Source organism: Lygodium microphyllum, chromosome 25, assembly GCF_053477565.2.
Source record: "Lygodium microphyllum isolate KBCC chromosome 25, Lygodium_microphyllum_v1.1.10, whole genome shotgun sequence".
Taxonomy (NCBI): domain Eukaryota; kingdom Viridiplantae; phylum Streptophyta; class Polypodiopsida; order Schizaeales; family Lygodiaceae; genus Lygodium; species Lygodium microphyllum.
This window is the reverse complement of record NC_141159.1, coordinates 78464692-78536780: the sequence shown is the minus strand read 5'-3', so window position 1 is coordinate 78536780 and position 72089 is coordinate 78464692. Positions and strand designations below refer to the sequence as shown.

Sequence of the window (72089 nt, the reverse complement as noted above, 5' to 3'; positions counted from 1 at the left end):
GCCATTCCATGCCGGAAAGGGCATGGGTGATCACTTTGCCATCAAAAATTTGATTAGCCTTCTTCCGACTTGCAAACAGAAGAAGGATAAAGGGCTTGCCACCAGGCAGTGGTGGCTGGCATACATTAGACAGTGGCAATTAGACACACACACATTGGAGGTGCATCATTCGACTATAGTTGTCATGGTTTACATCAAGCAAGAAGCTAACCTAGTTGTTTTGGAGGCCTAAAAGACCGATTTTATGCCATTTTTGGGTTCCATTTTGGAGGCTAAAAAAATTGTAAAAAAAAACCCAAAATTTTGTCTAGCTTCAATTTGACTGGGAATCTATTTTTGCACAAAAAAAAATTCAAGGAATTTGGTCGATTTCTAGCCCATATTTAGATGTTTTTTGGGTCATATAAGCACCATTTGAGCCTTGTTTTGAATGTTTCTTGCTAGATAGCCAATGTATGATGTATGGGCATCTTGAATGAATGTATATGATAGCATTTGAGCTTATGTATAGCAGCCATTCTCTTGGAAGGGAATCTACATGAATTTTTGGGCTATTTTTGGTCTTGGATTGACCATTTGAGGCAATGGATTGGTTCATGTTGCTGAATGCTTGATTGGGACATCATATATTGTTGGTTTTTCTGAAATTGCAGCTATCAAAATATCGGACACAACTCAAATTACTCAGATTGTTGGAGATAAACTGACCAAGGACAACTATAGTGTTTGGTCATACGTGATGGAGAACTTTTTGACGGGGAGAGGTCTTTGGGACCTCATTATAGGTGATGGTGCATGTCCAAAGCTTCTTCAAGAGCCCACAAAAGAGAAAAAGAAAAGGCATACAAGGATTGAACTAGAAAGATCAGGAAGGTTTTTCATTAGATTTCTATATGCATATCAGAGACTTTGATTCCTCATATCAAGAAGGCAAACATGCATGGGAGATCATTGAGAAAATGTATGGAACATGTATAGAGGCAAGGAAGATACAACTTAAGCAAAGATTGCATGGAGCATGGAGAGGAAACCGCACTATTAGTGACTATGTTGCAAAAATAAAAAAAGTTGTAGAAGATCTTGTATCTATAAATGCACCAGTGGATGATGATGACTTGGTTTCAATTACACTTAATGGACTTGGCCCATCATATAAATCTTTGAATACCTCTATTTCAGTTAGAGGAGGCTCTATGCCACACTTTGAAGAATTGATTGCTTTACTAACCGAGGAAATAAAGTTGGGTTTGAATGCATTTAGTAGAACCAAGAATACAATTGGAGATATTGTCTTTTATCATTAGAGAGGAATATCAAGAAACCTTCTTGTCTTGATTATGTGACGAAAATGAGCTGAAATAGGTAGCCCAAATAAAGAATAGTGGGCAGAAATACATTTCTCTCTCTTCTTGAAGATTCATGATCAATCATTGGTCTTACTTAACATTGATATGCTTGATGCAAGTTGACATTGCATAAGCATTGTGGAAGGGGTATCAACAGAGCATCTTGATTGCTCTATGTACATGCTTGGGCTGAAATAGGTAGCCAATAACAGGGCCGACAAGGGCAACAAGATCTCCTTCTTCTCTCCTACTTCTACCTACTTCTTGTAAGCTACCTATTGCTTGTTTACATACTCTTGAATATAGGGGCTGCTTTTGTACTTCATCAAAGTGTCTTCTTGGAAGATTGAAGCCATGTATATGGGTTGAAACACGCATCCCACATAGTGATTTTGTAGTCAACAGGTCCTTTTTCTTCCCTATTGTTTCATAGGGTGTGATAGACACTTGCATTTGGCTAATCTATGCAGTCTGTGTTAGGGGAAGTTTCTGTTATCATCAAAGGTGAAACTTGGAATATATTTGGGCTAATTTGGGGCTGATATCTTCAGCCATAATTAGAAAATTAGCTACAGCAGTGATCTTTTGATTCATTTCTTGCTCTTCAGAAGACATCTTGTCAAGATATGCAAGTGTTATGTGCCCCTATGGCAGGGCAATGCTTTCAGACCATTGATAAATGCTTTGCATTGGATTAAGAGGAGATTTTTCTCTTTATTCTTGACTGTAATAACCTATCCTTATTAGGAAATCTATTTGATGATTTCTTAAAGCAAGTCTCTTTTGCTCTACAAGCCTTGTAATTGACTCATAGTCTTTTGTCTCTATTAGTCTATATTGAATGTAATCATGTAAAGCTGATTCATACTTTGGCATCATTTTGATTGATGGGGAGTAGAGTTGTTTATGTTACATGATAGCGTATTGTACTTGAACACATATCTTGTGATTGCTCTTATAGTCAATAAAACAAGCTTGATTTGAATCAGATCTTATGAGGCAACACTCTTGTGATCTTTGCTAAGTACATGCAATTGGAAACTCTATTAACATCCTTGAGAACTTGGCTTGAAACCTTCAACCCTTCTTCTATCTCTACCAACTCCAGAGTTCAAGCTCTTGAATCCTCATACATTCTTCCCTCTCAAACCCATGTGGTTGACCTTCAACCCTACATACCCCAACATTGTTGAACCCGGTGTGAAGGTCAGTTGTAAGAAGACTTCAAGATGGGGGATTCTTCAGGAGATACTCTACAACAGTTGGTGTGCATACTGTAGCAAACTCAACAACAACAAATCCAAATGTTACAGCAACAACAACAAAGGCAAGACAAAGAGGAGAATTATTCCACAATTATCAAAGCCCTAGAAGAAGTTGGGTGAGAATTAAAATAATTTAATGGTCAAAATGTATGTGTTTTCATCCAGTTATATGTTGAGAAAATGCTCTTCTTTGGTGTACCGCAACATGCATGGAGTCGCTATTTTGCCAGACTAGCCAAGCACGGTCTTCAAGAAAGAATCCATGGTCTTTTTCAGTGAGATGCGGATTGGGCTGCATTCAAAAAAGCCCTATACGAAGAATTCTTCTTAGAAGACTCTCGCCTAATGATGAAGAAAAGTTTCACTGATTGGGTTGAGAAACCCAAAAAAGGTTTAGCTACAAAAACTTTATACCATGAGTTTGAAAGTAAATTTGGACAACTTGATGTTGAAGACCAACAAAGTATGGAAGGTCAGAAGATTAAATTATTACTTAAGGCTGCAGATCCCATCCTGCAAGAAAAGCTTGATGATCGCCTAGAGGATGCTACCTCCGAAACATGAGTCAGAACTGCATGGATAGTAGTTACTGATGCAGTTAACATGATTGCTCAAAGAGAATGAATGTGACTAAGATTGGGCTCTATTTCAACTCCAATAACTCCACTGATGGAGCCTGTTCCACCTCCAAAACCCCTATCTCTTTGACTAATCAATCATCTCTTCCTTCTTATGTTCCTTCTATTTTAACTCTTAAAAATGATTTCATGGATGAACTCATTAAAAGCACACGAGATCTTCATCTGAATTTTACAAAAATGAGTTTCAAGGTGCAGAATATGGATATCAAAGTTGAAGAACGAGGACGATCATCAACTCAAAGACCCATTAGAGAAGGCTTTAAGAGGCACTATATTTGGTGTGAGAGCCAACACCATGACAAGAGGGCCTATTCTGCCTTCCATGAGGCTGAAGCACCGAAGCTCGTCTTTTGAAAATATGAAAAAATTAAGGCAGTTGAAATTGGTCGTCCACTGGAGCCAAATTTTGGCAATGGTGGAATGAAGAAAAGATTAGAAGATTTAGTTGTAAAGAATGCCTACGAGACAATTGATGCAGTTACCTATGGGTTGCAAATTGAGTCAACTAAATCTAATTTGAAAGCATGTAAAGCTAGTGTGCAATCTAAAGTATGGATACTTGCATTAGATCAAATGGAACGTGTCAAAGTAGCCAAAGATGATTTGACTAATGCTAGTCAGTGCATTCGAGGAATGATTGGTTGGAAATAATGGGTATATTCTTTCTCTACCTATTTGGTTGAATTCAATCATAGAGAAGTCTTAGTTGAAGAAAAGAAAAGAAGAGAAGATGAACCTGGCCCTTCCCCTTTTGGCCCTCCGAAACGAGTAACTAGAAGAACGTTTGAATAACCAAAGCCTGTTGAAAATACAACCCCAAATCAAGAGATGAAAGATGCACCACAAACAAAGAAGACCGAAGGAAAGAGGAAATGTAAGCAGCCACGCTACAAATTATAGTCAGACATCGAATTTGCAACCAATCTCAAACAAGTCCTAGAAGAACAAATTCTAGGAAGTAAAATTGAGTTTACCTTAGGCAAAACTCTTGGAATTGCCAAACGTGAATTTCATGATGTAATTATTAATGTAATCAAAAGAAAAAGACAATATACTAGTGATGATGCTGAAGAAACAGTACCTACTTTTTTGCAAGCTCTTCGAGTATTTGTGTAGGATAAAGAGAAGCTGAATGCACAAGAAATTCAGCTTGAAGTAGTTAAAGAATTAATTACAACCAAACTAAGTCTTCTCACAATGAACCACATTAATTGGAGTCAACTCAAGACTCCCCACACTACTCAACTCAATCTTTTCAATATCAATACTCTCAAAAAAACTAGCCAACTTTTCATCGCATCCAATTCCATCACAAGAGTAAACACCTCTTGTAGCTTGTCATGTTCCATGAGTTCAACATTACGACCAATGGACAGACTCCTATTATTTTAGGGCTTTGACCTACAAAGCAGTTAGGCTAACTCTCACCTATCCACTCACATGACCTACAAACATAGCAATTTGCTTATTGTGAGCTTGCTAAGTATCACATCAAGCATGATAGAAGCACATGGCAAACTCCATGATCCAAATGAGTGCACTTCCATTCTTAACCATCTACATCCTCCACATGCATAAGAGAAAGTATAGATATGGTAAGAGAGAGCTTGGAGAGAAAGTAGAGGAGCTTCATGCACTTAGTCCCTCACTCCCTCCTTGCCTTCCTCTCTCTCTCTCTCTCTCTCTCTCTCTCTCTTTGTGGAAAACACACATATGAAGATTCTTTTTCATTAGTTCTCATCCTTTTTTACAAGATGTTTAGGATTAGGATTTCCTCATGTCCCTTAGACATCTTGCCCCTTTTATTGCCTTTCTAGCTAGTCATGGCTTCTTTTCATGTTCATAGACCTCATTTCTTAACTGAACATTGACTAATACATTTGACAACGTCTTCAAAATATTAGTCGGTTTTTACAACTTGCATGGGTAGGAGCCCGGCTCTCATCAAAATAATAACATAAGCTGCTACAAAAATCATTTCCTTATTAAAAAGTTATAATTCCCTAGTGTGATATATGAGGAATAGGATTTTCAAGAGTTATCACCTGAATTTCCCTAATTTAGGATATGGGGAATAGGATCTCTTAGAGATATAGCATATATTGTAAGCATCCCTAGAATTTCCTAGATACACGTAGAATTACGGCGTAACGCGGGATTATGGTCGTAGGGTTTGAACTCAAGCATTCAAATAAGCGACCCGCACACCTTACCACTACACCATCACCCCGTTGGGAGATTCGCTGAGAATTTTCCAGTATGAGATGCAGAGAATACTATTCCCTAGTTATACGCAGGAATGCATATGTGGGTAGCCAGAAAATATTTAAAATTTTCCTACGCTCCGCTAGTTTTTCTATGTTAGGAACCTCTCGAAAGCTCCTTGTGACTCGCTAAAACAGCTACTATTGCCGCTGCGCAAGGCTGTGATTAAGTGAGAGCGAGTGGGAGAAGAAGATGATGATGATGATGGAGGGCAAGAAGGAGCAGTGACGACGGGATTGATGGAGAGCAGTCTTGGAGCTCGACATATATGCTCCGGGTCACTGTATTAGCTTCGGGGGAAGGCACTCAATATATTTGATTTTGATAGATATTATGAGGTGTATCGATGAGAATGGGGTGATAATAGCTATCCTTGCTATCATATTATAAAAGAGAGAATTGATAGAGGGTCTCTGGAATATAGGATAGAGGGGCGGGGGCCTTTGATTGATCAACTGTATTATTGTGGCGCAACTTCCTGGAAGTAGCGCTTTGATGGGACTCGAGAGACAAGAAGCAGTGAGAGCAGTGGAGCATCCCAACTGTTGGAGGTTAACCGCTTCCTGCGTGTCCCTTCTGTACCTACGGGTACGTATCAAGGTACGACTTACAAGCTCTCTCTCTCTCATATAAGTTTTCCCACAACTGGTGTTGTGTACTGCAACAAATTGCGTGCATGTGTTTGTCTGCAACGCTGAGCGAATATATACAGACAGACAGAGATAGGGGGCCCCGGGGGGAGCCACAAAGCGCCCCGTATAATGCAGGAAAACGTAATACCTTTAGGCTTTCTTACGTCCGATCAGGGACATGAAAGTTGCCGCGACGCTTCCTCTTATTACAGGCCCTTTTAGATCGAGAGAGCGACTAAAGAGAGATAGAGATACACGGCTGATAATTGTCACGGACCACCACCCAAAGTACGTGCAGATGAGCCTTAAAGAAGATAATTCGCTATAGGAGTTCGCGCATTGTGCCATCCACAATATGTTGGTTTTCCAACTTTTAAGTCGACCCAACAAAATATAAAGGTTTAGTGTTGAGCGAACTGTCTAGCCATGTATGGAAAGAAAAATAAAAATAGAGAATGGAATGCCAACAAGTGCTATGTTTCTTTCGAAATGTGAAGGTAGTAAGCAATAGTTACATGCAAATACAAAGAGGCAAATTAGTAAAGAGCATTGAACATGCAAGAACAAAAAGGTGCCCAAAAGGTAAAGTAAGATATCTACATGTAAGAGTCATGCCCCACATGGTTACTTTTACTAGCAGCACCTTGTTAGAATATGTCAAGCAAGCTTTGATTGCCTTACTTCACCTACCCCATTCGGAAAACCCATCACAAATGCAATTGCACCTTCATGTCCTACACGTGAAGGCTCCTCATCACCAAAATACATTTTAGAGCTACACCTTCATTTTAGGGTGCCTCACCTTCAATCAAGGTCAAAAGTGTTGTTCTCTTTCCCCTTGTGTATGTACTTTTATGCTTCTTCAAGACAAATACCTATATTTTACCACTACCTCTTCCACATTACCTCATGGAAATATCTTAGATTGTGTGTTACTTTTATGTGATCTCTGTTACCTTTATACTACTAACTATGACACAACAAACTTACATATTCTCTACTTATGGCCAAGCTTTGTATTCTATCAATTAAATAATCTATTTATCTAGAAGCTATCAAATTTCACAATCATCACCCCAAGCTAAGCTACTCATGAAGATCAAAGATACTCCGACACACTTCACTCTAGAGGAGTCTACTCTTCTCTCTATATTGCAATCCTTGTTTGGCTTTCTTGCTATTGCATGCAAAATTCACGAACTATGTACTTACAATATTATGCAAAGCATGGATGAAGAAGAAGGCGATTTAGAACTTGTCATCTCCTTCTACTTATCTTTGTTACATGCAATTATCGCAGCACGTCACTGCCAACTACTTCCCAACTATCCCACAAGGCCAATCTCATGGTATATAGAGCCTCGATCATTGTTAACCACATTATGCAACATGTCTTCACAACTTTTGGAAAGAAAGAAAGCGATTGTAATACTAACTTTGGATATTTTGTGTGAGTAATTAAGAGAAGGGCTCTCTCCTGTGCAAATTGTAAGTACAAGTGTGTAGAAATTAATTTACATAATAGGAGTAAATCTTAGACTAGGAGAGGTGCATGAATTTTAAGGGATACTAGTCAAGTGACTTGGGTATAGGGTGGATGCCCGAGGGGAAGGTGAAAACCCTAACCCTATAAACTTGAACTAAAGGATAGAATAAGCTATTTGTATATGTGCTAAATCAAGTTGGCCTTTTCTTTATACTCATTTGCCTATTGTGTGAGAGTGAAGGAGAGGGCATGTGTGAGAGAGTGACGAGCGAGGAACAAGTAGTGAATCTCTCTTCTCTCTTTCTACCTTCTTCTACATCCCATCTTGGTGAGTTGTGTATATGAGGAATAGTGTGTGCGATTGAGAGAGTGAGTGACGCGTGGTGAGAAGCTATCTACTTCTCTTCTTTGCCTTATGCTTACATGCAACAACTCCTCTTTTTCCATGGGTAAGAATGGAAGCAAGTACATGAGCCAAGAGCAAGTCATGTGGATCATGGAGCAACACTTAACAAGGTAGATGACTACAATCTAGTTAGCATTTTCACTATGACTACCTCAAATCAATCTATCATCCAAGGAGTGATAGATTAGTTTGTTATATTTTATGAATGTGAGAAGACAAGGTGAGAGATAGTCACTAACTTTGTGAGTTGAATCCCTTGAAAAAAATAAGGGTGTGTTCAAAGGTCCCACATTGATCTCATGCACAGGGCGATCTTTTACTATCATTGTGCCAAGACTCGAATAGATCAATTACATAGTTGCTTATGCATTTTATAATGTGGATTAGAAGGAATATGCAAGTACACGATTCGAAATACATGTAGATTGTTATGATTTCTTTTCTAGGTTAAAAAAATATTTTGTTGTTGCGTCACAATGTGGTTCCTAAAAAATAAATAAGCATGACTTATCATTTTTGTTGTGAATACTAGGAATAACTTAGAAATAGAATATTGACTGATGATTGTGAGTTTTGTAGAAAGTGAAATGCATTAAACTTACAAGGATCATTACAATGGTGCACCTTACATCAAGTAAGATCACTCCCTTAGGCAAGGAAAGAGAGAGTAAAATTATGGAAGGAGAACTCAAACCTCCATATACATGAACAAGGGTTATTCATGATCTTAAATAGCAAATGGAGAGAGACTTCTTAGTGTGTCCAAGGGCTAAGATTATGGGGTTGAGTGAAAGCGAGATGGACAGAAACTTGAAAGCTCATAGTGAACATACTGAAGTTAGCCCTTTGTTTATGTTTACTATTTATTACTTAAAGGATTGCTTAGGTGCCTCCCAAATCAAGGTGAATGCCCCCCCCATGCGTATGTGGCACAAGGAGAGAGGTCTGGTATTCAAGAAATAAGAGGGTTTTTTTAAAGGGCAATTTAATGAGGAAAAAGGGGAAGGTGAGTCTTTGAAAATTTTGAGTGGACTCTCTCTCTCTCTCTCTCTCTCTCTATTATGATGGATATGTAAGAGATAAGGGTTTTATTTTGAAAGGTGATATGTTGATAAAAAGATTTAAATATGAGCCTTTAAAAAGCTATTCATGCCTCTCTCTCTCTCTCTCTCTATTATGATGGATATGTAAGAGATAAGGGTTTTATTTTGAAAGGTGATATGCTAATAAAAAGATTTAAATATGAGCCTTTAAAAAGCTATTCATGCCTCTCTCTCTCTCTCTCTCGCTCTCTCTCTCTATACATAGATGAATTTCTTTTCTAATTGAAGATATGAGATGAAATGATATTTTAATGGTTGAACATGTGCATGCAATGTGTGTACTCCACAAATGCACATGCACTATAAAAAGAAATGAATTTTTAATGGTTAAATGTATGCATGTAATGTGTACATATTCTCAAAACACCCACAATTATATATATATAATAATGTGTACATAACATATGTGCACACTCATAGATATATGTATGCACACATATGTGCAAACACATACACACATTATGTACACATATGTACACATGCCTATACACACACAAACATATAAGTGAGAGAAAAAATGGAGAGAGCAAGAGAGAGGGGAGGATGGAGATTAGAAAAATCTAGAGACAGAGAGAGGAGAGGAAATAAAGGATAGGAGAGAGAATGGATACAAACTTATGAAACATGGGCATACATACATGCATATAACATATACAAGCATATATATCCATGCACGAATACATAGTTGTTGAAATTTATGAAACATGGAGATACATACATGCATATAACATATGCAAACATATATATCCATGCACAAATATATAGTTGTTGAAATGCACGTATGCATACACATGCACACACACACATATACACCATGCATATATGAAGAGAAAAAAATGAGAGACAAGGGACTTGAGAAAAATGATGAGAGGGAGAAATAAAACACATACATACTTATAAGACCATAAGATTGGAAACACATGTATTAAATAGACACATGAATGAATACAAACTTATGAAACATAGACATACATACATGCAAACTTACATCCATGCACAAATATATACTTGATAAAATGCACATTTGCATATATATGAGGTAAAAAGAATGAGCGAAAAAAATATAAGAGACAAGGGACTTTGGAAAAAAAGAAAGGGGATGAGAGAAAAATGATGAGAGCAAGAAATAAGACACACACACACACACACACACACACACAGAAGAAGACAATGAAAAAGAAAGGAGATACAAGTGATTTAAAAAAAGATGGGAGAAAAATAATGAACTCATGAGACCAAATAAATGGATATACACACATATATATACAATTGATTTCTTTATCTCAACCACCCATAAGCCTTCTTGCTACATAAAACATGCATTAAGACACAAAGTCTCTTAATTGTTACTAACATTGGTCCTTTGAACCTTTGTGTGAAGCTCGGGGTGGGGGGGAGGGGAGGGGGTCACCTTACAGAACATGTAATATACCACATGAGTTCAAAAGAAAGGGTATTTTTATTATGTTGACTTACAGTTTTCCAAAAATAGAAGGGATTCATAAATGCACTTCATTTAAAATTTACATTAGGAGTTTTTTTATCCAAAAATTTTCAAAAGCAAACTTTTTTAGGGAGGCAGGGCAGGGGGAGGGAAGGGGATGGGTCGGGGGAAGATGGGGAGAGGGGAATCAATACTTAAAGGCATATATGTTCTCATGAGATAAATATTTACAACTAGCATGGGGGAGGGGGTGGATTCTATCATAGCTTTTCATCAATATGAATTTGCCTTGTGCTCATATTAAAATCCAAACAACTTCCAAGTTTGAGGATTATAGGCAACACAGGTGCTTTTGTCGGGTGAGGCAAAGCATCCATAGTTGTTGCCTCTCCTTGCAATTTTATTAGCATTTCCCTTCAGGGCATATGCTAGTGAAATGGTGCATGGAAAGGCAATGCATGGCTCCAAAAAATTTGCCACACTTTACTTAAGTTACATGGCTCACTATATTGAGTAAACTAGCCCACTTTATGAGTTAAGAGTTGTGGATCTTGGGAAAAAAGGAGTCCTTAAAATTAGGCATTGGCTACATCAAGGTAGATTAGAAGTGTTGAAGGATGCCAATCAAGAGGTTGCTTAACTCACTCAACCTTGTAAACTATCTTGGATAGTGGTCAAAATAGAAGTGGTACAATGGTGTAGTAGTAAATCAAATCTTAGTATGGACAGCACCCCCTCTTTGCATAGAAGGCAACAAGATCAGTCAATGATTGTCTTTCACTCATGTAAGGAAGCTATTGTTAAGGTGTAGACCTGACACATTTGCAGGATCTAGAGCATTGAATTGTTAGATGTTGAGATTGAGGGGGACACTTATTCATCTTTGGAACATTAGGGCTCCTCTCAAAGATAGAGTATTTGGCTGGAATCTCATTTTAGGTGCTCTTTTTATACGTTAACAATTAAAGAATAGAGGTATTTTAGATTGCCTATATATCTGTGGAGGAGTGAAAATGCCTTCATACTTGTTCTCAGATGGTTTCCATGCCCCCTAGATTTGGAGGGAGGTTCTTTCCAAATTGAGTCAATGGGGATTAATTCTTCACAACCAAAAATTTTATATCACTACTCTCAAACTTTTGTTGTTAACATAACTAGGTGATTTACACTACATGAGAGATGGTAGGCACGCTATCGGAGCGTTTGAGGTCGAAAGTCTACCACTAGGGTAAAAGACAATAGGGTGAAGGGAGATTTAGGGAGAGGAGTAGACGAAAGAGAAGAGGCATAAAGAAATAGAAGATATAGAAGAATACTCACAAAGGTGAAGCTTGTCAATTTATTTCTGCATTATGAGAAGATAAATCTCTTATAGACAAAAATGTGCATAAAACAATAACTTCCTCTATGTTTCTCAAACCTCTAGTTTGATGCTTCCATTGGCTTTGAAAGGGAGGTAAAATACCAAGACACCTAGCCAGAATTTTGTCAGATCACTCCTTCATCTCCCAGTTTGTAGTGCTCTTCATTGCTTAAAAACAGCGATCGCACGTCGCATGATTCCACAATCCTTATTTTTACATGAAATCCTTCCAAAATGGCAAAAAGCTACATGCTTTCTTTTACATGTCATCCTATTCTGGAAGTTGTCTTCAGCTTTTGGATATTTACAAGAGATAATATCTAAAGTATCAAAAATTGGCTAAACTTGTCTAAAAATCTAGTATTTTTGAACCATCCACGCTACAAACACTAACATTAATGACTAATATGGCATTCACTCTCTAGATCAATAAGAAAGCTACACTCTAGAGTTTTTCACATTGTGACTGCGTAATGGCATGACATCCACCCCCTCCTAACTTGCACATCCTCTGGCATGTGCCAAAGTCTTACAGATCTACATTGTCAGAAGAAGTATCCTCTACCATATCAATGTCTTCATCTTATAACTCTTCTTCTTCCATATTCTCATATTCATGCTTAGCAAACCCTTGAATGACTTCATATATTTCTAAAGTGTCAATATAAATAACCTCTTTTTTTGCCTTGTTTTTAGCATTAATTGTTGTAGAAATTTCAGCCCCACTATATCAACATCAACGAGCCTTGAAAATAGCCTTGAAATACCTTCATTTGCAGCCATAAAACCATATGTCTTCAGCTCTTTTTCAGCCCATCCTACATATTTCATTTCAGCCCTCCACATGGCTGAAATATTCTTAAAACTGCGAAGACTAAATGCTGTCCATTCCTGCAATCCAGACACAGACACACTTTTTCCCTTTCTTGGAAGCATAGTTATCTTCCTAGAGGCACTTCCATAGCATCCACTTACACTAGTGTTGTGTAAAACCCTTAAACTCTCGTGTATTAAGTGGCATAGGATTATCCCGCAATCTATCTCTATTGCGGGGATGATTCACACAAACAGTAACAAATTGTACTGCCTTTGTATTGTCTTTACTCCAATCTCGAGCATATGAAGAATCATCATCCAAGGATTTTGTTTCCAGCCTTGATTCTGAAATATAGGGTTGCCCCAAAATCACCAGATAACTACATGAATCCTGCATTAAAAAATGATATTGATCCCTAACATCTCCAATAGTCATGAGTACATTCGAACAAGCCACATAAAGATCCCCTGATGAATTGTTTGTTGCTCCCATGCACCATCCTGGATCTACATCAATCGGCCAACCTCCATTCACATACAAGATGCGTGCCATAACATTGATTTCAAAACCATGATCCAAGCTATGCAAGGCATTTCTCTTTCTCCCACTTTAACAATTGTCTCTGTTGTAGCACGAGTCAAATGTGTTGGTGAATAATGACTACGTCTTGGAATAAAATGAGCATCTTCTTCTTCATGTGCTTGTTGATGGATATCCCCATTCTACATAGCCTTCTCTCTATGCTTCCTACTGCCCATAAGACCAAATTTAGCCACAAACTTGTTGTCTACACTCCCATTTAACCCATTTTCAACATCAACCTACTCCAAATCAACATTACATGCATCATCATATTCCCTATGAAGTTGTTTCTCTATGTCTTTGTCAACTTGCATCAATGCTTGCAAAAATTCATTATCAAACTATCTTTTTCGTTTTAGCATATCAATGATTGCATCATGAAATTCATGCTTTGCAATTCCAAGAACTTCACCAAGTGTGAATTCCACTCTATTGCCAACTATGCGATCTTCCAAGACCTTTTTAAGGTTTGTGTCAGTCTTAGGATATGATTGTAACCTGTAACTGGGCTGCTTGCCCCTTTTCTTTCCTTCTTGTTTCTTCTCCTGAGATGCATTCTCCATAACGTGCTCTCAAGTATGGCTTTTTCAACCTCTTTTTGCTGCTCCATTTTACTTTGAGTTATGCATTTAGATAGGTGTAAAGAGGAAGGACCAGCAGTGTCCTCATCTCTTCTTCTCTTTTCTTCCACAAGAGCTTCTTGATTATGAACCTCAGTCAAATAAGCATAGGTTGAAAATGAATCCACTTGTGCACTCCATCATGTTCTTCCCTGATATACTCTGACTTGCATCAACCAATTCAAACTTTGTTGTTTTTCCTTTTTCCATGCAATCTAATGCTTGTATCCAAACGCGAGATTTTTCTTTAGCAATGCCTCATTTACGAGTTTTATTATTCCTTTCAATTCTCAATCCATATGTGGCTGCATCTATGGCAACAAATACTATCCATGCAGCCATATCTTCCAATCTCTTTTGCATGCCACCATTTTCAAAATTTGGCTCAATTGGAAGACCAATTTATGTTGCATGTATTTTTCCATCTTTCCAAAAGACTAATCTTTTCATTTTGCTTCACAGTAGCCTTGTACAGTCTTACTTTTCATGCTGTAAGTTGTCACACCAAAAGCATCTCCTCTTGTATCCTTCTGTATATGGCCTTTGGCCAACCCTTCTCTTCTACCTTGACATCCAACGTTTTGACCTTTCAAGCATAGATTTTTGTCAAATTCAGCCTCAAATCATGCATGCCTTTGATTAATTCATCCACAGCATCACCTTTAAAAGTTGGACCAATAGGTATAGCTGGTTGTTCTTCCGTATCTACAGGCGCCTTGGTTGCAATTTCATCCCCCTTTTGAGCACTAGCAAGTGTGGTGCCTATAGTCCATCTTAATTTCATCCGCTCTCTCTTTATCAACATATACATTAACTCAATTACATTAGCCTAATCTAACTTCAGTCTCATTTCAGAAGAGGCATCTTTTAAAGGATCAATCAGCTTCTCCTGCAGAATAGGATCTACAGCCTTTAGAAACAAATCAATTTTTTTACTCTCCAATGATTACTACTTATTGGCATCCAACTGCGCATACTGACTTTCAAATTCATGGAGCAAAGCTGTAGCAGCCAACCCTTTATTGGGCTTTTCAATCGAATCTATAAATGTAGTTTTAGTTAGCAATTCTGCATCTTCTAAGAAAAACTCTTCTCTCAAAGCTTCCCAATTAGCATCTCTTTTATGTAACTCATCAATCTAATCATGTAATGCATGCATGGACAAACGGGAGAAATATCGACTCTATGCATACTATGGTGCCCCATGAAACAACATCATTTCTTCATACAATCGGATGAAGGTCGAAACATTTTGACCCTTAAACTACTTCAATTCCTATCCCACTACCTGCAATGCATTCACAGCTAAGGAATCCATTTTTTATGCTTCCTACTGAGTTTGCATCTGTTGTTATAACAACAACTATTGTTGTTGTTGTTGTAGCAACAAAGCAATCATGTATTATAAAGCATCACCACTACTTGAACCAGAAGAATGCCCCATCTTTACACACCTACTGCTAACCTTCACGTCGGGTTCACTATTGTTGAAGTGTTTGGGTAGAAACTCTACCACGGGGATAAGAGACAATAGAGTGAAGGGAGATTTAGGGAGAGGAGCAGACGGAAGAGAAGCGGCCGCTTAAAGAAATAGAAGATGTAGAAGAATACTCATAGAGGTGAAGCCTTTCAATTTATTTCTACATTGTAAGAAGATAAATCTCTTATAGACAAAAATGTGCATAAAACAATAACTTCCTCTATGCTGCTTAGACCATTAATCTGATGCTTCCATTGGCTCCAAAACGGGTAGTAAAATACTAGGACACCCGGCTAGAATTCTGCTAGATCACTCCTTCTCCCAGTTTGGAGTGCTATTCACTACCTGAAAACTGGGATCTTGCGTCGCATGATTTTGCGAAATCTTATTTTTACGTAAAATCCTCCCAAAATGGCAAAAAGCTACATGCTTTCTTTTACATGTCATTCTATTCTAGAAGTTATCTCTAGATTTTGGGTATTTACAATAGATAATATCTAAAATATTAAAAATTAGCTAAACTTGTGTAACAGTCTTTTATTTTTGAAACATCCACACTACGAACACTGACATTAATGACTAATATGGCATTCACTCTCTAGATCAACAAGAAAGCCGCGCTCTAGAGTTTTTCACATTGTGACCTTATAGCGGCATGACAACGTGTTAAACTCCGCTTTTAGGAGAAGGAGATGGGCAAGTTGTCTAGGCTACAATATGGCCAAAATTTTGGTGGTATTTTAGGGGACTTTGTGAAAAAAATCACGTTAACAATAACGAACTAAGTTAGCTAGCCAAATGGCTTCCAATTTTGTAACCTATATATTATTTTTTGACACCATTAATAATAATACAATACTTAGTTACCTCCAAAAAGGGAGTCCTTGATTTTAGGTTAATGCATACTATACCATCAAATGGCCACCTCACGGCTTGATAGTAGACAAATTCTTTCCATCCTTTCCTACAATTAGAGACATAAGAGAGGAGGTATCATCATCATCATGATTCACCATTATCATCAATCAAATCATCATTCTTACCATTAGAATTTCTACAAGTCTTAGTAAGAGAGATGGTCTTGCACTCGGTATCTCCCCTTTCAATTACAATAGTGAGTTAATTTGCCTTGATATATCTCATCATCACGTATTCAACCTCGACAAAACATGAAATCTTATGAGCTATCATAGAGACACAGATTTTTCTCTCACCCCATTGCAACTGTAGGCTAGTGCAAAGGTCTCTAGATTTCAAGCATAAAAAGTGACAATAGAGTCCCTGTGGTTGGATTTCCAATACAATCCAACCTAGGTTTTTGAAGAGCTTAGAAAAATGAATCAACGTCGATGCTTGAATTGAACAAAGTGGAGCCTCAAGAGGTGAAAGGATCTATCTTTTGAGAGGAGACTACTCATTTTGTGGGAATTTTGAAGGCTTGGGCAAAGAAAACCAATCTATTCAAGGGCACAAGGCTACATGAGGACATTCGCAAACGACATTACTTCAAATAAGCCCCTATGCTACAAGCACTTTAATAACTATGTATGCTAAATGTGGTGCTCTTACAAAAGCAGAAGAAGTACCTGATGAAGGTATTGTTCATGGATATATTCTCATGATCTCCACTGATTGCTGGATATCCACAAAATGGCCATGATGATGAAGCTCTAAAATGCTTTGATAAGATGTAGCACGAAGGTCACTTTACACATTCAGTCACCTTTACATGTGCATTGAAAGCCTATACTTGTGTAGAAGCACTCAATAAGGGTGAACAAATTTGTGATGAGATTGTGAGATCAAAGTTGTTGGAGAAATATGTTGTACTCATCAATAATGCTTTGGTGAACATGTGTGCCACTTGTGGTGCTCTTACAAACTCAACCTCCTACATATCCACACCTTCTAATCTAAAATTTGGCAATCCCTATCACTTTCCATCTAGATTTGTCGCACCTCCCTATACTATGGGCTGAAAATCCTAGACTTGACCCTTCTTATTGGTTCTTTTTGCTCCTCAAATGGGGTAGTTTATGATATTTGTGTAGGACCCAAACCTTCTTGTTCTCTTCTTTTATTCTCTACTACTCTCTATTTTATTTTCTTTTGTCTAGTAGTCCATGAACCTCACATGCTTGGAACTAGGATATTTCACAAAGATGGTAACTTGGAGTAGACCTATGTCTTTCAAAGCAAAGTCCTTAAAGAAATTCCTATAAGTACCATACAATATGCAATACATATATCTCACAACCTCCTTTCCATCTAGGTCTTAGAAGACACTAACCTATTTAGTCAACCTTAGTTTACATCATGTGACAACATTTATTCCTCTCTATGGGTTGCCAGTGGTTTGTATTTATCAACTTGGACTAGTGGTGAAGAGAGGGTCTAATTGCTAAAAGAGCCTCCCAGGAACCTCTACCTTGAGCTCTCTCCCTGGACTTGTGGTGCCCATAGCTAGTACCACTCTCTTAAGGCAACATCACCAATGGAGATTATAGAGTGGTCACAATGTGAGCAAACAACGCTATTATTAATGGCATAGATGGGCTCTGTGATCTTGAAGGGCCAATCAATGGGAAGTATGTGGTTATATATAGCTGAGAAGTCCAAAGGCTACTAATATACTCATATAGCTCTAGTAACATAGGACACCCAAAAAATACCTCTACTCTTGCCATTAGCATGTCTGTGTGTTGTGCTATCCCTTTCAATGTTTGGGTTTGGATTATAAGATGAAGACCCTAGATACATCAATTTTTGCAATAAAATGAATAGCCACATCTACAAAAAATGCAACACATTAGCATTAGCAATGTACATAGATGTACATTCCAACAACAATAACATGCTTGCAGTCTAACATTCTAACATAGCCAAAGGCATATGCACAACATGGCATACAGAGAAACATACACATAGCATATGCATATACATGACATGATGTAAGCATATACATAGGCTAGGCTAGGCTAGGCATAGACATGGCATTATAGGCCCTATGTAGAGGCTATGTATAGGCTAGGCCAGGATAGGAATAGGTGTATGCATAGGCTAGGCTAGACATACGTGTAGGCCACATAGGCATATATGTAGGCTAGGGTAGGCTAGGCTATACACATGTGTTTGGCTAGGCATAGATGTATGCTAGGCAAAGACCCATTCTTGCCCTTAGTCTATGCCATGCCTAGCCTAGCCTACACCTAGGCCTAGTCCATGCATGACCTTCACCTAGCCTACACCTACACTTACACCTAGTTTAGCCTACACATGACATAGTCTACACATGGCATAAGCCATGCATACACATGACATAGGCAATGCTACAAAAGCTAGGCTAGATATATGCATAGGCTAGGTATAGGTGTATACTAAGCATAGGTCTGGTGTTTGCCCTTAGCCTATGTCATGCTTATGCTTGTGCCTAGCCTATGAATTGCCTTCACCTAGCCTACACATGGTATAGGCTACCCATGGCTTAATCTATGCATAACAAATGGCGTAGGCCATGTATAGGTGACTAGACATAGGTCTATGTGTATGTGTAGTCTACTAGGCTAGGTTAGTCTAGTCTAGCCTAGCATGGCACAAGTGATGTAACGCTTGGCCTACGCATGGTGTAGGCATTATCTAAACATGGATTATATTGATGAATGGCTTACACCTGTAATAGGCTACACCAGTGCTTACCCTATGCTAGGTGTAATTCACCTATACCATCTCTGACATCTAGCCTAGCCTATGTCTAGTCTAGCTTACACTTACACTTTTTATATAGTTATATCTAGCCCAAATACGAAGAAGGAGTACCCATGCACCAACATGTTATAGAGTGAATAGCACTAAGAAGTGAGTATAATGATTTATCCGGGTAATTTTGGGAAGGACATTTAGCACATTTGAGCACTCTATACTAGCCTACCTTGCTATAGTACATGTAGAGTTCACACTCAATGCTCACATGCCACTAATCATTCTCAAATGTCTTTTCCAAATTGTTATGTGTCCCAATCATTTGTTTCTATGCTTACAATATCATCCAACTGAAGAAGGACTTGTAAATCATGTCTTCTAGATATGTTTGCATGTGAAACGATCATGATGCTAACACTGACAAGCTAATAAAGTCAAGACACACAAAAGTTGTAGCTATTGTGATGAGAAGAGGGGTGATGAGCAGGGATTCTACATGGTCACATACCTAGGAGCATTAATCAAATTACACATAGACAAAATATTAAGACTATATAATGAAACATTTTTCATTTCAATGATCATATGTCAATGGTAACCATGGTAACATCACCAAGGATTCAACAACCACTCGTGGCACCCAAGTTATAGTGCTTGGCTTTTCATAATGCTTTGTGGTTCCATTAGGACTTTAATGAACACTAGCAAGGAATATTTTTTACATGTGTTGGATCTTTTCAATCTATGAAATGGATCCTGGAGAGCTCTAGGAAGCTTCTTATCCCCCTCTCTTATTTGCAAGAATTAGGGTGCTTGGGAGACATTAGGTTGATTGTTTCCACTACAATGGATAAGGCTAGTGAACAAAAAACTAATTTTATGAACTATGAAAAAAAACTTATGGGCATGTCTATATGGCCTATTGCACACATTAGTAAACTTGCATTTATATTTGTATTAACTTTGAAAGTTAAAAGTGCATGTAGTTGTGAAAATAGACACGCTTATAAATGTGTTTATAAATAGACTTACAAAAGCCCCTATAGATGCATTGCTTTTTGGTATTAAAAGAATTAGTGAGCTTCTACTTGGAATCAATGATTCCCTAGCTTTTCTTTAATTTGACAAATTGCATGGCATCAAGGAAGCACATAGTTGGAACCAGTGATTCCCTAGCATTTCTTTAATTCTACAATTTCATGACATCAAGGAAGCATCACTTAAGTCCAACTTAGGAAATTGGCTATCCCCTTTACTTTCATTTACATAAGCTTGCAAAAGATACGTAAAATGGTTGCACATAGAAGTATTGATTTCATCATAATCTATACATGTAACTGATGCTCCATTTGCACATAAAAAGCTAAACATACATATACTACATTGCAAACTTGCATAATGCTACTATCATCATCATCATAATCAGGAAAGTTAAAGCCCGAGTGGAAGCAAGAGCAAAGCAAGAGCTATGGAAAATGGAGTAAGAGAGCAAGAGAGAGAGGCATTGTATATAGAAACTCCAACACTCATTATATGTGACCAACCTTCCTTTATTCAATAGAACACAATATTAGTGAGTTTGGGAAATACTAAAAGGGTGGCACCCAGATAACATGCCCATAAGTTTCTCAAAACCATATGATGCGACCTATAACTAGAAAGCACTTGAAGAATGCAATCTATTGAGCTATAGAGTGCTTGATTTGGAGTTATTGTGTTCAAGTTATGACAAATCCAAAGATTTGACCATGTGTCCTAAACTTATGGGAAATTCCCATATTCCCAAATATGGTGTTATAGTCACTAAAAAAAAAAGAATATAGCAATAATGATGGGTGCCTACAACCTACAGTGTATAGATATGCAATCAAAGTGTGTGTAGTAAATACAGGATGGCATAGGCATATGTATCTTTACCCACAACAACCTCCCACTTCAATGCAAATGCACCTCAAGTGAGGAGACAAAAAGGAAAATGACAAAGTATAAATGTACATAAATTACAATAGAATGAGAAATAGATGGCGTACCATTCTATACCCATCATCTTCTTAAAGAAGGCAAAACATTTTGTTGAGAGACTTTTAGTAAGTAGATTCCCAGGACTCTCGTCAATCAAGAACTTTAGAAGCTCAACAGACTTGTCCTGGCAATGTGATTTTTGTTCTCATGGAATTTTGATGAATTCTTGGCCAAATGAATAGCACTCATAGAATCTAAATGCAGTATAGGGGTAACACTAATAGCAAGGTCTAAATGTTGGTACTTGTCTAACTACTTAGCCATGATAGGGATTCTTGATTGGCTCTTAAAGCCCTGGTTAACTCCTAATCCTACAAGCAACAAGGTTGCAATTGCAGTGGCGCTTTGCTGGGCAGAAGCATTTTCTAGTAGTCGCTTCATAAGAAGCTCACTCAACATAAGATCTCCTTCCAATGCTCTTTCCCTCTCTGCATTAGAACCTGTCCTATTTCTACTTGCTAGGCTAGCACTCATTGAATCTTGTACATTTCTATGCTCTGCTGCAAGTTCTTGACTTGTTGCTCCTAATTGTAGTTCAATATACCTTGTAAAGCTTTCCACGCTAGTCTCTTCTCCCTTAGACATCCTATCATGGTGGTTTGTTCAGGTCTATAGATATTAATTGGCAACTAGCCATTGGATTTTTGTTGAGAAACCACCTAGGTCAAGCTCTTTGTCCCGTTCATGGATAGTGCTTGACTCTGCCATGTTTGCAGTCTTGTGCTCCACTAGGTTGTTGATGAGATTGATCAAGTTAGGTAGATCCACTCCTCCAATGGTGTTGGTCCTAGCTTGGTCCTACACTTGGGGTTCTCAATCACTTAGCTACATTTTAGGGTCTTCTCCTACTAGTGGATTCATACTAATGGTTAGGTCTAAGTGAGTTCCTTATTATTTCCAAACAGTCCTCAACTTTAATTCACCAACTGGATGTGTACACGTGCTCTCTTCCATGCATTGTGTGCATTCACACTTTTGGCTTTTCAATGCACTTTAAGTGATAAAATCGATATGGGGTGTGAATGCTAAATTAAAAATGCAACTCACGCTATTCCCCTTTTTTTCTCATAGACTAATGTGGCTCTAGATGCATTCCTTGGCTGCTCCTCAGAATTGTCTAGGGTCTCTACTGCTCCTCTTTGTTCGCTCAGGGTAATTTTAGGGTCAATGAATTGGTTTCAACTCTAAGTGGGATTGAACTCTCCATTAGGGCACTAGAGGCTACCCCTAGGTCGTGGATCACGATTTCTCAAGTTCTTGGCTTTTGTAAGTTGGGTCATTTATCTTAGGGGGTTTCCAAGGTCTGGTTTAGGTGTATCTTATCAGAGACCCATAAATTTTCCTTATATTTGTTCTACCATGTTGGTCTGATTTTACCAGTCAGATGGTCCAACTGGTGGTTTGTGACTCAAGCAGTCTGACTCAGTTCGTCCGTGGACTGAAGTTGATCCGATTGGTCCGACTCTGGGAGTCAGATGGTCCAATTACGATTGGGTATGTTTGGCTGTCCCGATGTGGTCTAAATAGCATGTCCAAGTGGGGTTGTCCAATCGGGTTTGAATGGCATTGGTCCGACAGTCGTAGTTTGTCCAACTCTGGGAGTCGGACGGTCCGATTTCACCAGTTGGATGGACCAACTAGTCTCACTCTAGGAGTCAAGCATGGTCTGTTGGTCCAACTGCGGCACACACAAACACAAATGCCGGTGTGCAATCAATGCTAGAGATTCCCAAGGTTCACCGTCGCCTAACCTGTAACCTTCTAGAACCAGAACACGAGAAAGGCCTGGAGGTACCTTGTGTGAGTGAAGGATCAGCCTCGAAATTAGCACACTGAATTCATGTTGTACTTGTAGCTCTCTCTCTCTCTCTCTCTCACTCTCTCTCTCTCTCTCTCAAGCCCTCTCTCACACATTAAAGTGCAGAAATGAGCTCTTTCATATTGGTTTTGTACTTTTAAGGTCCTGTCTAGCCAACCTCAACATTCCAACTCCATGTCTTGCATGCATTATACCCCAAATCTCATTTTTTTCATTTTTTTAAATTATTTTTTTCTATTTTGCAGCAGTAAAAATTTATTGTTTCCATATAAGTTATTGGTTCTAATCTACTCTAAATGTGCCTGAGCAAAATGAGCTTCTTTATTCACTTTTTGACATGGGCTTCCTTAGTTTTCCTTTGCGTTGTGTGGGCTGCATGGTGATATATTGTGTAACATTGTTAACCTCAATTCAAGATGGCAAAAATATGAAGCAAAGAGCAGAAAACGAACAAAAAAAGAGCAAAGACACAGAGGCGTCCACTAAAGCCAAGCTGAGGCAAAAAACACAATTTTAAATTGAAGGTGCCTTAAAAAACTCTACAAACTCTTGTTAAAGAGCACCACACTCCCTCCTGTGCAATTTGTAAAAGAATAGATGGGTGTAGGATTAAGGCATGAGGTAAGAAGAGGGAAATAGAAAAAAGGACCTTGCCACAACGGTCGACAGTCATGTAAAAAGGGATGGGTGCCCATTGGATTTTAGGGCTTGTATATGAAGTTCAAAAAGTGAATGGAAGCTCATTCTTTGGTATGTAGCTAATAAGAGTCCTCTCTTCTTCTCTTCTTCCCTTCACCTTGCTTGTGTGTATGCTCTTGAGAGAGGGAGTGTGAGAGTGTGAGGGAGTGAGTGTGTGGGAGTGAGGGATCAAGAGGGTGAAGCTCTTGACGATATCATCTTCTCTTCTCTTCTCTTTTCTTGCGTGCGTGTGACTATGGTGGATGGAGCTTGATGGAGGAAGCTTGAGCTAGTATCTCGGATTGTGGAGATATCGGTGTGTGCGAAGGAGGAGACAACTCATTTCAGCATTGAGGTAAGCTCACTACACTCGTAGGTTCGAAGGCACGTCAGCTAGGTGAGAGATAGCCATTAGAGCTCACTTGAAATGCTTGCACGTCAGCTAGGTGAGAGATATCCATTAGAGCTCGCTTGAAACACTTGAAATAATAAGCGATCCGTGGGTCTTGACGGTTGAGCGTGAGCACCCTCCACATTTTGATTCCATTGCAGGGACCAACAGATTCAAGATTGAGCACATGTACCTCATATCGAGCATCAAAGTAAGGGATTCATCCTCAAAACGGAGCTTGAGATAGGTAGGAAGTTTGGCTTTTTAAATCTTCGACACAAGTAAGTATTTTGGTTACTTTGGTTGTTTGATGATTGAAAAAGAAGAGGAAATCATATCAACTATTCACTTTTTATTCTTGTTGCATTTAGTGTAGGTTAGGATTAAAAAATCGGATTGGAAAAGCGTAGGGTTTATTGCTATAAAACAAGGTAAAACATGGCACAAATCATGGTAGTGTAGGTTAGGATTAAAAAATTGGATTGGAAAAGCGTAGGGTTTACTGCTATAAAACAAGGTAAAACATGGCACAAATCATGGTAAACAGGGAAAATAGAGTGTTTGAAATGATTAATGTCGGCCAAGTGAGTGATTAGGGATAGCAAGACCTTGCACGCGAAGGGGTTTAAGGACCAGGAGACCATAGAAGAGCTCATTTTTCACCCTAGCATTGAGGGAGAGAGCTTCCATTGGTGATTCGATTCGATCTTGCCATCGGGGAGTTCTTTGCACGCATCAAGTATATCAAACCCTTCCTCCTATGTCCTTGTTGTGATCTGAAATTTTATGTGCCTTGTGATTACTTGGATTGCTGGATCTAACAAAATCATCCTTCGCGCTCCAATTCGGCCCTTGGCCATCTTGCATTTGGCCAATTCGTCCCGTTCGAACTGACAACTCGGCCAACACCTTTAAATTCGACCCTTGGCCCTCGCGACTTGGTCCATCTGAACAATCGACTCGATCCAATAACTTGACTTGGCCCTTAGTCACGTCCATTCCACCGTCTGAGCCAGAAATTTAGCCATTGTTCGTATTTGGCCCTAAGCCTATCCAAATCTACGACTCAGCCCCTGCAATTCGGACAAGTTGTTGGGCCAAGTTAGATTTTTGTAAATTTTTTGGAAAATTGCACCAGACCTAGCTAGATTTCAACTGCGCAAACCTTTGTGAGCCTTCTTAATGCCCAAAACTTGATTCTGGTGCAAGGAATAGGGAAATTCACAAGATGTAGTCGCTTAGCATCTTGAGTAGGTTGTTGAGAGAGTCAACACCTTAACGGTAGCCAGTGGAGTCATAGACCCCAAAACGAATCTAAAACGAGTAAGATGACGTATCAAGAAACCCTAAAACCTATCAAGATGGCCAAAAATTGATGGAACAAGCCTATCAAGCCTAAGAAAAAACAAGATTACGTAAGCTGCTTAAACACTTGTTCTTCGCACTCACCTTGATTTCCATCACTTGAAGTACACCTAAGAATAGCTGAAAGCCTAATTCAGCACAAGTGTTACACTGAAAAACACACACACACACACACAGGTTGAGTGGAGGTAATTTGAGGAGGATTTTATGCAATAATTAAGAAACTCACTCAGATAAAAGAACTTGAAGGAACCCACCAATAGGAGAAGATTTCAAGAGGTAGAAACGCAATTGAAGCCTAGCGTAGGACCAAGCAAACAGCGACAGAGACGTGGAATTCGACTTAGGAGTTTTCCCAGAAGTGATCCAGAAGTTGGTGAACAACTATGATTCTCACACTCGGTATGAGCACCGGGGTAGAACAACAGAAGCCATCATAGCTTACCTATAAGAGGAAAGGAAGCTAGCCCACAAAGCACTACAAGGCATAGTGGAATACAACCAAGACCAGCAGACTAGGACCATGAGGTTGAGCACAGAGATGCGAGAGATGCAGCGAGTGCTGAACCTAGCAGACACGAATCAAATTGACCATGAGAGAGCACTAGAAAGAGACTTGAAGCTGAGTGATCTTCTCATGAAGCGATTTCTAAACAACACAGTAGCAAAGCAGAGTACTGCATTATTAGCGACATCACTACTAGCAGGGTTAGGGGTAGACCAAGGCTCCAAGAGTCAGTCTAAGATACTAGTTGTCACTAAGTAGCTCAATAAGTACCAGCCCCACAACGATCCATATAGCTTCATAGAGAAATTTGAGCAGGTCTGCGAGGCTAACAATCTCACCAACTTGACTCAGCACTCTCAAGCATTCGAGCTTTGCTTAGGCAACAAGGGTTGGACTTGGTACACAAGTCTAGATGCTACAGAGCAAGTGAGCTTCAATGGCCTCAAAAACCTCTTCATTAAGAGATTTTTCGAGCCCGAATACTCCGACAACGTGCTAGTATGACTTATGAATGTCAAGGAGAAAGAAAAACAAGACATCCGCAATTATGTGACCCACATGAGGAGTATCTTCAAGAAAATTTTGATGGAAAAATGACTGCGACCAAAAGAGTAATGTTGACGGTATTTATCAGTGAAATACGAAATGAGAAGTTTTATAAAGTCTTGCCAGGCAACTCAAGCTTACTGGTGCACAGATCGGACGCCATATGCACGCGTAGTGAGCGTTAGAAGGTCCCCAAGAACAAAAGAACTCTACTTTTTGCACAAAAAACAATGAAGAAAGCTTGCACGACATGAACAAGAGACCAATTGGGTGCAATCTCCCCCCATGCCTTGTGTGAGCACTCCACAAAGCATGTATTTTATATATTATTCATCTTCAAGCTCAAAAAATAGCCCAATTTACAATTAGCACGCTTTAGCTTTTGTGTTTGCTTTTGTGCCATTAAAGAATTAAAGCTATTGGGCACCCAAGAAGTCAGTCGGTACCCAAATACAATGTCCAATACAAATATTTAAATCGTGTGCCCATGCACATACAAAAATAATAAATAAATATCAAGCACTTTAGTAAATAAGGGCGACAAAATATAGATGACATGCCTAAGATACGCGCCCATCAAAAATTGATGATAACTTGAATACACGCTATCCTCCAATGCTTCCCATTGTCACCGCTGCTTGCTCTACACATCAACTAAAGCATTGACAATTGTTAGAAAAATAATACAATTAAACCGACAAAAGTGAATACTTAGTAGTCTTCCACTACAAAAATAAATTGGTTAGAAATCAATCCTAACCTTAATTTATTACGAGTGCGCACTCTAAACTCATAGACGTTTATTAATTTAAATATGTATTTTGCGCAATCACCCACTATGGAATCACCCACTTACACATTAAATTTAAAAAACGCCTGAAAAGGAAAGGCATCCCCATCGACTTTTCGCACAAAGAATCCACCTTGTGCATGAGCCCCGGTAATAAAATTTTACGGAATCCACCGCAAAACCTCATCCACTGTGGAATATACCTCCTGGTATCATACCCCTGGGGTGGGATAGCAATTTTCCTCAATTGCTATTAGCTCAATGTGGAGCTAACAGTGTGGGGAAAGCACTTAGGTCTCTAACGTGCATCCATTGGGCCTCTTCAACAGGATGATTTTTAAACTTGACCAAATATCTAGAATATCTACGCCCAGTTCTAGTGGTCATAAAGTCAGTATCTATAATAGTTTGAGGCTCAAGGATTTCAGTTTCATCATCTAGCAAAGGAGGGTTTTCATAGATAGGGTGTATAGGTAGTTATCCTCTAAAAGGTCGTAATAAACTAATATGGAAGGTGTTGTGGATTTTCCAATGTTGTGGTAATTCTAGTTTAATTGCATTGTCATTGATTTTGTGTATGATCTTGAATGGTCCATAAAATCTAGGTGCTAATTTGACAACGGGGTGCTTATCTACACTTTGTAATCTTCGTTTTTCAATTCGTAACCAAACATAATAATCAACTTTAAAATTCATAGCCTATCTTTTCTTATTTGCTTGTTTTGTGTATCATTCCTGGGCTTTGGTAATCATATCTTTAACTTCATCAAAAATAGTAGTATGCATGTTAGCAATTTCATCAGCAGTCCGAATTTTGTTTGATAATGATGTAACAAGTATAGACAATCGATATCCATAAATAACTTCAAATGGTGCTTTCTTTGTAGCTGGTTGTGGTGTGTTATTATATGTAAATTGAAGTAAATGTAAATATGTATCCCATGTATGTGGTTTTGAAATGGTGTAAGCACGCAAAAGATCTAAAATAGTATTGTTAGTAGCTTATGTTTGACCATTTGTTTCAAGATGAAATGCAGATGAAAAATCAATCTTTGTTCCTAAGTTAGCAAACAAAGTAATCCAAAAATTATTGCAGAATCTAGAATCACGATCAGAAATAATGACTTTTGGTAAACCATTATTAGTGAAAACAATTTTCAAAAACAATTGAGCAGCTTGAGATACAGTGGTGCACAGATCGGACGCCGTATGCGCGCGTAGTGAACGTCAGAAGGTCCCCAAGAACAAAAGAACTCTACTTTTAGCACAAAAATCAATGAAGAAAGCTTGCACGACATGAACAAGAGACCAATTGGGTGTAATCTCCCCCCATACCTTGTGTGAGCGCTCCACAAAGCATGTATTTTATATATTATTCATCTTTAAGCTCAAGAAATAGCCCAATTTATAATTAGCACGCTTTAGCTTTTGTGTTTGTTTTTGTGCCACTAAAGAATTAAAGCTATTGGGCGCCCAAGAAGTCAGGCAATACCCAAATACAATGTCCAATACAAATATTTAAATCGTGCGCCCATGCGCATACAACAATAATAACTAAATATCAAGCGCTTTTATAAATAAGCGCGTCAAAAATTGGACGCCATGCCTAAGATACGCGCCCATAAAAAATTGATGATAATTTGAATACACGTTATCCTCCAATGCTTCCCAATGCCACTGCTCCTTGCTTTACACATCAACTGAAGCATTCACAAGTGTTAGAAAAATAATACAATTAAACCGACAAAAGTGAATATCTAACAGTCTTCAGCTATAAAAATAAATTGGTTAGAAATCAATCCTAACCTTAATTTATTACGAGTGCGCACTCTAAAATCATAAACGTTTATTAATTTAAATATGTATTTTATGGAATCACCCGCTATGGAATCACCCATTTACACATTAAATTAACAAGACACCTGAAAAGGATAGGCATCCCCATCGACTTTTTGCACAAAGAATCCACTTTGTGTATGAGCCCCGGTAGTAAAATTTTGCGAAATCCACTACAAAACCTTACGGAATCCACCGTTAAATATGCCTCCTGGCATCATACCCCCGAGGTGGGATAGCAATTGTTCTCAATTGCTATTAGCTCAATGTGGAGCTAGCAGTGTGGGGAAAGCACTTGGGTCTCTAGCATGCATCCATTGGGTCTCTTCAACATGATTTTTAAACTTGACCAAATATCTAGAATATCTATGCCCAGTTCTAGTGGTCATAAAGTCAGTATCTACAATAGTTTCAGGCTCAAGGATTTCAGTTTCATCATCTAGTAAAGGAGGGTTTTCATAAACAGGGTGTACAGGTAGTTGGCCTCTAAAAGGTCGTAATAAACTGATATGAAAGGTGTTGTGGATTTTCCAATGTTGTGGTAATTCTAGTTTAAATGCATTGTCATTGATTTTTTGTATAATCTTGAATGGTCCATAAAATCTAGGTGCTAATTTGACAACAGGGTGCTTATCTACACTTTGTAATCTTCGTTTTTCAATTCGTAACCAAACATAATCATCAACTTTAAAATTCATAGCCTATCTTTTCTTGTTTGCTTGTTTTGTATATGATTGTTGGGCTTTGGCAATCATATCTTTGACTTCATCGAAAATAGTAGCATGCATGTTAGCAATTTCATCACAGCAGTTTGAATTTTGTTTGATAATGATGCAATAGGTGTAGGCGATTGATATCCATAAATATCTTCAAATGATGCTTTCTTTGTAGTTGTATGTGGTGTGATATTACATGCAAATTGAAGTAAATATAGATGTGTATCCCATGTATATGGTTTTAAAATTGTGTAAGCATGCAAAAGATCTAAAATAGTATTGTTATAGTAGCTTCTATTTGACCATTTGTTTCAGGATGAAATGCAGATGAAAAATCAATCTTTGTTCCTAAGTTAGCAAACAAAGTAATCCAAAAATTATTGCAGAATCTAGAATCACGATCTAAAATAATGACTTTTGGTAAACCATGATTAGTAAAAATAGTTTTAAAAAAAATTTGACCAGCTTGAGATGCAGTTAAGATTTTCTTGCATGGAATAAAATATGCTTGTTTGCTGAACCTGTCTACAACAGTCTAAATCATATCATGATTAGCTTAAGTGTTAGGTAGGCTAGTGATAAAATCCATTGAAATATGTTTCCATGGTCGTGATGGAATGGATAATGGCATTAATAAACCATATTGTTTACCATGGTGTCTTTTAACTCGTTGACAAATAAAGCATTCAGATACAAAACTAGATACATCAGAGTCCATGTGTGGCCAATAAAAATCTCTAGTCAATGTACGCAAAGTAGATATAATTCCTTTATAACCTTGATATGGGGGACAATGAAGTTCATGCAAAACAAATTATCGAAATGGAACAATCATACATAATCTTTTTTCATAAAACATAAATCCATTATTGTAAGATAATGAATCAATAGAAATCCAATTATTTGCAACTAATTTATTCCAATCATAGAAATATTTTGAATTTCTGGTTTTCTACTCAAAGCATCAGCAACAACATTCTCTTTTCTAGGTTGATATTGTATAAGGGGATGAAAACTTTGAATAAAAGCGGCTCATTTAATGTGTCGGTCAGATATTTGTGGTTGACTAAGGAGATGTCTAATGCTTTGTTGGTCAGTTTTGATCATGAATTCAGATCCCATTAAATAATGTTTCCATTGACGTAAGGCTTGTACTACGGCTAGGAATTCTTTATCATAAGTAGAATATTTAAGTTTAGATGGTTTGAGTTTGTAGCTAGAGTAGGCTATGGTATGAGAATCTTGCATAAGGACTGCTCCTATTCCAAATCCACTAGCGTCAGTAACTACTAAGAAGAATGGTCTATTGAAGTTAGATAATTGTAATACAAGAGCATGAGTTAAATCATGTTTCAGCAAATCAAAGGAATTTTGTTGATTGTTAGACCAATTATATACAATACCCTTCTTTAAGAGTTTTGTCAAAGGTAATGCAAGTAATGAGATATTCCTCACAAATTTTTTGTAAAAACATGAAGATCTAGAAAAGAACGTAATTCATGCACATTTTTGGATATGGGCCAATTTAAAATTGCTTCTATCTTTTTAGGGTCGACTTTAATACCTTCTGATGAAATAATATGTCCTAGATATTCAATTTCTGTTTGGAAGAATTCACTCTTTTTTGGATTAGCATATAATTGATTGTCTTTTAATAACTTAAAAACTAAAGATAAATGTTCATAATGCTCATTCTCATTTTTACTGAAAACTAATATGTCATCAAAGAAAACAATGACACAATGCTGATGTTTCAAAAATATGTGATTCATCATACGTCTGATGTGGCTGGTGCATTAGTTAAACCGAAAGGCATAACCAGAAATTCATGATATCAAAATTGTGTTTTAAATGCAATTTTGAATATATCAGATTTGTTTAATCTTAGTTGATGATATCCAGATTTAAGATCTATCTTACTGAATATAGCAGATCCTTGTAGCTTATCCATAAGATCATCTACCCTAGGAATCGAATATCTATTCTTAATAGTAATTTTATTTAGAGCATGATAATCAATGCACATGTGATAAGTATTATTTTTCTTTTTCACTAATAAGACAGGTGCACCAAATGGAGAACTACTCGGTCTAATTAATCCTCTGTTAAGCAATTCTTCTATTTGGTTTTGAATTTCTTTCTGTTCAATTTGATTATGTCTATATGGTGCTTTACATGGTGGTTGTGTTCCAGGAATTAAATCTATCTTATAATCTTCAGGATGTGAAGGTGGTAATCCAAGTGGTAAATCGGCAGCAAAATAATCTTGAAATTGGGCAAGAAATTGTGTATGCCTAGGATGCATCTTTTTTTTAAAAGCTTGATTTTCATTCACCAATATTAAATAGGATTTGCTACTTTTACGTATTGTACGTTTAGCCTGAGTATAAGTAAGCAATGGAAAATTATTGGAAGCGTGCATATCATGCAATGTGATTTGTTTTCCTTGAAAAAAAAAATTTAATTGAATGCGTAGAATAATCTATATCAGGATTGTATTGATGACGCCAGGGCATTCCTAAGATAATGTCACTAGACTGAAAAGGTACAACTAAGAAATTTCTTCGTTCAGCATAATCACCAATTTGAATTTCTAAATTATGCACCTCTTGTGTTCCATTATATCTCGTACCTAAGAATGCAGCCTTGATGCGATACTGTGTAAAAACTGTTTGTAAATTCAATTCTTTGACTATTTTTGCGGAAATAAAGTCATGTGCGCTCCCATCATCATGTAAAATAGTCTTTTCTTTACCATGCACAAAACATTTCATTGTTAATAAAGAATGGGGAGTTGGCATACTTGGCAAAGTATCCGAAGTAGTACCAATGTCGTCATCTTCTTCCGTAATGTCCGGCATTTCCTCACGTTCTTCATCTTCTATTGCTCCCAGATAATTGATATGGACAGATTGCTTTTTGGATTGACAATTGGCTGCTAGATGTCCAGGTTGATGGCATTTATAACAAACTATGGGTTTTGCTTTAGATGCGTTATTGGTAATGGCAGGAGGTTTAGGAATGTTGGGATTTGACTGAAGAGATGGCTTAGGGTTTGGATTTGTGTTTGATGGCAAGGTAGGTGGTCGTGTGTAAGATTTACGGAATGAAGATGGAAGAAAACGACTTTGATTGAATCTTCCAAAATTTGAATTGAATTGTTTGGAACCAAAGCTACCATTAGTTGGAAATTGTTGTGGTCGCTTGTCTCGTCCGCAAATTTTGTCTTCAGTGTCATGGGCCAAGGAAATTGCATCTTCAAGAGTTGTTGGCTTGAACATATTGACTTTTGCATAAAAATGTCCAAGTAGGCCAGACATAAACTTGCATTTATGAGTTGCTTCAGGTACATCTTCGAGCATACGTAGTTGCAATAGGGCATTCCAAAAACGTTCAGTGTATTGGGAAATAGATTTGCGATCCCTTTGTTGTAGAAGATCCCATTGCTTTATTGCTTTTTCGTGGAATTGAGGAGGAAGGAAATTCTACAAAATTTTCTTCTGGAAAGTCTCCCAGGTAGTGGGACAATCAACGCTTTTGCGGACCACGCTGTCATGCTGCTGGGCATCCGAGCAGTATACACCTCCATTTCTTTTGTTGTGCATTTGTATTATTTTTCCACGTGTGATTCATTGTGTGTGATTGATGCATTACAATAACCCGCATCCAATGTATATATTCCGTTAGTGTGTGTGTGAGTGATTCTGTTTGGATGCATGATGTGTGTGTGTTAGAAAAATATGAAAAACTGATGCCAAAGGACATTATCAAGCTGATAATTTTAATGATGATCTAAGAAAAGTGCAGGGAATTGTGGAATCAAAGGAAGCTTTGTGAAAGCCGATCATCAAATGAAATAGAGTCGAAGGAAGTCTCTCAAAAGCTGCTTAAGCGAGTAAAGGAATCCTTCAATGGGCTATTGACAGCACTAGTGAAGCACCGAGGGAGCATTTTGCCACCCAATCCTCAAGGCTGCAGTCGAAGTTTGTGCGCAGATCATCGTAAAGCTGACTGTTAATGGGGCAATTCATGACTCCAAAGATACCCTACATTAGTCCTTAAGGTCAAAATTAAAGTTGGTGCATAGATCTCGTATGGGGTGTAAAGAAACTAGAGTTATTTTTGTCAAAGAGGAGTTTTTGGTCACTCAGCTAAAAGAGGAGAAGGGAAAACTAATTGAGACTGGTACGTCTGAAATGGAAAAAGCGGATTGTGAGGGTATGGCAGGGGTGAATAGGGAGAGACAAAAAGCTGAAGGGGATTATGACCAGAGTTGCAGAGCTTAAGATATGGCAGTCTCATGTTTCTTCAAAGATAGTTGGAAGCAGCTGAGAAAGCTTTGGAGCTTCCTATCATTGTGTCGTCAAACGGCTACCCTGTCAAGATCTCCAGATTTGAACTAGCCGATGTTTCGTTTCATTCTTTAGCCCTTCGTCTTTCACGGATCAGTGAGAAGAGAAGCCCTTATCCTCAATCAAGGAGGAAAGCATCTCTGCTTCCTCGGACTCTTTTCACTTCAAGCAAGGGGAGACTTCTGGTGTGCTATTAGCCAGTCTCAGTCTCATCTCTCATCATTTCTCCTCGATCATATCACTCAGAGAGAGAGAGAGAGCTCGTCGTCCTCTCTTCTTGCTCTTGTTCCTTTACATGATCAGGATGACGATAATAATGATGAAGCACGCAATGTTTTATCATACAAAGATGAAGATGAAGGCAATCACTAGGCCATCAGAATTCCCTTCTGTATGAGGCCAAGGGTCTCTAATTCATCATTGTCTACCTGAACCATATTCCTCCTTGGAAGCCCTTCACACACAGAGGCAGGAACCAGGTCGCTCACCCTTCTTGCTTCAAAAACAGTCACGGCGATCTCCACCTATCACTCATGTATTAGATTTGGTTGAAACGTTAGTGCACTCAACATTGGAGCGCTGTGACAATGCTGATTTCACCTTCCCTGTGAGCTTCAATTCTCAAGAGTATATTGTATATGTGAGGCGCAGACCTCATCTTCAAATATTCATGGAGAAAGTTTCGCAAATGTTTGAGATTATAGTATTTACTACGAGTCAGAGTGTATAAGCAGAGCAATTATTGAATATACTAGATTCGAAGAAAAAAAAGCTGATACGGCATCGTATGTTTCGGGATTCATGTGTTTATCTTAATGGAAACTATATGAAGGATCTGTCTGTGCTGGGCCATGACCTAGCTAAGGTGGCTATAATTGACAATTCTCCTTAGGCATTTGGGTTCCAGGTTGACAATGGCATTCCAATCGAGAGCTGGTTCGATGACGAGTCAGATTCTGCTCTAGCAGGACTTCTCTCTTTCTTGGAGAATTTGGTTGGTGTAGACGATGTACGGCCTATAATTGCCAAAAAATTCAATCTCAGGCAAAATCTTGCAACTGTGACAAGTGCACTATCCCTAGGGAATGAAGGAGATCCTCTCAAATAGTGCTCTTGAAGAGAAGTTTTGCTCCTGCAAACATAACAGAGGATGGCAACAAAGGTGCTGCCAGCTTGATGAAACCTGAAGAAATAAAGCCAGAAACTGTGTTGACATCTAAAGGGCATCCAACATCCATTCCTAAAAGTCCTAGTGCAGGGCATGGTTCAGCACGAAATGCAAATGACATCCAAGAAAGTGAAAGCTCTACTGCTGGAGATGCTAAAATACCCAATGAGTCAAGTGCAACAATGGAAAAATTGAACTTGAACATCTGAAAGTAAAGCTGAATATGTACAGCTTTTTCAGGGATTACTATCCAGCAGATTTTAACAAGTCTATGTGCCAAAGCCAATACTGATCTCAAACACCTAGATGCAAAGCTGATTAAGAGATACTTCAAATTTTTCTGAACATGGACTTCATGTATTTTACTTGATAAACAATATAGAGTACTTTGGCATCAAAAATTCGATTTCTTCTTGTTAGTCTTTTCGATTGTTGTATCTTGAACCTCGAGTTCAGCAGCCCTTGCGTGAACTCTATGACATTTTTGGTGAACCTGACGTGAAAGTGCTTCGTCACTTTTCAGCAAGATGGGTGACTCGCAAGAAGAGATGACAGATGACAATGTCATGAAGAACCTGTTTCAGTCATTTACCACTTATATGCAGCAGCAAGCTCACGCGAAATGTGATAGTGATGCCATGGATGCCTTGAAAGCTGTCCAACAGGAGATGAAGCAGTTAAACGGCCAACAAGTGTCAACTTACCTGCATTTGTATAAAGAAAAGATGAAGTTTTTTGGGGTTTCTCAAGATGTTTGGAGCCGCTACTTCTTGCGGATCGTGGTGCGCGCTCTTGAAGTCCGAATTTTAGAAATTCAAGAAACACATGCTGGTTGGGCAGAGTTTAAGAAGGCATTAAAAGATGAATATTTCCTGGAGGATACAGGTCTTATGAACTGCAGGAATTTCTTAGCATGGGTTTCTATGCCTAATAAGGGACTTTTAGTTACCGCCCTTTTATGAGAGTTTGAGAGCCGTTATGATCAGTTGGATGGAACTGAGCAGCAAGCTTTGGAGATGCAGAAAGTGGAATTATTTTTACAAGCTGCTGATGCTGATTTGTAGGAAAAGTTGGATGATCTTTTGGAAGATCAAGCTACCGATTCAGGTTTAAAGACCGAGTGGAGACATGTCATTGATGCTGTGAATGCTCTTGTTAAGAAGCAGCGCAGGAGAGTACGATTGCATCGTAATACATGATTTTTTGAAAAATCCTTGGAGACCACTTCTTCTACCCCTGCTGCAAGTTCTATGCCTAAGCCTACTCCTCCTGTTGTAAATCCACCAGTTCCTGCTGCTCCAGTGCCCTTATCTGTAGATGATGTTATTAAAGGCTTGGCAGATTTGACGATTGAAGCAGTCAAAGCTGAAGTTGGTAAGTTAAAGGAGCAACTTATGTCAGTTCCTGCTGTAGCACCTACTCCAGCGACTGCTTTTCCAGCTGGTCAAAGAAAAGGGAGACGATGTATTTGGTGCGATAGTACAGAGCACCAACACTGCAGAGATTGTGATGCTTTTCAGGAAGCGCGTAAGAAGAATGTAGTGTTCTGGGGACAAGATGGGAAGATATGGCTGGCAGAGACTGGTGCTCCTCTTGACACAAACTTTGGTAAGGGAGGCATGAAGAAGCTCGTTGATGATATGGCTGCACCATCAGCTTATGTGAGTGTTAGAGGAGATGCTTCAGCTTATGGAGTCCAGCTTGAGCAGAAATCAGATGGAGACTCTGCTTTATGGTCCTCTGCCTTGGAGATAGCGAGAAGAGGGAAAGTTCAGGCATCTACTATGACTTGTGTGGGCTCCAGCATCCGAGGAGAAACGGGATGGGATTCTCCTGTTGACAGGTATTCTATTTTTGCTTATATGGCGAAAACACAGGGTTTAGATGCCATGGTTGAGGAAAAGAGAAGAAGAGATGAGGAGGGTCCCAGCACCTCCAAAAAGACTAGAGGGGGTGACTTTGTTTCACCACCTATTACAGCTCCACCTATGTCAAGTTCTCCAGCTCAATCAGGTCCTGAACAACCTATGGGAGACAAGCAGATGAAAGAGAAGAGGCAACCAAGAAAGGAGCCAGGATTTAAGCTCTTGTTAGACCTTGATATGCAGATGGATATGAGTAATATTTTTCATGAAAGAATTTTGAATAGTGAAGTTACTTTTACTGTTGGAGAAGCTCTTGGGATTGCTAGAAGAGAAATACAGGATCAGATGCAGGATCTTTTGCGGAGGAAACGACATGTGATGGAAGGACCTGCTTTACAGGGATTATGGCATGGAGCTCTTGGGGAAGAGCATGATGATGCATTGATGGTTGAGAATGCTTCTGTTAATCCACAATTGGAGAAACTAGTTCAGCCTATGCAGTATGAAGATGATGATGCCCCTATTCTCATTCCTCGCAGCCATTTTTCACGAAGTCATTGGGCTAGAGCAACCACTAAGACGGTGGTAAGGATTGGAGAGAAACAGATTCCTTTGGTCGCTTTAGTCGATCATGGTTCCGAGATTAATCTTATTGCTCGAGGTGTTTATGAGAGTGGCAAGTGGCCTATGGATGCAGAGCATGGTTGGCGTATGAGAGCCGCCAATAATACTTCTGGTGATATGTATGCTGCTTGTCCGAGTATCAGAATTTCTATTGGTAATGTTGAAGAGGATTATCATTGCTTTGTTCAGGATTCTTGCTCTTATCTGATTATTCTTGGACAGCCTTTCATTACAGAAGCAAGAATGGAGACGAAAGTGATAGATGACGGCTCAGCTTATGCACGGATACGCAGTAAGGATGGTATGCAAGCTATTCAGTTTATGACTGTTGGGGTAAATCATCCGAGAAAAAGGGACTCCTTGCGTGAGGCACCACTACCTGCGAAGGAGTTGGATTTTCATTAGGTACCACTGTCTTGCGAGATGCCAGTGGTACGGAGCGGAGAAAAGAGGAGATCTCGCCTCCTGGCAGACAGTCTTTCTCCACTATTTTTGTTGGTTTTTCTTCAGATAGTTCAATGAGTTATCAAAAAATTTCAGATTTGCCTATAGCTACCAGGCAGTACATTGGTTGTAAGGAGAAAGAGTTGAAGATTGTAGGTATTTTGCAAGCAGAAGAGCATGTAGATGGATTGTATGAAGGGATATCTTATGCAGATACATTGTTTGAGATGGGAACAATGCTGAAAACTGATGTATGTAAGGGTTCAAAGATCATAACTGTGCAAACCTTGGATATGTTTCAGGAAATTTTTGATTTTATGCTGAAAACAGAGTTAGAGGCTGAGAAAACACAGCAAACTGAATTTATGGCTGATCTTGATCAGCTTACAGAGTTGCAAAGGGCTGAAACCTTTCAGCCAACAGAGTTAAATGCTGGAAAAATTCAGCATATGGAGTATGAGGCTGCAACCATGCAGTCCATAGAGCCGAGGGCTGAATCCATTCAGGCAACAGAGTTGAATGCTGAAAAATTTCAGCATACAGAGTTTCAGGCTGCACCCATGCAGTCCATAGAGCAAAGGGCTGAAATCTTTCAGCCAACAGAGTTAAGAGTTGTTGAAAATTTGCAGAAATTGCAGCAAAGAAAAGAGTGCTTGACTGATGCCAAGGTTGACACGAAGTATAAAACAATTGATAAGAAGGTTAAGCCGGTTGTAGGGCCGCTTCCTCCTAATAGTGATGAGCAAATAGAAAAAGCTATGAAGTAGCCTATGTTGAGAGATCCTGCAAATATTGGACATAAATTTACAGCTGAAACTCTTGCAGAATTGAAGATTGGAAATGATGATTTCTTGCTTCCAGTGGAAAAAGAATGTTTTAGAGAGATGCTTGGACGTCATGGTAAGGCATTTGCTTTCTTTCCTCATGAAATTGGCTGCATTAGTCCCGAATTGGTTGCACCTATGGTCATCTTCACTGTCCCTCATGTACCATGGAATATACGTTCTATACCTGTGTGTAAAGCACACTTGCCAAAGCTGATAGAGTTGCTGAATGAGAAGATTAAGATGTGGATTTTGGAACCCTCTTCTGCGCCCTATTCTAACAGGTGGTTTACTGTACCAAAGAAGAATGGTACTTTGAGATTTATTCAGGATATGCAGCCTGTGAACAAAGTGACAATCAGGAATGTGGGAACAGGTCCAGTTATGGATGAATTTGCTGAGGCTTTTGCAGGACAAGCCATCTATTCTCTAGGTGACTTGTATTCAGGTTATGATCAGTTTCAGCTTGCCTTGGAAAGCAGGGATATTACTACTATGCGGACACCTATTGGTCTTGTGAGGATGTGTACCTTGCCTCAAGGTGCCACCAACTCAGTTGCTCATATGATGAATGCTATGCATAGAGTTCTACGAGACTATATTCCGCAGTATACCATGCCTTTCCTAGATGATGTGCCTATTAAGGGTTGTGCAGAAGAAGAAAAGAATGAAAGTCTTGATTTGCAAGGATGTAGACAGTTTGTGGCTGAACACTTGGTTGCTTGTGAGCAAATATTGACACGATTAGAGGAGGTAAACTTGACTCTTTCAGGGCTGAAATCTGTATTTTGTGTTAATGAAGTCATCATAGTTGGGCATATGGTTGGATATTATGGCAGGAAGCCTTCACCTGCAAAGGTGGATGCCATAAGCAGGATTGCAGAGTATTGCTCGACTACTTCAGAGGTGTGGAGATTTGTGGGAGCTTGTGTATTTTACATGATTTGGATTCCTCATTTTGCTCACATAGCAGATGTTCTCTATCAGCTGCTTCGAAAGGGGCAGAAATTTCATTGGGATGAGAAGCATTCGAAAGCCATGCGTAAACTCAAGAAGCTGTTGCAGTCAGCTCCTACTCTTCGCAAGGCGAATTATCAGTGTGGACAGCTAATCATGTTGACAGTTGATACTAGCCCTATTGGCATAGGTTGGGCAGTGGGACAAGATGATGCTGATGGAAACAGATATGCAATCCGCTTTGGAGCTAAAGTTCTTAATGAGTGACAGAGGAGATATCCGTAGATCAAAAGAGAGTTATGGGGAGTAGTCACTGCACTGAAGTGTGATAAAGGGTATTTTATTGGAGCTTCAGTTGTTGTGGAAACAGATTGTTTGCCTTTGCTTGGCATGATTACTAGCTGTTCGACTCCAGATATAGCGATGCTTCGGTGGATTGCCTATATCAAATCATTGAATCCAGAATTTCGACACATAGCAGGGAAAGATAATCCAGTTGCTGATATGCTATCTAGAGCGAGATATGAGGATGAGGAGTCAATACTTGCAGAAGATGATGAGACAGAGTTTGCAGCTTCTGTTCTTGTTTATGATTGTCATGTATCTACTGCTAAAGCCTTTATTGAAGAACTTTATGTTGATGAGTGGCTACAAATTGGACAGTATCTAAGTTCATTGACTCGAAGAGCTGATTGGACATATGATGAATTCAAGAAAATCAGAAGGAAGGCTTATGGGTATTTCATGAAAGATGGTTTTCTTTGGAAGCATCCAAAGAAGAGAGGCGGCTTGCCCTTGAGAGTAGTTTGTGATGTAGCGATGCAGATACAGATTATGCGAGAGTTGCATGAGAGCTCATGGGCTGGTCATAGAGGTGTGTGGGCTACCTATGAGAAAATCAAAGAAAGATACTAGTGGAAAGGGATGTATAAAGATGTTTCTCACTTTGTGGAGACTTGCAGGGACTGCCAGCTTTACTCTTTAGTGCGGCATCGTGATGATTTGCATCCGACCTATCCACTATGTATGCATTATAAGTGGGTGGTAGACTTGGTTACTTTGCCAGTGGGACTTTGGAAAATGAGATATCTTGTCTTGGCTAGGGAGGATCTTACAAACTATGTTGAAGGCAGATCTTTGTGGACAAAGATCACCATACAGTACGTAAATTCTTGTTGGAAGAAATATTTTGCAGGTATGGATGTATAGGCAAGATTACAACTGATTGTGGAGAGCTAGATGCAAACGAAGCTAGAGAATTTTTCTCACGGCTTGGGATTAAATTGGCTCTTACTATTGCCTATAATCCAAAGGGAAATGGGAAGAGCGAAAGAGGACATCTGCCAATAGTTAAAGCATTGGCAAAAGCTTGTAGAGGTCAGATTGGGGATTGGCCGAGATTACTACCTTTTGCATTGTGGGCAAATCGCTCTACACATAGCGTGAATACTGGATACATGCCTGCAGAGTTGATGTATGGGAAAAAACCTGTCATGCCTACAGAAATTTGTGCTCTCACGTGGAGTGTTCTTCTGTGGCATGAGAATTTATCAAGGGAGGAGCTTTTAGCTCCGGATTCGTCAACTAGAGAGAAGGACAGAAGATGTGCAGTTAGCAGTTGATCGTTTGAAGGCAGCCCGACTCAAAAACAAGGACAGGTTTGATTTGAGGCATCGCTTGAGGCCTAGAGCCATAAAAGAAGGAGATTGGGTTCTAGTCTACAACAGTAGTCTAGAGAATCAGCATAGTAGCATGAGAAAAATGGTTCAAAGATGGTTTGGACCGTATGAGGTGAAACAGGTTTTTGATAATGGTACCTATGAGTTGGCTGAATTAGATGGAATAGTATTGAGGGTGCCCATTGCTGGAAAACGGGTCAAGATTTTCAAGAGAAGAGAAGATGAAGAATATTCACTTGAAGCATTGGCAGAAGAAGAGCAGGTAGAAGAAAGTCAAGCAGAAGTAGAGAATATGAATGATGAAGCTGATGGAGAAATAGGTCCATTAGAAACTGATGAAGGACTCGACCTGTTTGTGGACTTGAATGATCCTGGATAGTTGGCTCATCCGGAGGATGCGCAGGTTTAGAGGGGATGGATGTCGTGCTGCTGCGCATCCGAGCCGTATACACCTCCATTTCTTTTGTTGTGCATTTGTGTTATTTTTCCGCGTGTGATTCATTATGTGTGATTGATGCATTACGATAACCCGCACCAATGTATATATTCCGTTTGTGTGTGTGTGAGTGATTCTGTTTGGATGCATGATGTGTGTGTGTTAGAAAAATATGAAAAACTGATGCCAAAGGACATTATCAAGCTGATAATTTTAATGATGATCTAAGAAAAGTGCAGGGAATTGTGGAATCAAAGGAAGCTTTGTGAAAGCCGATCATCAAATGAAATAGAGTCAAAGGAAGTCTCTCAAAAGCTGCTTAAGTGAGTAAAGGAATCCTTCAATGGGCTATTGACAGCACTAGTGAAGCACCGAGGGAGCATTTTGCCACCCAATCCTGAAGGCTGAAGTCGAAGTTTGTGGGATCATCGTAAAGCTGACTCTTAATGGGGAAATTCATGACTCCAAAGATACCCTACGTTAGTCCTTAAGGTGAAAATTAAAGTTGGTGCATAGATCTCCTATGGAGTGTAAAGAAACTAGAGTTATTTTTGTCAAAGAGGAGTTTTTGGTCGCTCAGCTAAAAGAGGAGAAGGGAAAACTAATTGAGACTGGTACATCTGAAATGGAAAAAGCGGATCATGAGAGTATGGCAGGGGTGAATAGGGAGAGACAAAAAGCTGAAGGGGATTATGACCAGAGTTGCAGAGCTTAAGATATGGCAGTCTCATGTTTCTTCAAAGATATTTGGAAGCAGCTGAGAAAGCTTTGGAGCTTCCTATCATTGTGTCGTCAAACGGATACCCTATCAAGATCTCCAGATTTGAACCAGCAGATGTTTCGTTTCATTCTTTAGCCCTTCATCTTTCAGGGATCAGTGAGAAGCAAGAGGAAGAGGAGGCCTTATCCTCAATCAAGGAGGAAAGCATCTCTGCTTCCTCGGACTCTTTTCACTTCAAGCAAGGGGAGACTTCTGGTGTGCTATTAGCCAGTCTCTGTCTCATCTCTTATCGTTTCTCCTCGATCATATCACTGAGAGAGAGAGAGAGCTCGTCCTCCTCTCTTCTTGCTCTTGTTCCTTTACATGATCAGGATGACGATAATAATGATGAAGCACGCAATGTTTTATCATACAAAGATGAAGATGAAGGCAATCACTAGGCCATCAGAATTCCCTTCTGTATGAGGCCAAGGGTCTCTAATTCATCATTGTCTACCTGAACCATATTCCTCCTTGGAAGCCCTTCACACACAGAGGCAGGAACCAGGTCGCTCACCCTTCTTGCTTCAAAAACAGTCACGGCGATCTCCACCTATCACTCTTGTATTAGATTTGGTTGAAACGTTAGTGAACTCAACATTGGAGCGCTGTGACAATGCTGATTTCACCTTCCCTATGAGCTTCAATTCTCAAGAGTATACTATATATGTGAGGCGCAGACCTCATCTTCAAATATTCATGGAGAAAGTTTCGCAAATGTTTGAGATTATAGTATTTAGTGCGAGTCAGAGTGTATAAGCAGGGCAATTATTGAATATACTAGATCCGAAGAAAAAAAAACTGATACGGCATCGTATGTTTTGGGATTCATGTGTTTATCTTAATGGAAACTATATGAAGGATCTCTCTGTGTTGGGCCATGACCTAGCTAAGGTGGCTATAATTGACAATTCTCCTCATGCATTTGGATTCCAGGTTGACAATGGCATTCCAATGGAGAGCTGGTTCGATGACGAGTGAAATTCTGCTCTGGCAAGACTTCTCCCGTTCTTGGAGAGTTTGGTTGGTGGAGACGATGTACGGCCTATAATTGCCAAAAAATTCAATCTCAGGCAAAAGCTTGCAACTGTGACAAGTGCACTATCCCTAGGGAATGAAGGATATCCTCTCGAACAATGCTCTTGAAGAGAAGTTTTGCTCCTGCAAACATAATAGAGGATGGCAACAAAGGTGCTGCCAGCTTGATGAAACCTGAAGAAATAAAGCCAGAAACTGTGTTGGCATCTAAAGGGCATCCAACATCCATTCCTAAAAGTCTTAGTGCAGGCCATGGTTCAGCACAAAATGCAAATGACATCCAAGAAAGTGAAAGGTCTACTGCTGGAGATGCTAAAATACCCAATGAGTCAAGTGCAACAATGGAAAAATTGAACTTGAACATCTGAAAGTAAAGCTGAATATGTACAGCTTTTTCAGGGATTACTATCTAGCAGATTTTAACAAGTCTATGTGCCAAAGCCAATACTGATCTCAAACACCTAGATGCAAAGCTGATTAAGAGACACTTCAGATTTTTCTGAACATGGACTTCATGTATTTTACTTGACAAACAATATAGAGTACTTTGGCATCAAAAATTCGATTTCTTCTTGTTAGTCTTTTCCATTGCTATATCTTGAACCCCGTGTTCAGCAGCCCTTGCATGAACTCTACGACAATGCTCCACCATAAGGATGCTCGGTCAACTAAATGGTTAGTGACACATTTAATTTTTTCTTTCTCATCGTATGTTTCTTCATGGAAATATTCATCGAATTGATTAATAAAAGTAAGTACAGTCTTTCCATCGCGTGATCCATTGAAAGTACAAAATTTGATGTTTCTTTTACTTATCTTTGTTTCTTTGCAAATAGATTGGGCTTCAAGTGTTGCATTGATGGTACGTCGTAAAAGATCTTCAGGTTGCGATCCATCTTGGTCGGTGGTAGATCATTGCAGATTGGCCAATTGAGCTTGCAAAGCTTGTCGTGCTCTTCATTCCTCTTGTAGCTGCATCATAATCAAATCCAACTTTTACTCCATTGTTGGTTCGGGTAGATCACCTTCAGCCATAAAATCTTCCATGTTTTGATCTGTCATCCTGCAAAATTCCAAAAGACCTCACAACGTAGCTCAAATGCGGGTTTACAAGGCTTGTATATATTTTATTTAACTTTTATAGTATTTTTCCTTTACGATTGCAAAATTCGATGTGACAATCATCTTCCAAGAAAATAGTGTTGCATATAGACTGTGTATAGTCTACGTGTGAACTTTTGCTTTTGTTGAAACTCGTTCAACAAGACTGCAAGTGTGAACAACGACTGCTTGAGAGTAATAAAGTGGATCGTGTATTGCTGAATATGAACTACCTCTAAGGTAGTTGTTGAAGATGACTTTGATGACCTTAGTGACTTGAGGAACCTGGAGGACTTGGAGTTTTAAGTCTTTATGACTTAGCTTGGATTTAAAGGACCTCAGGAGCTTTTTGTCAACGTCGACAACGGCCAATTCATACTACCGCCGCAAGCAGAATAAAACGATTAAGTAAGCTTTTAATAAGCTTCTTTTTTTGAAGCTTATAACTTATCCTTAAAGCTTTCAAAGCTTTGAAGCTATGGAGGAGAATTTCTTATCTGTAATCAACGACTTGATGAAGGAACTATCCGCCTGGTCCTCTGCTACAAAGGCTGGTCCCTCGCGATCTGAGTGTACAACAGGGGGTTCTTGACTGCCAGGAACACGCTGGTATCGACCGTTTGATACGAGACTAACTGTAGAGCTCGATTGTTCCAAGAGCTCCGTCTTCATGTGAGATGGTAAGCGATTGGAAGCTCTCGATCTCAGCTTTGCTCTGATACCATTGGTGCACAGATCGAACGTCGTACGTATGCATGCGTAGTGAGCGTCAAAAGGTCCCCAAGAACAAAAGAACTCTACTTTTAGCATAAAAATCAATGAAAAAAGCTTGCACGACATAAACAAGAGACCAATTGGGTGTAATCTTCCCGGATGCCTTGTGTGAGCGCTCCACAAAGCATGTATTTTATATATTATTCATCTTCAAGCTCAAGAAATAGCCCAATTTACAATTAGCACGCTTTAGCTTTTGTGTTTGCTTTTGTGCCACTAAACAATTAAAGTTATTGGGCGTCCAAGATATCAAGCGGTACCCAAATACAATGTCCAATACAAATATTTAAATCCTGCCTCCATGTGCATAAATAAATAATAAATAAATATCAAGCACTTTGATAAATAAGCACGTCAAAATATGGACGCCATGCCTAAGATATGCGCCCATAAAAAATTGATGATAATTTGAATACACGTTATCCTCTAATGCTTCCCAATGCCACCACTGCTTGCTCTACACATCAACTAAAGCATTCACAATTGTTAGGAAAATAATACAATTAAACCGATAAAAGTGAATACTTAGTAGTCTTCAGCTACAAAAATAAATTGGTTAGAAATCAATCCTAACCTTAATTTATTACGAGTGCGTACTCTAAACTCATAAACGTTTATTAAATTAAATATGTATTTTATGGAATCACCCGCTATAGAATCACCCACTTACACATTAAATTAACAAGATGCCTGAAAAGGCTAGGTGTCCCCATCGACTTTTCGCACAAAGAATCCACTTTGTATATGAACCCCGGTAAAAAAAATTTACGGAATCCACCGCAAAACCTCACAGAATCCACTATGGAATATGTCTCCTGGCATCATGCAGTTAAAGTTTTCTTGCATGGAATACAATATGCTTGTTTGCTGAACCTGTCTACAACAGTCCAAATCATATCGCGATTAGCTTTAGTGTTAGGTAGACGAGTCATAAAATCCATTGAAATCTGTTCCCATGGTCGTGATGCAATAGATAATGGCATTAGTAAACCATATTGTTTACCATGGTGTCTTTTAACTCGTTGACAAATTAAGAATTCAAATACAAAGTTAGCTACATCAGTGTCCATATGTGGCCAATAAAAATCTTCAATCAATGTACGCAAAGTAGATATAATTCCTCTATGACCTTGATATGGGGGACAATGAATTTCATGCAAAAAAAAAGATCGAAATGGAACAGTCACATATAATCTTTTTTCATAAAACATAAATCCATTATGTAAGACAATGAATTAATGGGAATCCAATTATTTGCAACTAGTTTATTCCAATCAGCTTGAAAAGTACGATCCTGATGATAAGTATCTTTCATAGGAATAAGGGAATCAAATGATATCACAGAAATATTTTGAATTGTCGGTCTTCTACTCAAAGCATCAGCAATAGTATTCTCTTTTTTAGGTTAATATTGTATAAGGGGATGAAAACTTTGAATAAAAGCGGCCCATTTAATGTGTCGGTCAGATATTTGTGGGGTTGACTAAGGAGATGTTTAATGCTTTATTGGTCAGTTTTGATCATGAATTCAGATCCCATTAAATAATGTTTCCATTGACATAAGGCTTGTACTACAGCTAACAATTCCTTATCATAGGTAGAATATTTAAGTTCAAATGGTTTGAGTTTGCAACTAGAGTACGCTATGGGATGAGAATCTTGAATAAGGACTGCTCCTATTCCAGATCCATTAGCGTCAGTAATTACTAAGAAGAATGGTCTATTGAAGTCACGTAATTGTAATATAGGAGCATGAGTTAAAGCATGTTTCTGCAAATCAAAGGACTTTTGTTGATTGTTAGACCAATTATACATGATACCCTTCTTTAAGAGTTTTGTCAAAGATAATGCAAGTAATGTAAAATTTCTCACAAAATTTCTGTAAAAGCTAGCAAGACCTAGAAAATAATGTAATTCATGCACATTTTTGGGTATCGGCCAATTTAAAATTGCATCTATCTTTTTAGGGTCGACTTTAATACCTTTTGATGAAATAATATATCCTAGATATTCAATTTCCGTTTGGAAGAATTCACTCTTTTTTGGATTAGCATATAATTGATTGTCTTTCAATAAGTTAAAAACTAAAGATAAATGTTCATAATGCTCATTCTCATTTTTACTGAAAACTAATATGTCATCAAAGAAAACAATGAAGCAATGTTGATGTTTCAAAAATATGTGATTCATCATACGACTGAATGTGGCTGCTGCATTAGTTAAACCGAAAGGCATAACCAAAAATTCATAGTGTCCAAATTGTGTTCTAAATGCAGTTTTCAATATATCAGATTTGTCCAATCTTAGTTCATGATATCCAGATTTAAGATCTATCTTACTGAATATGGCAAATCCTTATAGTTTATCCATAAGATCATCTACCCTAGGAATCAGATATCTGTTCTTAATAGTAATTTTATTTAGGGCATGATAATCAATACACATGCGATAGATTTTTTTTTTTCACTAATAAGACAGGTGCACCAAATGGAGAACTACTAGATCTAATTAGTCCTCTGTTAAGCAATTCTTCTATTTGGTTTTGAATTTCTTTCTGTTCAATTTGGTTATGTCTATATGGTGCTTTACATGGTGGTTGTGTTCCAGGAATTAAATCTATCTTATGATCTTTAGGACGTGAAGATGGTAATCCAGTTGGTAAATCAGCAGCAAAACAATCTTGGAATTGGGTAAGAAATTATGCATGCCTAGGATGCATCTATTTTTCTTTAGCTTGAATTTCATTCACCCATATTAAATAGGATTTGCTACTTTTAGGTAATGCACGTTTAACCTGAGTATGAGTAAGCAATGGAAAATTATTGGAAGCGTGCATACCATGCAGTGTCATTTGTTTTCCTTGAAAATAAATTTTAATTGAATGCGTAGAATAATCTATATCACAATTGTATTAATGACACCAGGGCATTCCTAAGATAATGTCACTAGACTGCAAATGTATAACTAAGAAATTTCTTCGTGCACTATAATCACCAATTTTAATTTCTAAATTATGCACCTCTTGTGTTCCATATATCTCGTACCTAGGAATACTGCCTTGATTTGATAATGTGCAGAAACAGTATGTAAATTCAATTCTTTGACAAATTTTACGGAAATAAAGTCATGTGTGCTCCCATCATCATGTAAAATAGTCTTTTCTTTACCATGCACAAAACATTTCATTGTTAATAAGGAATGGGGAGTTGGCATACCTGGCAAAGTATCAGAAGTAGTACCAATGTCGTCATCATCTTCTGTAAAGTTCAGCATTTCCTCATGTTCTTCATCTTCTATTGTTCCCAGATAATTGATATGGATGGATGGCTTTTTAGATTGACAATTGGCTGCTAGATGTCCAGGTTGATGAGATTTATAACAAACTATGGGTTTTGCTTTGGATACATTATTGGTAATGATAGGAAGTTTATGAATGTTGGGATTTGAATGAAGAGATGGCTTAGGGTTTGGATTTGTGGCAGGTGGTCATGTCCAAGATTTACGGAATGAACATGGAGGAAAATGACTTTGATTGAATCTTCAAAAATTTGAATTGAATTATTTGGAACCAAAGTTACCATTAGTTGGGAATTGTTGTGGTCACTTGTCTCGTCTGCGAATTTTGTCTTCAGTGTCATGGGCCAAGGAAATTTCATCTTCAAGGGTTGTTGGCTTGAACATATTAACTTTCGCATAAAAATGTCCAAGTAGGCCAGACATAAACTTGGGTTTATGAGTTGCTTCAGGTACATCTTCGAGCATTCGTAGTTGCAATAGGGCATTCTAGAAACATTCAGTATAGTGGGAAATAGGTTCACGATCCCTTTGTTGTAGAAGATCCCATTGCTTGATTGCTTTTTCGTGGAATTGGGGAGGAAGGAAATTCTCCAAAAATTTCTTTTGAAAATTCTCCCAAGTAGTGGGACAATCAACGCTTTTGCGGACCATAGTCCACCATAAGGATGCTCGGTCAACTAAATGGTTAGTGACACATTTAATTTTGTCTTTCTCAGCATATGTTTTTTCATGGAAATAATCATCAAATTGACTGATAAAAGCAAGGACAGTCTTTCCATCGCATGATCCATTGAAAGTACGAATTTGAAGTTTCTTTTACTTATCTTTGTTTCTTTGCGAATAGATTGGTCTTCAAGTGTTGCATCGATGGTACATCGTATAAGATCTTCAGGTTGCGATCCATCTTTGTCGGTGGTAGATCATTGCAGATTGGCCAATTTGAGCTTGCAAAGCTTGTCATGCTCTTCGTTCTTCTTGAAGCTGCATCATAATCAAATCCAACTTTTGCTCCATTGTTGGTTTGGGTAGATCACCTTCAGCCATAAGATCATCCATGTTTTGATCAGTCATCCTGTAAAATTCCAAAAGACCTCACACACTCGAAACGTTGTTAGCGGGATGAGCATAGCTCAAAGGCGGGTTTACAAGGCTTGTATATACATATTTTTTAGTTTGGCTTTTGTAGTATTTCTCCTTTACGATTGTGAAATTCGATGTCACAATCATCTTCCAATAAAGTAATTGTGCATATAGACTGCGTATAGTCTACGTGTTGTTGATTGATTACTGTAATCTGCTTCTGTCAATTCACATATGTGAAGAGAGGCTTCCAGAGGATAGTAGAGTGATTCGTGTGCTATTGAGTATGAACCGCCTTTATGATAGTTGTTGAAGATGACTTTTATGACTTTAGTGACTTGAGGAACTTGGAGGACTTGAAGCTTTAGTCTAAAAGACTAATCGTTGATTTCTAGGACCTCAATATATTCTCGCCCGATTTGGCATCAACCTGCCGCCGCCGTTTGATGAACTCGATTAGGGAAGCTTTTAGTTAAGCTTCTTTTTAAAGCCTTATAGCTTATCCTTAAAGCTTTGAAAGCTATGGAGGAGAATTTCTTATCTGAGAACAAAAACCAATGACTTCTTCAAGGATCTTCCCGCGTGGTCCTCCGCCTGCAGAGGCCAGTCCCTCATGATCTGAATGTATAGCATGGGGTTCTTGACTGCCAGGAACACGCTGGTATCGATTCTTCCACGAGACTGACTGTAGAGCTCGATCGTTCCAGAAGCTCCGCCTTCGCACGAGATGGTAAGTGATTGGAAGCTCTCAATCTCAACTTCACTCTGATACCACTGGTGCACAGATCGGACGCCGTATGCACACGTAGTGAGCATCAGAAGGTCTCCAAGAACAAAAGAAATCTACTTTTTGCACAAAAAACAATGAAGAAAGCTTGCACGACATGAACAAGAGACCAATTGGGTGCAATCTCCCCCCATGCCTTGTGTGAACGCTCCACAAAGCATGTATTTTATATATTATTCATCTTCAAGCTCAAAAAATAGCCCAATTTACAATTACCACGCTTTAGCTTTTGTGTTTGCTTTTGTGTCATTAAAGAAATTAAGCTATTGGGCGCCCAAGAAGTCAGGTGGTACCCAAATACAATGTCCAATACAAATATTTAAATCGTGCGTCCATGCGCATACAAAAATAATAAATAAATATCAAGCGCTTTAGTAAATAAGTGTGACAAAATATGGATGCCATGCCTAAGATACGCACCCATAAAAAATTGATGATAACTTGAATACACACTATCCTCCAATGCTTCCCACTGTCACCGCTGCTTGCTCTACACATCAACTGAAGCATTCACAATTGTTAGAAAAATAATACAATTAAACCAACAAAAGTGAATACCTAGCAATCTTTCGCTACAAAAATAAATTGGTTTAGAAATCAATCCTAACCTTAATTTATTACGAGTGCGCACTCTAAACTCATAAACGTTTATTAATTTAAATATGTATTTTGCGAAATCACCCGCTATGGAATCACCCACTTACACATTAAATTTACAAAACGCCCGAAAAGAATAGGCATCCCCATTGACTTTTTGCACAAAGAATCCACCTTGTGTATGAGCCTCGGTAATAAAATTTTACGGAATCCACCACAAAACCTCACGGAATTCACTGTGGAATATGCCTCATGGCATCACTTACAGCGACACGCACTAGCTAGGGTGTTCGAAGAATCCATTCGAGTAGATGACCAACTAAAGGAGAGGAGCTCCACGAAATCGAACCAAGAAGAGACTAACTCTAGAAGTTTGGACATCCAGCAACAAGTGATCAGGCACAAGTACCCAAGATAAAGGAAAGGCCATAGACACCTACCAGGAATTGGCTTACATGAAAATGGAAATAGCCAAGATGCAAGAGATGCCAAGAGGACCACCGCGCCCACACGTCTAATACGTGTACTATGGTAGAAACCACTTGCGAGCTAAGTGTCAAGACCCTAGGTCACAACCTTGTGCTAATTACGGTAGGTTTGGTCACGATGTTACGCATATTGTAGATTGCCTGAAAAACTTCTGTACTCACAACCATACGATCAACCTTACCTAGTGAATAGGCCGCAACAATTCTTCGGAAGGGGAGCCCCATTGGCCCTTCCCGCATCAAACGATGTTAAGCCCTAGTTGTTCCTAGAATGGACATAAATACTACTAGAACACCTAGATCGCCTAGTCCCTATGTGACCCATCCACTGATGAGCAATGCTTCACCCTTTTCCTCCCCCCTCTCCGCCTCCCCCCGTGTCCCCTTTTCCTTACACACCCTTTTCCCTCTCCCCCGTGCTATAAGCCTTCATCCTTCACCTTTCCCCTATCACTCCGGGTTGAAATCCCTAAAACCTTTACTACTCCATGTCCCAAAACCTCTCCAAAAATCCCCCTTCCTATACCTTTTACCCCAAAGCCCAAAGTTCTCCCAAGGTTCATATGGTTGCGAAGCCACACTCACCCATAACCTTTTTGCCGTGTATATACCCTTCTTAGGCTTTATAAACCTTTCCTTCTCTAAAGAAGCTAAGACCTTAAATGTCTTATTACCCCTTCTCGTGATCAATCCTTTAAACGTCTCCTTGCCTCGAAAAAGAGACGGTGGGAATCCGAAAAGGAGAGTAAAAGGTGCCTTCACATCTGAAGGATTACAACTCCAATGCCGCCTAAGAAAGTCCAAGGAGTAGCTGCGGGAGGGTCATCTCCCGGTATCCATGTGGATATCTCACCCCAAAACTGGGTTTTTCCTTCTTGGTTTTATATCGATTTTAATTCAATCATGTAAGATGAATTGTTAGCGATAAGATATATTTTGTCTTAGTTATTTAAGAAGGAATTTAGTTTAATTAAATATGCAAAATGAATAATGTATAAAACATAGTTTTCCTTCAAATAGCATCATCCATTGAAACAAATTATGAGCAAGATTATCTACCTACTATAGTAGTATATTTTGGTTAAATCTTGAAGGTATAAAAACTGCATCTTGCATCATTAACCCCTATTCTTTTTTGCAACGAATCATCATAGAAGATGAAATTCATGAAAGGTTTCTTACGTTGCTTGAACTCTAGGAAGTTATTATTGCTAACTGCATATCTTAGCAAGGAAAAGATTGTTATTTGGCATGAGTTTCGTTCGCAAGGAAAAAGGAAGATTAATTGAAAAAGTTTAGGACTGATAAATCAATTGTCACAAGGATAACAAATCGTGCCGAGGTGATCTCAATATTACCTTCTAAAAGTTAACCGAATTAATGTAAACTTAGAAATACCTATGCTACGAAATATGCCTTGGGAATGATTTAAAAACCAAGAAACGTTTATACCTTAAACACTTGCCTACCTTCCGTGATTGTAGGGTCAATAAATCGTAAATAAAAAAGAACTAGGGTTTGTCCCTGAGGTTCTTAAAAAGAGATCCTAGGTTTGACAAATGTCAGCTTAAAGAAACTAAAATGGATTGTTTCATCGTATATTATGATGCAGGACTTCCGCAGCAAGTACGAAGTCATATGGTCTTGTGATTGATTCACAAGAAGGAAGGTTAAATACCCTTAGCAAGGATGGCAGATCCTTACGCAAGTTATCTTGCAAAAGGATGTATTCATTGATATCCTTCTAAATAAGGAAGGTTAAAAACTGAAAACTAAAGTATCCAATGAACTTTAGTGTTGACCAAGTTGGGTTAATAGGGTATGCCCTAACCCAGAATATAAGGGATCTTGTCAAGTTGCAAGACACCCTGGAATGAGTGCAGATGCATTCAAAAGGAAAGAATCATTCCTTAGCAATTTGCCAACAACAAGATCGGTTAATGGAAGTGTTTGTGCTTGCTAGAGATTTTAGAGCACTGTTTGATTTATGAATTACTAATTAAATAAATATCTATACTTCAGGTTGAAGGCCTTGAGGGAGAGGCAGCTTCAATTACCCCCAACTACCTGCCTGACTCTAACCAAGGGGGTTGTTGACCGCGCCGGGAACGTGGACCGAACCCGCCGTGAGAGGTCTCTCCATTGAGCTCTACTTGGAGCAGGAGGACGCTTGGGTGCCAGGGGGGGATCTGGCCGTAAATCCCTCGCCTTCCAGGTCCTGCACAAGAGGCTAACGTGACTCGAGATTGGATCTCGAGGCCCACATACTAGTCTACGGGCGGAAGATTGGAATAGTGATCCCTGTGGGTTACTGGATAGCCTTCAGGCGGATTATGGACAAGCCTATGGGCGGAACTCCTTGTATTTCAAAGATAAATATGATGATATGTTAATAAATAACTTGTTTGATATTGTTTTTCTATGTTACGTGATAAGATTACATGAAGGAACCAGTGCTTAACTGATTACTTAAAGAAGTTGATTGTTACATGTCCAAATTAATGTGTTAGATAATTACATAACTAAAACAAACTGAGAAAAGTGTGGAGGATGGGCCATTGGTCCATCCTACGGTTGGGTGGTCCCGGTTGGCCGGGAACTTTTCTCAAATCTTGAAGAACAGTGGGATGATCGTCAAAGGACACGAACAACAAAAGCGTTGACCTAGAGTTATGTCTTGACCGATTTACGCTATTTTAGGGGAACGGATTGGGACTATGCCTTATGGCAGAGAGGTTGAGCTTTGCATCCCTCCTGTTTCCCATTCTCCTTGAACCAAGTGCAGTGTGAATCCGCTTCGGACCAGGCATTTCTGCGTAAAGTAGTTCACTTGGGTCTGACGCTAGTTGCTGTTAGGTAATGACCAATCAGGTTAACCCTAATTCTGATCGATCCTAAGTGGGAACGGCCAGAATACTTCCGCTACATGGCAGATGTGGGAAGACCTAGATCGCAAATCCCGTAACATTCCATGGGAGTGTCGGGCGGAGCTTTCTAGACATCCTTTCTGATGTACTGCTAAGACATGTCCTGGATGATACTAGTGGACACGTTACAGAGAATTTGAAGAGAGGTATAGTCAGATTGATGCCATTGAACAAAGAGGATTGGATATTGAGAAAGTTGAGCTTTTCTTGCAAGCTGCAGATCCTGCTCTTCAGGAAGAATTAGGACAGCTTCTTGAGGATTGCACGAAGCCTATGGGTCTTAAAACAGATTGGCAAGATGCCCAAGATGCGGTCTCGACTTTGACCAAGAGGCGTATATGGAAGACTTGCCTACAGAATGGATCCATGACACGGAGGCTGTCTTCTGCTCCTATGTCTGCTTCTACCCCTGTCATTTCTTCTCTTCCTCAGCCAAAATCATCTTTTGCTTTGGTTTCTTCCTCTCTTGATGACATAATCAAAGGCATAATGGATTTGACACTGGAGTCAATCAAAGTAGAATTGGTTGGAAAATTAAGAGAGCAGTTTGCTTCGACTACACCTACTATTTCTTCTAGTGCTCCTAGTGCACCTAGGAGTGCTCCTAGTACGAACCATCAGCATTGCAGGGATTGCGAATCTTTTCAAGATGCAAGGAGGAAGAATTTGGTATTTTGGGGACACGATGGCAAGATCTGGTTGACTGAAACAAGAATTCTGCTTGCTACCAATTTTGGGAAAGGCGGAATGAAGAAATTAGTAAATGATATGGCTACGCATACTTCTTATGTGGCAGCTAGAGGAGATGCTTCTGCATATGGAGTCCAGATTGAGAAAGGTTCAGAGAGTCAGTCAATAGTATGGACCTATGCTATGGAGACGGCAAAGAAGGGAAAAATTCAGCAGACTATTTTGACTAGTGCAGGTTTTAGCATCAGATCTGAGACAGGTTGGGATTTGCCTGTTGATAGGTACACTATTTATGCCTACTTGGCTAAGCTTGAAGGAGCAGATGTACTTGTTGAGGAGAAGCCTAAGAGAGATGAAGAGAATCCAAATGCAGCTTAAAGACTAGAGGGGGTAAGTTTGTTACTCCATCTACTGTAGGGCCGTCTTTGAGACCAAGGCCAGAACGACAAATGGAAGATGCTCAAAAGAAAGAAAAGAGGCAGGAGCCTAGATAGAGAAAGCAACCAAGATTTAGATTAATGTCTGATATTGAGACATCTATGGACATGAAGAAAATCTTTAATGATAAGATACTTGGAAGTGAGGTGACTTTTACTATTTCTGAGGTTTTGGGCATCTCGAAAAGAGATTTTCAAGATCAATTCCAAGAAGTCCTAAAGAGGACAAGACATACATTGCCTACCACTGATACACAGGGAGTTTTGATTGGGGAGTTGGATGAGGATGAGAATGAGGTTATGGTCGAGAATGCTTCTGTTTTTCCGTAGACAGAGAAGAGGATTCAGCCTATGCATTATTGTGAAACTGATAAGCCTATCTTGGTAGCGGTAGTAATTTTTCGCGGAGTCATGGAGCTAGGGCAACTACAGAAACAATGGTAAAAGTTGGAGAGAAACATGTGCCTTATGTTGCTTTGGTGGATCATGGTTCAAATATTAATCTCATAGTTCATGGAGTTTATGAAAGTAATAGATGGCCTATGGATGCAGAGCATGGGTGGCATATGAGAGCCGCCAACAACACTGCAGGTGATTTGTATGCTGCATGTCCCAGTGTCAGGATTTCCATGGGAGATGTATAGGAGGATTTTCATTTCTTTGTGCACGGTTCATGCTCTTACCCCATAATCCTAGGACAACCATTCATCACAGAGATGCACATGGAGACGAAAGTAATGTATGATGGATCTGCTTATGCACGGATTCGCAGTAAAGATGGTATGTGAGCAGTCTAGTTTATGACTGTGTGTGTAAATCATGCTAGAAATAGGGATACTCTTCGAGATGCACCTTTGCCCACTGTGAGGGATTTGGGTTTTCATTAGGTACCGCTGTTCCGCGAGACGATGGTGGTACAGAGCAGAGGAGATTGGAGTTCTCGCCTCCTGGCAGCAGTGTTTTCTCCTCCAATTTTGTTGGAATTTTAGCAAACAGTTTGATGAGTTATCAAAAGATTTCTAAGTTTCCTAGAGCTGCCACACAGTATATATGCAAGAAGGAGAAAAATTTGAAAAATGCTAGTATTTTGAAGGATGATGAGCATATAGATGGGATGTATGATAGTATACGATGACAGAGATGGAAAATATGTTGAAAACTGATATGCAGAGTTGTCTTAAGAATGTATCAGTGTAGTCCCTGGACATGTTTCATGAAATTGCAGATTTTGTGTCACAGATAGAGTCAGAGGCTGAGGTGACTCAGAAAACAGTGTTAAGAGCTGAAGAAATTCAGCAAACAGAGTTTTCGGCTGATTATGATCAGCCTCCTACAGAGACACAGAGGGCTGAAAACTTTCAGCCCACCAACAGAGTTTACTGCTAAAATATTTCAGCATCTAGAGTCTAGGGCTATTCTTATGCAATCCATAGAGCAGAGGGCTGAGGATATTCAGCCCCAGAGGGTAGAATTGCTGATTTACAGCATGATTTAAGTAGTGTAGAGGATCATAATGAAGCGAGGGTTGACAAGAAATACAAGACTATGTATAAGAAGGTGAAGTCAGTAGCTGGACCGCTTCCACCTGACAGTGATCAGCAAATAGAGAGGGCTGCCAAGCAGCCAATTTTGAGGAATCCAGAGCATATAGGCCATAAATTTTCAGCAGAGACTCTTGCTGAATTAAAAATTGAAAATGGTGATTTCTTGCTACCCTCAGAGAAGCAATGCTTTCAGGATATGCTTGAGCGACATGGAAGGGGGTTTGCTTTCTTTTCGCATGAGATTGAATGTGTGAATCCAGATATTGTTGCCCCTATGGTGATCTTTACTATTCCTCATATTCCATGGAATCTCTAACCTATTCCAGTGCCTACGGCACACGTGCCAAAGCTAGTTGACTTGTTGAATGAGAAAATCAGGATGGGAATCCTAGAGTCGTCATCTACACCATACTCAAATAGGTGGTTTACAGTTCCAAAGAAGAATGGCACTCTTCAATTTATACAGGACATGTAGCTAGTAAACAGAGTTACTATCAGGAATGTTGGTATAGGTCCAGTTGTGGATAAGTTTGCAGAAGCATTTGCTGGATGTGCCATCTATTCTTTAGGTGATTTGTATTCGGGATATGATCAGTTTCAGCTGGCTTTGGAAAGCAGGGACATAACCACTATGAGAATTTCTATTGGGATTGTCAGGATGTGTACCTTGCCTCAAGGTGCCACTAATTCTGTTGCGCATATGATGAATGCCATGCATAAGGTCCTTCCTGAGTACATACCTTAGCTTACGATGCCTTTCTTGGATGATGTGCCAATTAAGGGGTGTGCAGAAGAAGAGAAGAATGAGAGTCTAAATGAGCAGGGATGCAGATACTTTGTGGTTGATCATATTGCAACTTGTAAAAAGATTTTGGCGAGGTTAGAAGAAGTGAACTTGACACTATCAGGGTAGAAATCTGTTTTTGGAGTAAATGAGGTCATCATTGTTGGACATATGTGTGGGTATTATGGCAGAAAACCTTCACCTGAGAAGGTGGATGCTATAGGAAAGATTACAAAGTATTGTTCTACCACTTCAGAGGTACGGAGATTCATTGGAGCGTGTGTGTTTTACATGATTTGGATACCCCATTTTGCACACATAGCAGATTGTTTATATCAGCTGCTTCGAAAGGGGCAGAAATTTAATTGGGATGAGAGCCACACTAGAGCCATGCGGAAATTAAAGAAATTATTGCCGATTTATCCTACTCTCAGGAAAGCGGATTATAATTGTGGAAGGCCTATTGTATTGATAGTTGACACTAGTTCAAGGGCATAGGTTGGGCTGTGGGTCAAGATGATGGAGATGTAAACATGTATGCTATTCGGTTTGAGGCGAAAGTCCTAAACGAGATGGGAGAAAGCCATGGATGAAGAAATGGATGCCTTGGAAGCAAATGCTATATGGGAGTTAGTACCTTTGCCTAAAGGTAAGAATGCAATTGGTTGTAAGTGGGTTTATAAGGTGAAGCACAATGCAGATGGTTCTGTGAATAGATACAAGGCAAGATTAGTAGTCAAGGGGTATGCACAAGCATACAATGCTTTCTTCAACCTGCAAACAAACTCAGGATGAACAACATGCACATAACCTGGTGGTTGCTCCATATAGACCTCTTCTTGCAAATCACCATGCAAGAAGGCATTCTTTACATCCATATGATGTAAAGACCATCCCTTTGATGCAGCCATAGCAATGATTGCTCTTACGGTTGCCATCCTTGCAACCGGACTGAATGTTTCTTCATAGTCAATGGAGGGTCAAAAAATGCTCTTTCTTTCTATTAGGTTTTTTTTTAAAAAAAAACTCACAAAAGGCGGAGGTAGTTACATATCATGATAAAGGAGGGATCAAGGCATAAGGAGAAGTCTTTGAGAAAACATATTATAGATGGGCAAAGGTACCTTTCGGTGAAGGTCAAGCTTTCTTCAAGGGTTGAGGCATTTACATTGTAGATCAAATGGAAGTCATATCTACCATGCACTTCTCAATTGAAGTCAACTAAAATCCTTCTTGGGTAGAGCGAGCCATACCTAGGATGGAGATAAACCCTATGCATTGAAGAAATTTGAATTCACTAACCCCTATTTGTATTCCTTCTTCTCTTCTCTTCAGGTTGAGTTAGGTGTTTCTATCAACCACCACTCATGTGATATATTTTTTAGTGCCCCAACTGTGTGCTGCCGATAGTAGGTTAGTATTTTAGTTGGACTATTCTTCAACTACAGGATGGCTAGCTTTCATGGGAGAATGGAAAAAAATATCAATGCACATTACAAGGGAATGGGGTGTAACATATTATTTTTTATGCCGATAAGTGCTTAAAAATAGCCAAAATCAAGAGGGAATTACTGGGAATTATTATGGCTCTCAAATGTGACAAGGAGTATTTTATTGGAGCCCCAATTGTGGTAGAGACAGATTGCTTGCCATTGATAGGTATGATTACGAGTTTCTCTACTCCGGATATAGCTATGCTGAGATGGATTGCATACATCAAGTCATTAAATAAAAAATTTAAACACATAGCAAGGAAGGATAATCCGGTGGCGGATATGCTGTCTAGAGCCAGATATGATGATGAGGAGACACTACTTGCAGAAGAGGATGATGTAGAAATTTCAGCCACTATGGTTGATCATGTTTGCCATGTCTATGATATTGTGGCTTTCATAGAAGAACTGTATATTAGAGACTGGTTGCAGATTGGCAAGTATCTTAGTACACTAAGCAAAAGAGATAAATGGACAGATGAAGAGTTCAAGAAGATCATAAGAAAATCATATGGTTATTTTCTCAAGGACGGATTTCTTTAGAAGCACCCGAAGAAAAGAGGTGGATTACCCTTGCGGGTTGTCTGCAATAAAGAGACCCAGTTACAGGTGATGAGGGAGTTTCATGAGAGTCCTTGGGCTAGTCATAGAGGAGTGTGGGCTACTTATGAGAAAATTAAGGAAAAATATTGGTGGAAAGGCATGTACAGAGATGTTTCTTGCTTTGTAGAGACTTGCACAAACTATCAGATGTATTCCGTAGTGCGTCATCGAGACGAGCTTCATCCGACCTATCCGCTATGCATTCATTATAAGTGGGTAGTTGACTTGGTTACTATACCGATGGATCTATGGCAGATGAGATATATTGTTTTGGCTAGAGAGGATCTTACCAATCATGTTGAGGGCAGACCTTTGAGAACGAAGACCATTAGTGCAGTGTGTAAGTTCTTATTGGAAGAAATTTTCTACAGGTTTGACTGTGTGGGTAGGATCACTGCAGATCGCGGTCAATTAGATGCAAATGAAGCTAGGGAGTTTTTCTCTCAACTAGGAATCAAGTTGGCTCTAACCACAGCATAAAATCTAGAGGGAAATGGAAAGAGTGAAAGAGGGCATCTGGATAGTGAAAGCATTAGCCAAAGCATGCAAAGGACGGATTGGAGAATGGTCGAGACTTCTACCATTTGCTTTGTGGGCTAATCGTACGACTCACAATGTTACCACATGATATATGCCGTAGAGTTGATGTATGGTCAGAAACCGGTTATGCCGACTGAGACTTGTGCTTTAACTTGGTCAGTTTTACCTTTGCAGGAGGATTTGACGAGAGAGGAGCTCTTAGCTCTTCGGATCCAGCTGTTGGAGAGAAGACCAGAGGATATTCAGCTAGCTATTGACAGGTTAAAGGTTGCTAGACTTAGAAATAAGGACAGGTTTGACAATAGGCATCGCTTGCAGCCTAGAGCAATAGAAGAGGGAGACTGGATATTAGTCTTTGATAGCAGCCTTGAAAATCAGCATACTACACTTCGGAAGATGGTGAAAATATGGTTTGGGTCGTACATAGTCAGACATGTCTTTGATAATGCAACATATGAGTTGATAAAATTGGATGGGACAGTGGTTAGAGTGCCCATTGCAGGAATAAGAATCAAGATTTTCAAGAAAAGAGATTATGAGGATTATGCATTGGAAGAATTTGCAAGAGAAGAGCAACGGGAAGAAACTCCAGTAGAAGAGACAGATGATGTGACAGATAATCTTGTTGATATACCATAAATAGTTAATGAATAGATTGATCTGTTTGTGGATCTTGACGACAGTCACCATGGATAGTTGGCCCATCCGGAGGATGCGTAGGATCAGAGGGGGTGGATGTCATATTGTTGCATATCAGAGGTGTGGAATCCACCAAAAAGTTGTGTGTATGACATTTGTTACTTTGTACATACTTAATCATTGTGTTTGCATTTTGTTCTGTGTGGGCAGTATAGGGAGAGAGGGCTCTCCATTTGTTTGATATTATGAAGCATGAGGGCACTGTGCCAAAAAAGTTCATATTGACATGTGTTCTAAAAGCTTGTAGTAGCGTTGGGGCCATAAGGCTGTTAGATATGATGAATGCCTCACCCTCATTAGGTGCCACCAATGATCCATGGTCCTCATAGTTGTAAGGCCCCCATTATGAGGAGAAGCCAAATGTGAGCCCTGCCCTGGGACCCCCCGGCCCGATGGTAAAGGGAATATTCCTTGGAATATTCCCTGGCCGACTAGTGGAGGATCATATGGTAGGTCGGTGGTCAGGCCGACCTAACGACCTTCGCGGGCTATACTCAGTCAGAGTTGTTGTTCCGGCTAGCCTTAAGCTCTTCACCTATCTTCTGTCTAGATCGCCATCTAAGCTTCACACAGTGGAAGCGCGCGGGTGGACAGAGCCATCTTTGTATCAGTTGTTTGGAGCTAAAGAATTTACTGATTCTCCTCTTATCTGTTGTGTACTCTCTATCTCTTTCTCAGATTCTGTTCGCTGCACCGTGTAATTTTTACAAAGGCATGGTAGAATGATACACGATCAGATAATCAGGACAGAATCCGATTTTGATGTAGAAGTAGGAAATGCACTCATTGATATGTATTCCAAAAATGGAGAACCTGCTGAAGCATATGAAGTGTTCAATGAGCTGGCAAATCCAGATCTAGGATCATGGGGGACGGTTCTCTCTGATTGTGGAATTGGATGCATCCCGCAGTGTGATATTGGCACCGTCGATCGGATGGAGGACATACTCTCAACCTGTTCACAATTTGTGCTGATGAATATGAAGAGTGTGGAAACAGATTTCTGAGGCTGAGCAATTGCGAATCAAGAGGATAAAGATTGGAGAACTTGAGCATTCTCAGGAAGTCATCTGATGGGAGCTTCCATGAATATGTTCTTGGCCTCCCCGCAGAAAAGACAGAAAAATTTCGCTCCTAACCTACAGAAGTGGAATGAATATACAGAGCGTGAGAGAGCCTATTATTGATGAGAAAGACCATACAAATTGATACTAGATCTCATGTTTTGGGTTGCCACTTAATCCATCCCCTGGATTCTTTGCCCCTTCATTTAACCTACTGCTCAGAAAGACAGGGGTTGCTACAATTGAACCTTTTAATTTTCTCGGATAACCACAGGAAAAAGGGGGTCTGTTCACTGAACATTTCTATAGTCGAATGATTGAACTAGTAGATGACATAGATGTTTCAGCTGCTAACATGAAGTCCATCAGTTGATGAAAGCGGCAGATGTTGATGAGAATGGACCATAGATTACATGGAGTTCATCACTGCTACAGTGCATATGAACAAAATGGGTAAAGAAGAACTCTTGTTTTCTGCTTTTCAGTACTTTGATAAAGATGGGAGTAGTTACATCATTGTTGATGAACTAGAACAAGCCTTGGAGAAACATAACATGGGGGACCTTGCATCTGTATACAGACATTTGCAGCTATTATTAGAACTCTCAAAAGCTCCTTGAATGTTGCAGTAGCATCTGATTGCAAATCTGAATTTGGAAGCTCCATATAGCCAAAGAATTTCCTCAGATTATTTGACTCTAAGACATACTTTGCTGTACTTTGATGTCTTATGTATGATGCTTTGCCCTGGAGCTTGAGCATACACCCACAACCATAAAACAGAGCCATCCAGAATTTGTTGCTGTGTGGGAAATTGGACAATAGGATTATTCACATGATGGATCTTCTATCTTGAAATTTGTCAAGGTCCTCTATGGACGCGACTTTTCTTTCGAAAATATTGACAGTAAGTGAAGCTATCACTTGCAAGGTAGTGGTTGGACAGCAAAAAGACAACTGCTCCAGGAGATCAATCAAGCAATCAAGAAGAAGAAGAAGACATTGAATTCTCAAGAGTGAGTGCCTAATCTCATTGCTATAGAAATTTATATACAAAAATACATATTGCATTTAGTTTTCATACATGATTCTTATTTAGAAAATACTTTTGGTGTTTGATCTTAATATTATTCAATACTAATCATACAAAAGAGTAGTAGTGTGATTTGTAGTAATTGTATGGATTGAAATGGTCATAATCAATGTAGTTTAACTCAAAATCAAAAATGAAGTAGGGAAAAGTTAAAAACTTGTTGTAATTAGTAGGTCAGTAATGTGTACCAACATAACAAAAATCACCCGTGAAGTAGGAGTAGGCATAGTGTGGACTGGTGAACATTTACTGCCTTGTTGAATTGCTGAAGCCTTGGAGCAAGATTTCTGATTTGAAGACGCACGTAGTTTTGGTCATAATACCTTGGTTCGAACCAAAAATTTCACTGCACAATTTGTTTCAGTTTGAGATAATGAAATAGTGGAGAGTAGTCAAAGAAGAGGAGGGGGATAGAATTGCCAAAGATTAAGGCTGCAACACCTGTAGTAAGAGAGGGGTGACAGGAGCAGAGATAAAAACACATAGGATCAGAGATAGAAACCTGCAACTGTAAAAACACAACAGAGAAAACACTTAGGTTAGAGAGTTGCGTGGAAGAGAGAGGGAGGGGAAGAGAAACTCATTTTGAAAAACGTCATGATTAGTTGTAAAGACCGACTCATGAAACGAATCATTTAATGTATCACACTATTCGAATAACCATAACTTGTTACGAAATACAAGTAGATTTAGATCTTATTTGTGTGTCTATTTTTTAATTTTATTAAAGATTTCAAGTCGCGATTTTTCCAAAAATCACGTAATGGTTATACCGTCGTTGGATGCGTTGCTGTTGGGGTGTTGCCCCGGGACCCCGCCGTTGGGGGTGTTGCCCCTAAACCCCCATTGGGGGCACTGCCCCGGAACCCCTGCTGGGTGTGTTGCCCCCAGACCCCCACAAGGGGGCGCTGCCCCCCGGACCCCCCGTTGGGAGCGTTGCCCCCAAACCCCCATACCGGGGGCACTGCCCTTGGACCCTCGCTAGGGGCGTTGCCCCCAAACCCCCATCAGGGACACTACCCCCAACCCCCTACTAGGGGTGCTGCCTGCATACCCCCACCAAGGGCCCTACCGCTTAAACCCCCCATCGGGAGCTTTGTCCCCAAATCCCTACAATGGGCGTTATCCCGAAACCCCGACTGGGGGCATTGCTCCCAAACCTCCACCGAGGAAGACATTGCCCTCAAACTCTCACCAAGGGCATTTCTCCTAGACTAGCTCCTTCCCCCTCGCCCCTCCTTAAGAACCCACCGTTGGGATATTTCCCCTATTTCCACAGCTAGAGATTTTTCCTACATACTCTCTATCCTACCCTACTAGAGATTCTACTCTTGAACTATCACTAAGGTGGGTTCAAAATCCTCAACGATATTACACATTACATATTAGATACATTAAATATACATAATCTTACAAAATATGATTTAATATATTTAAATTATGTTTATTAATTATTAATAAATTAATTTAATATATATTTTTAAAAAATATATTTTGATAATATATTCCATAATATGCACATAGTACGATATACTAATATAACATGATTTAGACTAAAATAGTTAACTTAGACCATTTGATGAAATATTTTTCAATGGAGATCACAGAAATGATTTATTCTTGTTGACATACAATAAAGGCTTTGAACATTTGGCTAAATCTTGTTCTATGGACATCACAAACAACTATTATTCTTGCTATCATCTAGGTTAAATACATGTTTTGACCATATGGCTAAATCTTTTCTTGTGGATATCACAAATAGTTTTAATCCTAATTCTTGTGTAAAATAGTTGCAATAGAGGTTTTGACCATCTGGCTAAATCTTTTTCCATAAAGATCACAATGAACTTTTATCCTTGTTATATGTATTTGATTTGAGTTTTGACCATTTGGCTAAAAAAAATTCTATGGAGACCACAATGAACTTTTATCATTTTTGTCATATGAAATGCATACAACAAAGGTTTCAATCATTTGACTATGTTTTTCCCTATGGGGATCACAAATAATTTTTATATTTGCTATGGTATGGAATACATATAATAGATTTTTGACCAGGTGGCTAAATCTTTTCCTATACACATTATAAATAATTGTAATAATTGTTCTCGTGTTGAATAGATATAGTATAAGTTTTGAACATCTGCTATATCTTTTCCCAATGAGAACACACAAGGAAGTTCTTGCTTACTCAATGAGTAGCTAATAAAATAAAGTAAAGTCAATGCAACTAAAAATAATAGAAGAAACTTTTCTTATTTACTTTAGGGTGGCACAGTTCATGAGAAAGTTTGTTTTTGGACATATGGCCAAATCTATCCCCTTCTTTCTGTACGATGTTTCCATTAATACATTCTATTATGGAAGTCGGACTCATTCTATCTAATGTTTAAGTACTTTTTTTGTTTCAATGAAATTTGATACTTCATTGTATTTAGCAATTTCATCACTATTTTCTTCTTTCTGAGAGATGACAACATACAAATGATAAAATCTCCATTTTCTCACTTGTACAAGTATCATGAATAACAAATTTTATTTTGGAGAAACTGTAAATTTGCTAGTTGATCATGAGATTGTTGCACTTGGTAGAGTGCATGCAATACATCCAAATGAGACATGCCATGGAGAAACGCTTGAAGATGGATATATTTTAGTGGCTATTGATAAATGTTTAAATGTAGCAGCGTATTTGCCATTCCCAACAATTGATGCAATGAAGGTTCATGAAGCTGTAGGTGGTTTTGAAAAATGGGAAAAGAAAGATGTGGTGGTTGTTTCAAACTCAATAAAAATTCATGACGGAGGAGATGATTACGAATCAGACCATATCCTACCTTCTAAGGATATTGATGTGCTTAGCAATCGTGAAAGTTGGAGAGAATGTAGAGTGATGCTATGGATAGAAGGCAACACAGTGTGTGTTGGGACAGGGGTTATATTATTGGCTTTTCCATATGATGTGATAAAATTTGAATTGCTAGGAGAAGAGGATGTTGGTGTGGTGGTAGATAAAGCCCTTGATCAAACCACAGGACCATACATACATGACAACCTCCACTGTGTCATTTTGGAAAGATGGCCTACTAAACAAGTCACCTTTGATGATGGAACATCACTGCTACAACAACAATCATACATGCAATTTGTCTCTACAAATGCTTGTGCCAAAAACATGGAAGATACCAATGAAGATTATGTTTCTGCAAAAATTTCAATTTTTGTTCAGAAGAGATCATATTGTATGGTCAATAGAAAGCCTCGAATCATTGCCCCTAAAGGTGCAAACTTGAGGACTTCTATGGATTCCATTTCACAGGTTTCCATGATTAATTGTTGCCAAGAAAAGTGTTGTCAGTTTGCTAATAGAGAAGCAATGCAATAATTACGTAAATACTTTTGGGGATTGCAATTTGAAAACTGCACAAACTATGTTTATGACAAGTTTGAATCATCATGCAGGATTGATTACTTGGGAACAAGGAAGTACATCTTTATCTTCAATGGACAACTGGTATGTGGAAGGGCATGGTATGAGATTCATGGAATCCCAAAGACATCTTTTTACAGGTACAAAACACAATTTGAGCATGGCGTGAGGAGGGCAATGCATGGAAACAAGGGGGTAATAAGAGCAACTTGGGATCACACAAAGATGGGAAGAGCCATCCTTAGAGACTTTGTTAAGAAGAATGCAGAGCAAATGCCACACAAGAGTAGAACAATGCAAGATGGATCAAGGGAGACACAATTGGTCATTCCAAATGTTTACAAGTAGGTAGATATATGGGCAGAAGTAAATACAACATTGAGTGGTATTGGATGTAAGCAAATGTCCTTGTCCACCTTCAATCATATTTGGAACACAGAGTTCAAGCATGTAACCTTAGCAAAGACAAGTGAGTTCTCCAAATGTAGTATTTGCTCAGAGATCAAAGAGCAACTTGCAGCAACAAAGTGTCTTCAAGAGCGAAATGTGCTTCTAAAGAAGCGTCAATGTCACATGCTATAGCAACAAAGTTGTTGGAACATATACTACAATTGGCGCTTGGCCTTAGCATTACATCTAGATAAAAACTTGTGCATCATACATGATAAAATGGACCACCAAAAGACAGCTATCCATAGGTTAAGGCTTTGATCAAAAGAGATTGAAAGATCTACTCAACTACCAGTTTCTTTAACAGGCATGATTACACATAGACATGGAGAAGGTAAATATGGACATTTCTCACTCGATCTATGGCCTCATGATCCTAACTTCACAATTGCCTCATTGTCATTGTGCTTTAGGAACTTGGAGCGACTACATAGGCATGCAAATGGTGATCTACAAGTAGATGGAATGCCAGTTCAACCTCTATGCTACTAAATTCCCTCAACTCGAAAAAAGCACTAGACCACCATCAAGGTGTTGCACAAAATAAATCATGCATGGAAGATAATCTCGGGGGGGTCACTCATGAATATATATGTATTTAACATGAGTTCAAAATAAGGGGTTTTTAAAATACTAGTTTTATACATTTTTTACATATAGAAGGGTGTCATATAAAGGGTTTACTTACAGATTGAATAGAAAAAGGTTGTGTTTTATTCAAGAAAAATTCACAGATTAGGATATTTATAAATAGGCCATGAAAACACGTTATATAGAGGATATATATATATAGTGAACCCCCTGAGAAGATAATACACCACAAGATGACCATCATCATTTCAAACGATTGCCAGAGAACTTACTACTTCAACTTGATAATTGTGGGTTAGAAAACAAAAATCGCTATCTCTTTGCATATCTATCATTGCTTGTTGCACGAGGAACATTCAAGATGATACAGCTTGGATTTCTCATGGTGGTTCATACACATGAAGACATCGATGCAATGTTCAGCAAATTTTTAGAGAAGCTAAGGACGAGCATGACCTTCACTTTTCCTCATCTTATGCAACATGTTCAACCATGCCAGATGACTAGTCCTACACCTTTCTTATTGACACATGTGCCTGACTTTAAGAGATACATTGAGGGATACTTTTGTGATTCAAAAGATGCACTTGTTGGCCACTCAAAACATCTTCAATTTCGGTTTTATATGCAAGGAGATACACCTGTCATGCAATACAAGATGCATCCAAAGTCCCCAGACTGGTTACCAAGAGGTGGTATTGAATTATGGAAGAGAGACCTTGTAGGAAAGCCTTCTCTTCCAAAGGGTGTTCCAATGTCGTTGCCCATGTTTGAGTACGTTAACGATCATCAAGAAGTAGTAAGTGGAGTTAAAGATTATTTGAAGTATTGGGAAAGATGGTCAAATGTACAAGGACCTGAAGTAGAGTTCACAAAGTTTATAACATCAGTGATTGATTATTGGAAACATATGATCTACGCTCTTCAAACTCCAAATGTCCAAGAAGATTTATTTTTCATAGATTTTTGGCCAAGAACACAAAGTGATGTAACCAATATAGATGTAGATAATGCAGATGACTTCATTGGATTGGAAGAGTTGAATGATCACTATTGTGGTCCTCTAAGCAAACGAGCCAAACATGCATTTGAACCAATGCTTGATGTTAAGAAAGATGACTTTGTGCTTGTTAGACCTTCAGATCCAGTATATCCAATATGGCTTGGTGTTGCACAAAGTGAGGTCGATACAAATAGACATTCCAAAAACTTCAACAAGGTACATATACAATATTGGGCACCAATTTGTAGTCGTCAAAATGCTACAGATATAGAGGTGTATTTTAGTTGTTGGGATAAATATTGGATGTGCAACTAAATAGATCCTAAACGATGGGAAACAATAGATAGCATTGTCTTCTCTTGGATGAAGAAAGGTACAAAATCTCCCAAAAAAGTTAAAATTCCCCCAAAGGTTGTATTGAAGACTAAAGAAATTCTACAAGAATCCATCGACTGAAGATCTTCCTTGAATATTTCAAGGATATTAAAACTAAGGTGTTTATTAACACCACCTTTTTGAGTTTTTTTCAATCTCTTGGAAACAACCATAAGCAGTAATATATTTAATTGCACCAAGTTCCAAATTAATGAAATTTCCAAAATTCATGAAATCCATTTTGATTTGGTTTTCCCATATTGATGGAAAATTCCCAAAATCTTGAATATGGAGTTTTTAGCACTTTGAAAGTAATAGGGTTAGGTCTTCTGCAAAGATTTCCTTCCATCATGCACTTAGAAAGTGATAGGGCTTGCCGATCATTTTAATGGCCACTTCGTACTCCTCATTATCGAAGAACAGTAGGTCGATGGTAGCAAGGACATGCATCCAATCTTGGTCGTCACTTTCATTTCATTAGCTAATGTGACATTGAACCTAGTAGTCTCGACAGGTGGGTTACCCCAAGTCTGAAGCATTGCGTGGCTCAATACACTAACTCCCACCCCTGTGTCTACAATCCCTTTCCTTGTTGTGCCGCCTAGGGCTAAGACCGGTAAGACTGCATGTATCTCAATGCCTTCCCAAAAAACATTAACATGCAAGGACTTAGGCACAAAGTGCAACATCAAACTTGGTATCTACATCTCTACATCATGTTCTTGTAGGTATGCAACCGCTTGCTCTAGTGATCCTTCAACCCACTACTCCAAGTCTTTCCATAGGGTTGGATGCTGCCTAAGGAGATCTCCCAGGCTTAATGTAACAGGGGTGGTTACTAGAGTGGTGAGGAGGTCATTGGTTGCTCGTCTTTCTCCTACTCTAGATTGACCTAGCCAATGGCCATGACTAATTTTTTGGCCCGTAGCATTAAGGCTTTGCCTAAGCGGTATTGCTTGTGGTACAGTTCCATCTCTCGATTTTGGTCAAGGGGGTAAGACTGGCGTGCTTATATTGGAGAGATCCTCAATCTCGTCCTCTAAGATGGGCTAAGCATCTTTCAGGTGTTCTTGGGCCTCCTTTACCCACTCCTTCACCTTCTCGATAGCTTGTAGTTGGTGCTTCAGGTTGGGATACTCCCCCCAACCTTAACACTTTCCTTATCAGTCGTCTATAGGGCCGATGTCTTTGCCTCAACATCAACGAATTTCTTTCCAGTAGGTAGCATTGTGGCACTCTCAGTTTTGAGCATGACTTTAGCTTTGTGCCTCTTCTTCCTTTGCCTATGACTCTTCTTTCCTATCAAGGCTGTGTCAAGATTGCTAGAACCTGTAGTGATATGCCGGCCTACTGTTGAGATGGCAAGCTGAACGCGTGTGGACATTGATGATGGACCGCCTGGACAGATGGGTCTGCACGTCTACACTTAGCACGTTTGTGGTCATTATGACACTCACATGGCCACTAACCTATCACTTATTATATTTATTTTATTACACCTACCTATAGTTGGCAGAGATATAGCACCAATCGATTAGTGTAGTCAGTTATGCACTATTTGACTTAGAAGGCCACTTTCCTTTATGTTATATCTTATATATACTTTATGTACATTGTATAGTGTGTGGAAGAAGAAGAAGAAACCAGCAAGAAAAATTTCTGGCCTCCATCTCGCTTCTTGTGTTCTTGAGTGAGATTTCTCTTGTGTATATAGTGTGTGTTTGGCGCAGCAGCTCAAGTACATCCTCCCATCACGTGATTCTTGACATGGTATTAGAGCCATGCCATTGAGAGAGGTTGATTTTGAAGGTTGAAGTGAAGGATAAGAAGCAAGGGTTGAGCAAGCAAGAAACGGGTAAGAAGCTCTCCCATTCTTCAACTCTCTCTCTTGGATAGTGCGTGTGGAGGCTTCGAAAGCAGTGTCTGAGGCCGTTTCAGGCCCGATTTTAGAGCCGCAAAGTTGTGGACAACAGTTTTAGTGTACACTGTGATTCCGAAAGTATTAATCGAAAGTGAATTCGTAGGTTAGAGATTGTAAATCTATAATTTTTGAGGTGTTTGCAAGAAGCAAACATAAGATTTATCTACAAACAAGTTGCAGATTACATGTACTATTGAGCAATTAGTGAAAAAGGTTGCTTGGTGTATTGTTGTACATGTGTTGTGAAACACTGCAGAAGACTAGCTTGTTGTGTTGTATCCTTGTTTGTGATAATGGCAGAGAACAATGGAAATCCCATTATTGAGAAGCTCGACAAAAATAACTACCCTT

General features: G+C 39.0%; 1 pseudogene; it reads left to right on the top strand.

The window, feature by feature from the left end:
• Window positions 1-25947: 25947 nt before the first annotated feature.
• LOC148014411 (uncharacterized) lies at window positions 25948-44335 on the top strand (annotated as a pseudogene).
• The last annotated feature ends 27754 nt before the right edge of the window (window positions 44336-72089 follow it).